Consider the following 72,089-nt stretch of genomic DNA (forward strand, 5'->3'; position numbering starts at 1 on the left):
AAATGCTCCCTCTACTGCCTCTCTGTCTTCTGAAGCAGGAGAGAGCGGAGAGAGCTGCTGCTCTTGGGCACAGCACTGGATTGAGATCGGCCCCAAGTAAGTATAAGGGGGTGGGGATCCTGATCACAGAAGGTTTTTTACCTTAATGCAGAAAGTGCATTAAGGTAGAAACCTTTCTGTCTTTAGAACCATTTTAAGGTAAAAAAAAATCCTTCCACTAGTGGTTCCCCCAACCCTCCTTTCTCCCTAAATACTTGTCTAAGTCCTGTATCAAACCAGCACTGTGTCTGTCTGCAGCTGGTTTTCTCTCTCCCCTCTCACAGGCTCAGAGACAGCAGCAGGAGCCATTGACATTTGCAGTGGTAGAATTAGACTGTGCTTACCTGCTGGTTCATGTAAAAGAAGAACCCGTATCAACTAGCTTTTCTTACAAGATGGATAATTATTATTATTATACAGTATTTATAAAGTGCCAATGGTTTTCTCAGCGCTGTACATTACAAAGGGGGACAGAACATGTGACAGAACAATACCAATACAATGCAAAACATGAGGGGATCGAGGGCCCTGCTCTTTCGATCTTACAATCTAGGAGGGAGGGGATAGTGGTACAGGAGGAGATAGCTGTGGGGAATGGAGTGGTAGGAAGAGTGGAGGAGGTCGGCAGGTTAGCAGGGGGTGGGGTAGGCTTCCCTGAAGAGATGGGTTTTTAGGGTGCGCCTAAAGGAGAGGAGAGTAGGTGATAATCTGATGGGTTGGGGCAGGGAGTTCCAGAGGATGGGTGAAACCCTGGAGAAGTCCTGGAGGCGGGCATGGGAGGAGGAGACCAGGGAACTAGAGAGAAGGAGGTCTTGTGAGGAGCGGAGTGTGCGTGCTGGGCGGTACTTGGATATTAGGTCAGTGATGTAGTACGGGGCACTATGGTGGACCCTAGTGACAATGCAAGTGGTACTTTAGCCAGACTGGATGAAATCTTAGCACAGGGTTTACAGGCAGCACATTACAGGAAGTTAAAAGTGTTTTCTGGTAATGTTCCTGTAATGCAAGGAGAGCAAAGTTTCAAAGTCTGGAAAGAACTTACTCTCCAGTGTCTAAGGGAGTGGTCCTGTTCAGAAGAAGGCAATTGACAGCGTGTCACTGAAGTCTGTGGTTCTCATATGTAGACAAAAAAAGAAGAAGAAGAGAACTCCCTGAGATGTCTTATGGCACCTTAATGATTCCTAGTTCTCCTCTTCTTATTAAAAGATGTGTTCAAGGCTTGGGATTTAGTGTAGTTTACTTTAAATCCAGAGATGATAGAAAATTGATGTAAGACATTATGTAAATTTGGGAGAAAAAAATGCGGGAAGATTAGTAATGAATTGTTGTCTGCAAACATGGCATTAAAATGTCAGAATTGTTCCTTCTCTTAAGCCCCAAAGGCTCTAGAGCACAAATGTCAAACTGGCAGCCCTCAAGCTGTTGCCAAACTACAAGTCCCATGAGGCATTGCAAGACTGACAGTTACAAGCATGACTCCCATAGGCAGAGGCATGATGGGACTTGTAGTTTCGCAACAGCTGGAGGGCCACCAGTTTCACACCCCTGCTCTAGAGCTAGCAATAATAGGATTGGGGACAAGGGGCAGCCTTGATGAATGCCTCTGTGTACATTGAAGTTTTGGGATCTGTATCATCAGTGATGCTTTAGGGTCTTTATAAAAAATCTGTAAGAATAATACGAATTTGATCCCAAACCCATATTTCTCTAGGGTATAAAAAGTAATCCCAAGGAATAGAATTCAAAGTATTTTTTCAAGTCTAATGAAAGACGCACACCATGTCTCGTCCCCTTCGCATCCCAATCATATCAGGTGCCTGTCTGTGGGGTACAAAACCAACTTGGTCAAGATTTATGTATTGAGATAGAAAGGCATTGATCCTTGAGGCTGAGATTTTTGTAATTGTCTTGAGATCAACATTTAATAGGAAATAGGGCAGTAGTTTGTCTCCATGGTCCTTGCCAGGTTTTGGAATGGCATGAATGAAGACTTATTTTCAGGTGGAGGTAAACATAAGCCTTTCTGTATGACATTAAAAATGTGTATAAATGGGGAGCCTAGGATCTTATATTTCTTATAATAGGGTCCTGAGAATCATTCAGGACCTGGAGCTTTTGATAGGTTGAAGGATAGGTTCACCTTTAGGAGTATATTACACCCATATTTAGGGTGTAACATGCTCCTGTTTGCTCACCTTCCACCACCTGACCTCCCCTCCCTGTGATAGCAGGTGGGGGTTCCTCTCCCTGCAGCTGCTGTCACATTTTGAAAATACCATGGCAGAAATCTGTAAATAAATGAACTACAAGTCCTGTCTGCCATCACAGCAAATGGACTTGTAGTTTCAATGGACCACAAATGTGCTTTTCAGCATGGTCATAATCCATTCACACTGCCTATAGCTCTGTAACTGACAGCCCATACAGAGGTACAGGCAACAGAGCTGCTGGTAGTGTGTGCAGAAGCCTGGCATTGCACCTGCGATCCACTGATTGCTGTTGCAATGCTCTGCAGGCGCCTGTGCTAAAAAAAATAATAAATGCAAATTTTTTACTGCAAAAATATATGCATTTATATTTTTTATATGAAGGTGAGCTTCTTTAATTCATCTAATAGCCACTTTTACCTCTCCCACTGTAAAGTCCCCTTCTATTAAAGTGGTTGTAAAGGCACAAGGTTTTTTTTATCTTCCTGCATTGCATGCAGGAAGGTAAAAAACCCTTTTGAGTGCAACTTCCCCCCTGGCCCCCTTATACTCACCTGAGCTCGAACTCGATCCAGCGATGTGCAGAAGAGCCAAGGCTCTCCCAGCTCTCTCCCTCCTCACTGGTTCAGACACAGCAGTGGGAGCCATTGGCTCCTGCTGCTGTCAATCACAGCCAGTGAGAAGGAGTGGAGAGCTGGGTTGAGCCATGCTCTGTGTGTCTTATGAAAGCACAGAGGTGGCTCGAGTACCCCCATAGCAAGCAGCTTGCTATCGTGGGCATTCAGTGGGGGGGGGCAGGAGAGATGGTGGGGGGCCTGAGAAGAGGAGGATTGAGGCTGCTCTGTGCAAAACCCCTGCACAAAACAGGTAAGTATGACATGCTTGTTATTTGAAAAAAAAAGCAAACCTTTAGAATCCCATTAAATCTTCCCCCTTGTGGTGCGTAAACAGAAGTTTATGGAAAAATTCTTGTGCACATTCTTTAGAAAATGGATCTGGAGGTACATAAAGTTTAGGGTAAAAATGAACATACCATAAGGTTTCTCGTTACACTACTGTAGTGAGCGAGGGTAGCAGCATTCGGTTTCCATATACATTGTGCTGAGAAAATTCAAGGTAATTTAGCTGAGCACCAAATTAAGGTAAGCACCAAATCAAGGTAAGAAAGCCATTCTGCAACAAACACCAAAGGAAATTTTTTAAAAACCTATCAGCATCCAAAAAGCATCAGTTCACCAAGAAACTGCACTTAATTGTATTTTTTACAGTTTTGCAACATTTAAGTTCACACCGAGAATTCAAATGCGGTTCAGTGCACTACTTTTGAAAACTCACTGCAGCTGAATCACTTGGTACTTCTGTATCATGCAATATAGTAGCAGAAGTTGCAATCATTACATATCTGCAAACATTTGCAAAAAGACACCTACACTATATTGCCTAAAGTATTGGTCGGCCTGCCTTTACACGCACTTGAACACATGGACTTTAATAGCATCCCATCTTAGTCCGTAGGGTTCAATATTGAGTTGGCCCCGCCCTTTGCAGCTATAACAGCTTCAACTCTTCTGGGAAGGCCGTCCACAAGGTTTAGGAGTGTGTCTATGGGAATGTTTGACCATTCTTCCAGAAGTGCATTTGTGAGGTCAGACACTGATGTCGGACAAAAAGGCCTGGCTGGCAGTGTACTGGTGCGCAGTCATGTTGGAACAGGAACGGGCCATCTCCAAACTGTTCCCACAAAGTTGGGAGCATGAAATTGTCCAAAATGTCTTGGTATGTTGATGTCTTAAGCGTTCTCCTCACTGGAACTAAGGGGCCAAGCCCAACCCATGAAAAACAACCCCACACCATAATCCCCCCTCCACGAAACTTTTTTTTTAACAGTTGTGTTTATTGAAATCATACAAAAGTATAACAAGGCAAGGCACATAAGAACAGGCAAACCTAAGGCAGTCAGTATAAATACAATTCACATGGAGTTCCAAAGCTAAAAATCATACAGAGTCAACTGGTCATCCTGAGTGATAAAGGGGGGGGACACCACGAAACCTTACACTGGGCACAATGCAGTCAGACAAGTACCGTTCTCCTGGCAACCTCCAAACCCAGACATGTCCAGATTGCCAGACAGAGAAGAGTGATTCGTCACTCCAGAGAACACGTCTCCACTCCTCTAGAGTCCAGCTTTGCATTGCACTTGGTGAGTAAGGCTTGGATGCAGCTGCTCGGCCATGGAAACCCATTCCATGAAGCTCTCTACACATTAGTTGTTGTGCTAATCTGAAGGCCACACGAAGTTAGGAGGTCTCTAGCTATTGACTCTGCAGACAGTTGGTGACTTCTGTGCGCTGTGCACTTCAGCATGTGCTGAACCTGCTCTGTCATTTTATGTGGCCTACCACTTGGTGGCTGAGTTGCTGTTGTTCCCAGTTGCTTCAACTTTGTTATAATACCACTAACAGTTGACCGTGGAATTTTTAGTAACAAGGAAGAGTCACGGATGGACTTATTGCACAGGTGGCAACCTATCACGGTACCATGCTTGAATTCACTGAGCTCCTGAGAGTGACCCATTCTTTCCCAAATGTTTGTAGAAGCAGTCTGCATGCCTAGGTGCTTGATTTTATACACCCAGGGGCGTATCTACCATGAGGCAAACAAGACATTTGCCTAAGGTGGCAAAAAATTCAGGAAATCACATTGTATGATTTTTAAAGAATGTATTTGTCTTGCACTGCTGAACATAAGTATTTGAACACCTGAGAAAATCAGTGTTAATATTTGGTACAGAAACCTTTGTTTGCAATTACAGAGGTCAAACGTTTCCTGTAGTTCTTGACCAGGTTTGCACACACTGCAACAGGGATTTTGGCCCACTCCTCCACACAGATCTCCTCTAGATCTGTCAGGTTTTCGAGGCTGTCGCTGAGCAACACAGAGTTTCAGCTTCCTCCAAAGATGTTCTATTGCATTTAGGTCTGGAGACTGGCTAGGCCACTCCAGAACCTTGATATGCTTCTTACGGGGCCACTCCTTGGTTCTCCTGGCTGTGTGCTTCGGGTCGTTGTCATGTTGGAAGACCCAGCCATGACCCATCTTCAATGCTCTGACTGAGGGAAGGAGGTTGTCGCTCAAAATCTCACAATAAATGGCCCCATTCATCCTCTCCTTAATACAGTGCAGTTGTCCTGTCCCCTTCACAGAAAAGCACCCCCAAAGCATGATGTTACTACCCCCATGCTTCACAGTAGGGATGGTGTTCTTGGGATGCAACTCATCCTTCTTTTTCCTCCAAACATGACAAGTGAAGTTTAGACCAAAAAGTTCTACTTTGGTCTCATCTGACCACATGACTTTCTCCCATGCCTCCTCTGGATCATCCAGATGGTCATTGGCAAACTTCAGACGGGCCTGGACATGTGATGACTTGAGCAGGGGAACCTTCCGTGCAATGCATGATTTGAAACCATGACGGCGTAGTGTTCTACCGACAGTGACCTTTGAAACAGTGGTCCCAGCTCTCTTCATGTCATTGGCCAGCTCCTCCCTTGTAGTTCTGGGCTGATTCCTCACCTTTCTTATCCTCAGTGATACCCCACGAGGTCAGATCTTGCATGGAGCCCCAGTCCGAGGGAGACAGACTGTCGCCTTTAGCCTCTTCCATTTTCTAACAATTGCTCCAACAGTTGATCTATTTTCACCAAGCTGCTTGGCAATTGTGGAGATCCACAATTTTGTCTCTGGTGTCTTTTGACAGCTCTATTGGTCTTGCCCATGGTAGTAGTTGGCGTCTGACTGACTGTGGGGTGGACAGGTGTCTTTAAAGAGCTCAGACAGGTGCTACTAAGTTAGATTAATGAGTGGAGTAGAGGTGGACTTTTTAAAGGCACAGTAACAGGTGTTTGAGAGCCAGAATTCTTGCTGTTTCTTAGGTGTTCAAATACTTATGTTCAGCAGTGCAAGACAAATAAATTCTTTACAAATCATACAATGTGATTTCCTGAATTTTTTTTTAAATTCTGTCTTTCAGAGTGGGAATGCACCTACAATGTGAATTTCAGACTTCTCCATGATTTCTAAGTGGCAAAATCGCAGGGTGTTCAAATACTTCTGTTCTTCACTGTAAATACACCACTGGTGTCATTTTCTGTATTTCTGCTGTTGTATTCATTGCACTGTGCATTTATACAGACAGTTACAGGCTGCCTGGGATAGGAAGGAGTTACTGTGTCTAGACTCTTTTTCCGGGCTTTCTGAGTCCTGCCCTCTTCTGGGTCACCCTGCTGGGATCTCCTTGGACTAGGAGCCTACTATACAGTATAAGTACCTGAAATAATAAATAATAAATAAATACAAGAACTCGCAAAGAACTCATACACATACAACCTTCACTTACAGCAGGGGGTCTCCAAACTTTTCAAACAAAGAGCCAGTTTACTGTCCTTCAGACTTTAGAGGAGCCGGATTGTGGCCAGTGGGGATAGAAAATTTCCCAGGCCCAGCATCAGTGAGAATAGAGATGGCCTCAGGGTTGGTGGTAAGTAGGAAGAGTAGTGCCCCATCAGTGGTATTTGCCTAATGGACTTTGCTTCCCTGGAAGGTATGATCCGGGCAGCCTGCATTAGTTAGCTAGCCCCCTGGACTCTATTTCACATATCTTGAACTGTGTTGCTAAATCTTCAGTAAAGCTGTTAACTGTTTCAAGCCTGGTCTGAAGTTACTCAAAAGGGGTGCATGATGGTTTCTGGTGTATGAAAGAACAGGGTATGTAAAGCACATGGAGTAAAGAAGCAAGGACAGTGCAAAGGGTTAACTCAGTAGAAGGTGTGGAGGAAGAGAACGGTTTCTATGGGTAGCCAAAGACTGGTAGAGAGTGTACAGCAGCCTGTCTGCATTGTATGGGAGAGCTAAGTAAGAGCATGCATGTGATTCGAACTGGTGCTCAGCGGGACCCCATTCCATCACTTCAAGTGAGGTGGCAGAGATACACTGGACAGGTGAAGAGGGCATAAGGCTTCATATACACGAGCGGCTCCTAAACTGGAGTTTAGGAGCTTTTGGCATTTTTTTGCCAAAGTTCCTAAACTCAACTCCATTAAAGCCTATGTGTCCATGTACACATAGGCTTTTAGCAGAGTTTAGGAGCTGCCACGTTTAGGTGATGTTAAACCTCCCTCTCCTGAATGCTGAAGAATCGTATTCAGGATAGGAATGTTTTGACCGCCGACCACGGGAAAACGGAAAACGCCGCAAAACCTCGGTACTGCGGTTGCTGTGTTTTGCCACGGTTTTGCTGCGATTCACAGTTTTCTGCGGCCGGCCGGCAGTCAGGGTAGGCTCGTGCACATGAAGCCTAAGTTCAGTAGTGTCCCTCCTAAATGCAACATTAAATGAGGAAGGTGTGCAGTTGCATGGGACACAATGCTTCACAAAGGAGCTCAGCAAGTCACAGTTACACACAGTGTGCGGCTCGTCTCTAAATTGGGGTAATGCCATAATGTAGACGTTGCATAAACGTGGCCCCACCTGGTCCTGGGCATTGAGCGTGCAGACATGCACAAAGGTCCCCCTGTGGTGGCCCCATCCACATGCTGATCCAGGTATATTATTCAGATCTGGAAATGTTCATTTATTTTCAGGTACTCTATGACTATAGCACCACTCTACCACTGTCTTCAGAAGAAGAATTGATTGACAAGGTTAGATTTTTTTTTTGTAGTAGATCACTTTTGAGCTAAACATGCATGTATGGGAGATCCAACTAGGCATTTTTATGTTTAGACCTTTTGTATTGAAGATCTCCAAGTAGTCCATGTAGTGTACCTGTACTGTACCTGCTTATCTAACTGCTTTCAGATGTCTGTGGGTAAGTTCAGTATACAGTTGCAAGAAAAAGTATGTGAACCCCTTGGGATTACGTGGAGTTTTGCATGAATTGGGCATAAAATGTGCTCTGAACGTCATCTAAGTCACAACAATAGAAGAACTTATATAGCGCCAACAGTTTGCGCAGCGCTTTACAAAATGAAGACAGACATTACAGCTAAAATTTATAGGAAAAGTTGATCCAGGGAATATTATTATTATTATTATACAGTATTTATATAGTGCCAAAGGGTATGCTCAGCGCTGTACATTAGCGAGGGGGACAGAACATGAGACAATACAGTACAATACAATACACGAGGGGTTCGAGGGTCCTGCTCTTTCGAGCTTACAATCTAGGAGGGAGGGGATAGTGGCACAGGCGGAAGAGGCTTTGGGGGATGGAGTGGTATTCAATTGCCTCTCAGGGGATCAAGAAGGAATTTTTTCCCTGCATGAGCAAATTGGATCATGCTTTGCTGGGTTTTTTTGCCTTCCTCTAGATCAACCGTGGGTATAGGATTACCTTTTTTTTATGGTTGAACTGGATGGACTTTTGTCTTTTTTTTCAGCCAGACTAACTATATAAACACTTTAATTCTCTACAGTCTAATTCCATACACATCAGACTAATGCACAGTTGAACAAGGTAAATATGAAATACTGGATAGGATTTTTTTTCATTTCCTATATACAGCCAGCAGATTGAGCTCTGGTCTCCACTTCATATGATTAGCAGTGCATTCTTATCTGCTTTGCTGAAAACAGCTTTTGCAATATAGATCTCAGTAGCTCATTTGAAATATATACACACACGGAATAAGCTGCAAGGCAACCCTTCCTCTGTATGCCTATTTCCTGGGATTCAATCAGACTGAAAGCAAAAAGCTGTGCTTTCTTTTTAGATAATTCACAGTGCTCTGGAAATCCTTTGTCATGTCTTATTATTTATTTTATTTATTTATTTCAGGTACTTATATATCGCTGTCAGTTTACTCAGTGCTTTACATATATATTGTACATTCACATCAGTCCCTAACTCTCAAGGGGCGTACAATATAAGGTCCCTAACTATATTCATATACTACGGCCAATTTAGACAGGATCCAATTAACCTACCAACATGTCTTTGGAGTGTGGGAGGAAACCGGAGTAACTGGAGGAAATGCACGCAGACACAGGTCTTAAATATTTATTAGTCAAAAATTATATACAATATACATCCAGTACTAACAAAACAAATATACTTACAGTCATGGCCGAAATTGTTGGCACCCTTGATATTTCTCCAGGAAATCATGTATTTCTCACGAAACGTATTGCATTAACACATGTTTTGCTATACACATGTTTATTCCCTTTGTGTGTATTGGGACAAAACAAAAAAAGGGAGGAAAGAAAGCAAATTCGACATAATGTCACACAAACCTCCAAAAATGGGCTGGACAAAAGTATTGGCACCCTTTCACAACTGCGGATAAATAAGAATGTTACAAGCATGTGATGCTCCTGTAAACTCACCTGGGGCAAGTAACAGGTGTGGGCAATATAGAAATCACACCTGAAAGCAGATAAAAAGGAGAGACGTTCACTTAACCTTTGCATTGTGTGTCTGTCTGTGCCACACTAAGCATGGACAACAGAAAGAGGAGACGAGAACTGTCTGAGGACCTGAGAACCAAAATTGTGGCAAAATATCAACAATCTCAAGGTTACAAGTCCATCTCCAGAGAACTAGATTTGCCTTTGTCCACAGTGCGCAACATTATCAAGAAGTTTGCAACCCATGGCACTGTAGCTAATCTCCCTGGTCGTGGACGGATGAGGAAAATTGATGAAAGATTGCAACGCAGAATAGTCCGGATGGTGGATAAGCAGCCCCAAACATGTTCCAAAGACATTCAAGCTGTCCTGCAGGCTCAGGGAGCATCAGTGTCAGCGCGAACTATCCGTCGACATTTAAATGAAATGAAACGCTATGGCAGGAGACCCAGGAGGACCCCACTGCTGACACAGAGACATAAAAAAGCAAGACTACAGTTTGCCAAAATGTACTTGAGTAAGCCAAAAGCCTTCTGGGAAAACGTCTTGTGGACAGATGAGACCAAGATAGAGCTTTTCGGTAAAGCACATCATTCTACTGTTTACCGAAAACGGAATGAGGCCTACAAAGAACAAAACACAGTACCTACGGTAAAATATGGTGGAGGTTCAATGATGTTTTGGGGTTGTTTTGCTGCCTCTGGCACTGGGTGCCTTGACTGTGTGCAAGGCATCATGAAATCTGAGGATTACCAAAGGATTTTGGGTCGCACTGTAGGGCCCAGTGTCAGAAAGCTGGGTTTGCGTCCAAGATCCTGGGTCTTCCAGCAGGACAATGACCCCAAACATACGTCAAAAAGCACTCAGAAATGGATGGCAAAGAAGCGCTGGAGAGTTCTGAAGTGGCCAGCAATGAGCCCAGATCTAAATCCCATTGAACACCTGTGGAGAGATCTTAAAATTGCTGTTGGGAAAAGGTGTCCTTCCAATAAGAGAGACCTGGAGCTGTTTGCAAAGGAAGAGTGGTCCAAAATTCCGGGTGAGAGGTGTCAGAAGCTTATTGATGGTTATAGGAAGCGACTGATTTCAGTTATGTTTTCCAAAGGGTGTGCAACCAAATATTAAGTTAAGGGTGCCAATACTTTTGTCCAGCCCATTTTTGGGGTTTTGTGTGACATTATGTCATATTTGCTTTTCTGCCTCTGTTTTATATTTGTTCCAATACATACAAAGGGAATAAACATGTGTATAGCAAAACATGTGTTAATGCAATACCTTTTTTGTGTGAAATACTTGATTTTCAGGAAAAATATCAAGGGTGCCAACAATTTCGGCCATGACTGTATATAAAGACTATTAACTATACAATAACCTAAAATAACTGAGATTTTAGCTAAAAAAACTTAGAAACATATAGTGTAATATACTTTAGAGATAATAATTGAGGAATAATCACAGATCCCATTTCACTCTATGCTTACTTACATGATTAAACTGCTGCAGATGAAAGGATCGGTGAGCACACATGAACCTTAGTCAAACAGTGAAAACAGCAAAATGCAAAAACAAATTTCAACCAATTAGTCTCACTTTGCTGTAATCAGGGAAGTACAAGCTGGTATAAAAAAAAGCATTACTGAAAATGTACTGTATGTATACACTTAGAGAGCGGTGAAGAGTTTGAACCTCTGTTGGGTTTTTTATTATTCTTTGTCCCCATTAGGTAGATTTGCCCTGGTAACCATTTTCACTAGGATAGAAAATGGCACAAAATCCAAAATTTTATAATTGCAACGAGTATAAAAGGTGAGCATGAATCTAATGGGGTACGTATGCTAGTGATCTCTGTAAAGTCTCCTTTAAATTTACCAAAACTATGTAATGGGAAGACAAACAAGAACAATCTACTGCAATATGTAGGTGCTAACGTTACATATTTGGGGGTAGAGAGACTGTACAATAAGAATACATAGTCTATTGTGAGCTTACGAGGGTAGTTCTCCTCCCATCTGCTGCTGTGTCTCAGGGACAGAACGTGAAGGGATATCTCCCCAAAATGGCACAAACAGCTAAAAAATAAACTGATAAGGTTTTAAAGTGACATTAAACATCGGTTTAAAAATATATATTCTATTCAAGTATGTGATCTTAACACAATCAGGCACCTTCTATTGCTCTCAGCCTCCTCCAAATCTCCCTTTTTTGCTGCTGTGATCCAACTTCCATTAAGAGGGCAGCTATGATTGTTCTCCATGGTCCCACTGTATTTAGGGATGTAGCTACTGTACAGGATGCCAAAGATGGGTCCTGGGTGGGAGGTATGTGTCTCTTTTGTTTGGGTTGGGGTCCCTTTAAGGGGATGACAGTAGTATGAACTACTCAGGGTTTCTCACCTACGTAGGTTGAGGGCTTCTGGGATGATCTGGCAAATGGGGAAAACTGACCTGCAGTTATCCCCGAATTGTCAAGTTCTTATATGGGACCTAGAATTCAGAGAATCTGAGAGATTTTGGGTGAGAAAGAGCCTCCAACCATGATTACAGGTACTGGGGTCCTAAAAAGATTAACCCACCTGTGATAGAGGGCTGAAAAAGAGCAGGAAGCAGCCAGCAAGTGTCTGTGTGGTCAGTGGAGAACCACACAGTTTTGTTAGGACTGATGACCCTCTTGTTACTGAGACACTGCTACTGAGCTCTTGCAACATTTTTGGACCCCTGAAGAAGGCGGGAACTTCAAAAACTCTGAAATAGGACAAGTTGTGGATAGTGGAAGACTTATTTGGTGTAGCACCCTGTCCTAAATGTAACTGTGCTGGGTGGTAGTCAGCTCAGATTGATTTGTAGTTTCTTCACTTGGCCTTCAACCAAAACTCAATGCAGCTATTGTTATTCACTACTGCCAGTAGGTGTCACTGGTAACTCTGGCAATAGTATGAGATGCCTAAGTAAAACTGTGTTATGAATATTTATATTTCCTATAGCCAATCAGTATGAAGTTCATTGCCACTGGTGCATTTTCGCGCTAGCATGCTGTGACCTCCCTCTTCCCCCAGGCTTCAGCCTGGAGAGGTGCTGCTGGAGTGACATGATCTATGAGGACCAAAGCTTGTGTGGGGGCTACCAAGTCCTCTGGATGTGAAGATAGGCCTGAAGGCTGTGAAGTGGTCCTCAAGGCTGTCCTGCCTGTTGATGGGGAATGCTGAGCCAAGATTGATACCCAGATAGAGGACCTTGCTGGAGGAAGCCAGGATGAAGGCACTGAACCCAACATGGAAATTTATTGACCAGCTTAAGAGGATGCCACCAGTGTTGCTGGGTTGGCTTAAAGGATATGACACTGTGATGCTAGACGTTGATTTGGAAAAGTCTGACCATTTGGAAACTCGGGCCCTGCCCAAGGGCCCGGGGTCAGTAGGGGGCCCCATGTGATGCCCCTGGTACCTTTTTCATAGGCTTTTTTGGGTTTGGCCAATGACACAGGGGCCCCATGAGTTGTCAGTCCGCCCCTGACTCTGAGTATCTAGGATCCCTCACCCCCACCTTCCTGTATGTGATGATCAATAAAAATTCTAAAAAGACAAAAAGTGACTGGCATCCAATGTTCTCTCTCGGTCCCCCATTTTAGCCATGGATTGAAATGGCCCTCCTGGTCTCTGGTGGTACTCCATATGCTCTCAGGGCAAAGTTGGTGGGGACTACATTTGTGTACCAGAAGTGTAGACTGTTTTGTTTTTCCATGCTTAAAGCTAAACGCCACACAGCTTTCTTTTCCCCAATGCAGTGGGGCTGTGCCCACACTGCATGAGTAACTGTTCATTTTTGTCTAGAAGATTGGATATCTTCTAGACAGAAGATTGGATACATACCTAATTCTTTGATCCACCCAGCACAAGACCGATCCATGCCACTCCTGCCCCTCTCCCCATAGTCTAGCGGTTTTGTGCAGTGGACTGTTCCTGACATTATCATGTCCATAGACTGACTCTGGATGTGAGGATAGCAGGAATGGTTCACCGATGGACGTGGGGGAACACTGTTTTCCAAAGGATCAAAGGATCAGGCAAGTATAGGTTCTGTGTTCACCCCTAGACAAAACAAGCAGTTAGCCAATGCAGTGCGGCCACAGCCCCACTGCATGGGAAAAAAAAAATCACCCAGAGTTCTGCTTTAAATAAATAGGTTGTTGTGTTTAGCTTTTGAGAAAATAAAGACTGTTGATTTTACCAGCATGGCTGGCTGATGATCCTGAGCTCCCCTAAATATTACACCACCCTCTCTTTTTCACTTCTGAAATGAACTAGGGACTATGGACTATGGGATTTGCAGTATACATAAAGCAGTGCACATAAAGCGGTGCACATGACTGCAACTAACATGCCCTGCTCGTTTCAAACAAACGGATATGAGAGGAAAAAGCAGAGGTTTGGGAACTTACGGAACATGTTACAAGAAGACAGAGAAACACAGTAAGAAACAAATTCATGAAAAATAGATGAAAAAAAGACATTAAGCAGTGGATGTGTACAGATTATTTTTGAAAAAAAAAGATATTGTTTAGTGTCACTTTATCCCTTCCCCTAAAAATAAAATTTTGGCTTTACAAGCACTGTATGAGCTTCACTCCTTTTATTTGAACAGCGTGATGGATGCTAATGAAAAGTATGTGTCTGAAGATTGACTTAATTACATATTTACATTTACAGTTGTGCTCAAACGTTTGCATCCCCTGGCAGAAATTGGGACATTTTGGCATTGATATTGAAAATATGACTGATCATGCCAAACAACTGTCTTTTATTTAGTGATAGTGATCATATGAAGCCATTTATTATCACATAGTTGTTTGGCTTCCTTTTAAATCATAATGATAACAAAAATCACCCAAATGGCCCCGATCAAAAGTTTACATCCCCTGGAATGTTTGGCCTTGGTACAGACATACAAGGTGACACACACGGGTTTAAATAAAGGTTAATTTCCCACATCTGTGTTTTTTTAAATTGAAAGTAATGTATGTGTATAGTCCAGGGGTGGACTGACAACTCATGGGGCACCCGGGCAACAGGGGATCATGGGGCCCCCCTGTGTCCTTGCCCACACTCAAACCACACCCTAAAAAGCCTATGAAAAGGTACCAGGGGTATCTCATGGGGCCCCCTACTGACCCCAGGCCCTCAGGCAGTTCCCAAGTTCCCAAATGGTCAGTCCGCCCCTGGTATAGTCAATGAGTTTGTTAGTTCTCACGTGCATACAGTGAGTAGGCTAGATATTGAGCCATGGGGAGCAGAAAAGAACTTTTAAAAGACTTGCGTTGCATAACAAGGTAATGGAACTTTATAAAGATGGAAAAGGATATAAAAAAAATCCAAAGCCTTGAATATGCCAATCAGTACTGTTCAAATCACTTATTAAGAAGTGGAAAGTTCAGGGATCTCTTGATACCAAGCCAAGGTCAGGTAGACCCAGGGGCAGACTGACAACTCATGGGGCCCCGGGCAATAGGAAATCATGGGGCCCCTGTGTCCTTGCCCACACTCAAACCACACCCAAAAAAGCCTACAAAAAGGTACCAGGGGCATCTCATGGGGCCCCCTACTGACCCCGGGCCCTCGGGCAGTGCCCGAGCTCCTAAATGGTCAGTCCGCCCCTGGGTAGACCAAGAAAGTTTGCAGGCACAAATGCCAGAATTTTTCAGAATGCAAAAAAAACCCACATGTAACCTCAAGAGACATACAGGCTGCTCTGGAAAAAGATGGTGTCATTGTTTCAAAGAGCACAATACGACGATAACTGAACAAATATGAGCTGCATTGTTGAGTTGCCAAAAAGAAGACTTTACTGCTCCAATGCCACAAAAAAAAAAGCTGACAACACCTTGACAAACCTCACAGCTTCTGGAGTAGTGAGACTGAAATAGAGTTTTATGGTCCCAAACGCTATGTTTGAAATGGGGTCAACAGCGATAAGAAAACATCCCCACTGTGAAGCATGGTGGTGGCTTACTGATGTTTTTTGGGGGGGAGCTCTAAAGGCACGGTGAATCTTGTGAACATTGATGGCAAGATAAATGCAACATGTTATCAGAAAATATTGGCAGACTGCATTCTTCTGCATGAAAGCTGCACATGGGACACTCTTGGACTTTCTAGCATGACAGTAACCAAAGTCAAACTGACCCTCCAGTAGTTGCAGCAGAAAAAGGTGAAGGTTCTAGAGTGGCTATCACAATCTCCTGACCTTAATATCACTGAGCCACTCTGGGGAGATCTCAAACGTGCAGTTCATGTAAGACGACCAAAGATTTTGCATGACCTGGAGGCATTTTACCAAGATAAATGGGCAGCTATACCATCTTCAAGAATTCAGGACCTCATAGAGAACTATTACATAAGACTGCACACCATCATTGATGCTAAAGGGGGCAATACACAATACAACTAAGGGGATGCAGACTTTTGTGCAGGGGGCATTTCATTTGTTCACTTGTTGCCATGTTTTTTGTTATGGTTGTGCAATTCTGTTATGACCTACAGTAGAATGTGAATCCCATAAGAAATAAAAGAAACGTGATTTTCTGGCTCACTCATGTTTTCTTTAAAAATGGTATATACTGTATATTACCAATTCTCCAAGGGTATGCAAACTTTTGAGCACAACTGTAATGCCAGAAGTCTGTTGATTACAAAATGTTGGTAGTTTACATGCATGCGGCCAGATTCAGCTGTCTCTTCTTTGTATATCTATGTTAAATGCTGCATTTTCATCTACCTCATCAGTAGAACATTTGAGGTAAAGTACCCGTTTTTTATTTTCTTCTTTGATAGCCAAAAAGTGGTTCTTGTGTAACGATGACTCAAACTTGAAGGTACCGTGCCCCATACTGAATAATTTTGCAAAAAAAATAACACCACTCTTGTCTCCTTCTATTGAATCTGGAGATTGTCCGGGCTGCAAAGAATAAATCAATACATTCATTAATATACTGAATCTTCTGTTATGTAAAATGTTTGCTTGCAGTTTTAGTTCTCACATCTCATTGCATCCCCTTACATGTTCCCTCAATGGCAATATTTCCTGCAATCACCTCTCTACTAAATAATTCTAACAGAGATTAAAAAACATGTTTTTATGCTGATAGTATCACTCAAGGTTTATGTCCTCAATCTATGATAGAGAAACAAGCCAGTCTCTCATCTGCTGTGGTGATCACCACCAAAAATATGAACAAAATTCTCATTTTCAAATATTGAGGTAGTCAAGCATGTCAACATCAGCAGAAAAAAAACACACAAAAATGTAATTTAAAAAATTATTCATTTTATTTGTACAGATAGCGTTTTAAAACCTGAAAGCTATAGTGCATCCCAGTGTCAGGAGCATTTGCTCTCTTGTTCCATGTCAGCTGCTGGTCTCGTTCCAGCATCATAGTTTTGGCTGAGCTGCACTCCCCCGTCTGACTGTCCACTTGCAGGGTGATTGCTAGATACTGCCTCTGGGTGGAGTCCAAACCTGTTTTAAAGTGGCTTTAAACCCTTATATATACTCAAGGAAGTGACTGGGCTCAGGAGATACATAGAGATGAAACAAATCCTCCTACATAAGTTGTACAGTACCTGTTTATCTGCAGTCTTCTCTTCTGTTCTCTACACTGTCCAAAGTGCTGAATTCATAAAGCTTGTCTGAGAGTTCAGAAAATTAAACACTGCAGAGTTCAGTGAGGAGAGCTCTGAGAGCTGATTGGAGGGAAGAGACACACCCCCTTCATACAGCTCAAAGAAACAGAGCTGAGGCTGTCAATCTGCTGGAGGTCCCTCCCCATCGCCATTTTTATCTTGGTGTCAGAAAACATGTCTGTCGGGGATCGCCGCGGCGCTGGGCTCGGCGCAGGCGCAGTGCACTGCCCTGTGCAGGGACGCGGGCGCTGGGACCTGGCCGACCGTGGCAATCGAGTTTGTGCATGCGCAATAGAGACCGCGGGCGCGCGCCTGGCACCAATGACAGCGCAGGGCGGGATATTTAAATGGCCCTGAGCTGTCATTCAGTGCCTTCTGGTCTAATTGTATCCTGTGAACCTGTGAACCTGTTTCTAGTAAGTTACTGACCCGGATTGTGCCCTGACCTTGCTGCTTTCTCCTGTTTTGACCCTTGCTTGCCTGACCTCTCTCCTGAATGCCCCCCATTGGATCTGACCTGCTGTTGCTGACCTGGCGTGTGACCCGACTATTCTTTGCCCACTGCTCTGTACCGCACCGTCCCCATAGTTACCGACCCGGCCTGTCTGACCTTGCACTTGCTCAGCCATCCATCCATCCATCCCTCTCAACGGGGTCTCCAGACCTCCTCATACCTGGCTCTCTCCCGTGGGAGCCCCTGGCGAATACCCCTACCACTGACGGGTGTGCTCAGTAGTCACGACCTGGTCCCGGGGTACTCCAAGTCCATCCCCACCATTAGGGGCTCTGGTGAACAAGTACTCTGGGGCTTAGACTCCGTACGCTGGGGACGACCGATCAGTGGAGTGCTAGTGGTACCGCCGGGCGGTCCCTTACATTACCAGAAGGCCATGACTGAGCCTAGAGGAGGGCCCTCCCCGCTAGAGGAAATTTGCAGGCACCTAGCTAATTTGACGCAGGCCGTAAAGGCCCTCTTGGACAGATGTATGCAGCTGGAGAATCGCTTCCAGACTTGCTCTATATCTGACCCTGCTCCACAGGCCCCGGTTTCTGCACCTCCGGCCATGGTAGCTCAGGAGCCAGCCTCAGGGGCTTCCGCCCCGCTCCCTATGGCGGAACCCCGAATACCCTTACCGGAGCGTTTCCACGGGGACCGCACACGCTTCCGGTCATTCCGTGATTCCTGTCTCCTGTTCTTTGAGCTACAACCCCGTACCTTTCTGACCAAAAATGTGAAAGTGGGATTCGTCATTTCACTATTGCAGGGTGAACCCCAGGATTGGGCCCACCGTTTAAGGGGAAACAATGATCCTCATCTGGGATCGGTCAGTAGTTTTTTTGAAGCGATGGCCATCTTGTATGATGACCCACAGCGGGCAGCCTCTGCTGAAGCGACCTTATATACGCTCCGACAGGGCCGGCGGGCGGCAGAGGAATATGCCTCTGATTTCAGGCGGTGGATGGGGGACACACGCTGGAACGAGTTTGCTCTGCTGCACCAGTTCCGTATGGGGCTGTCCGATCCCTTGAAAGATGAGCTGGCCCGGGTGGAGGTTCCCGAATCTCTAGAAGACCTTATTTCCCTGACAATTAAAATTGACCGAAGACTGTGGGAACGCAGGCTTGAGAGGTCCGGCCAGGGAAATACCTGGGGTCCATTCCAAGGCCCCAGCCAACCAACCCAACCAAGCATCCAGAATCTACCACCAGGAGATGTTCCAGAACCTATGCAGCTAGGCCTGGCGCGGCCTAAATTACCACCGGAGGAACGCCAGCGCAGACGAGCCCAGAACCTCTGCCTTTACTGCGGTGAAGCTGGTCATATGGTGCGATCCTGCCCTCAGAAAATGAGTAAGTGCACCTCTTCTTCTTCTTTGTCTATTAGCAATACCTGTCCTTCTCAATACTTAGTGGTGCCCCTCTCCTTTCAGCTTCCAGAAAGGAACTTGGAGGTGACAGCCATAGTTGATTCGGGGGCATGCAGCTGTTTCCTGGATTTAGATTTTGCTCACCAGCAGGGTATTCCCCTCCAACACAGAAAGAAGGGCTTCAACATATTTTTGGCCGATGGTTCCCAGATAAAATCGGGGGTAGTTAATCAGGAAACTCCCCCCATTGCCACTACCATTGCCAACCAACACCAGGAATTCCTCCGCCTGGATGCTATTGCGTCACCTCTTTTTCCAGTCATTTTGGGGCTCCCATGGTTGATAACACCCAAATTGACTGGGAAACCGGGTCAATCTCGTTCCCTTCCCCATACTGTCAGGAACATTGTCACACTTCGGGCCCCGCGGGGCCCCGGGTTCTCCTATGCTCCGAAGGAGACTCTAATTTGAAACAGGTTATTCCCGCAGCCTATCATGGGTTCCTGGATGTATTCAGTAAACGGGGAGCCTATACTCTGCCCCCCCACCGCCCGTATGACTGTCCAATCGACCTGTTACCGGGCTCTGAGATTCCTTTTGGGCAAATTTTCCCCCTATCTGAGCTTGAATTGGGGGCCCTAAAAGAATATATTGAGGACAGCCTCCAGAAGGGATTCATCCGCCCCTCCACTTCTCCAGCAGGAGCGGGAATCTTCTTTGTGGAAAAAAAGGACAAAACCCTGAGACCATGTATTGACTACCGGGAGCTGAACAGGGTCACGATCAAAAATCGTTACCCGTTGCCATTGGTACCAGAATTGTTTCAGAGCCTAAAGGCTGCTGTTATATTCACAAAACTTGATTTAAGGGGGGCCTATAACCTGGTACGCATAAGAGAGGGGGACGAGTGGAAAACGGCATTCCGTACCCGGTTTGGCCATTTTGAATACTTGGTCATGCCATTTGGGCTGTGCAATGCACCAGCCACCTTCCAACATTTCGTGAACGACATCTTCAGGGATTTTTTGGATATCTTTGTTATCGTCTATCTGGACGACATACTGATTTTCTCACCCTCCCTGGAGGATCATAGGATGCATGTGGCAAAGGTGTTGGGGCGGTTGCGGCAGCATGGGTTATATGCCAAGGCGGATAAATGTTGCTTCGAGCAATCCAGCATTACGTTTCTAGGTCTGATTATCTTCTCCGCGGGGGTCGCGATGGATCCCCAGAAGGTCTCTGCAATTTTAGATTGGCCTGAACCCACGGACAAAAAAGGCGTCCAACGGTTTATTGGGTTCGCAAACTTTATCAAAAGTTCATCAAGAACTTCTCGGGTCTGGTCTCCCCCATTACTCAATTAACCAAACTTGGAACCCGGTTCAAATGGACACCGGAGGCTCAGGAAGCCTTCGAAGCTCTGAAAAAGCTATTCACCTCGGCACCCATTCTGGGCCACCCGGATGCGGCCCTGCCCTACATCTTGGAGGTAGATGCATCGGAGAATGTGGTAGGATCCATCCTGTCCCAGCGGAAGGGCACCAAAGAATTACTCCATCCCGTAGCATTCTTCTCGAGGAAACTCACCCCAGCTAAGAAGAATTATGATATCAGCGATCGAGAGCTGTTGGCTATCAAAGCAGCGTTAGAGGAATGGAGGTACCTGCTGGAAGGTGCCTCACACCCCATCTTGATTTTCACAAATCATAAGAATCTGGAGTATCTGAGGACCGCCAAGCGTTTACGCCCACGACAGGCGAGATGGGCCTTGTTCTTCTCCAGGTTTAACTTTCATATTACATACAGGCCCGGATCTAAAAATACGAAGCCCGATGCGTTATCCCGTATGTATGAGGACTCCGAAGAAGAACTGGTACCCGACACTATCCTGTCTTCGGGGAACTTCTTGGCGCTCCAGACGGACCTTCGCTCCAAGCTAATGGAAGCATCTACGGCCACGTCAACCCTAGTTGGGGTGTCCCTCCAGAACAAGGGGGGACTCCTATGGAAGGAAGATTTAATCATGGTACCTGAGGAAGTCCGGACCCTGGTTTTGGGACATTGCCATGATCACCCGCTGGCAGGACACTTTGGCCCAGTCAAGACTCTGGAGCTTCTCCGGCGCTCTTTTTGGTGGCCAAACATGGCTAAGGATTGCAAGCGCTATGTGAGATCCTGTACCATCTGCCAGAAGAGCAAACCATCGAGGAGCAAAGCTTGGGGGCTGTTGCGGCCTTTGCCGATTCCCGAACGGCCTTGGCAGAGGATCGCGATGGACTTCATAGTCGAGCTCCCACCATCACGAGACCACACAGCAATTCTTGTGGTCGTTGATCGCTTATCCAAGATGGCTCACTTCGTACCACTAAAGAAGACTCCGTCAGCAGCCGAGACGGCGCGAATATTTATCCGGGAGATCGTTAGACTACATGGAGTACCTGAGGACATTGTCTCTGATCGAGGGGTCCAATTTACGTCTAAATTTTGGAGGGCTCTGTGCAAGGCCCTGGACATCAAGTTGTCCCTCTCCTCTGCGTTCCACCCTCAGACCAACGGTCAGACCGAGAGGACTAACCAGACCCTGAAGCAATACTTGCGTTGCTACTTGTCTTTCCTGCAGGATGATTGGTTGCCACTCTTACCCTTGGTGGAGTTCGCTTACAACAATGCAAGCCATTCTGCAACGGGGCAGTCCCCATTCTTTTCTAATTATGGGTTTCACCCTGTCTTTCTCCCTGATTTGGTCTCTGAATGCCCAGTTCCGGCAACGCAGGATGCATTAACCTTCTTCTCCGCTAACAACAAAGTACTCCAGGAAGCCATCGCTCGGGCCCAAGAGGACAATAAGAATGCGTTTAACAAAAAACGAAGAGGGGATCTGGCGTTGCGGCCTGGGCAGAAGGTGTGGTTGGCCACAACCAATTTAAAGATGCTCTGTCCCTCGAAAAAATTGGGACCTAAATTTGTGGGGCCTTTTCGGGTAAAGCGGATGGTCAATGAGGTAGCATATGAGCTTATCCTTCCTGACACATTCAAAATTCATCCGGTCTTCCACGTGTCCTTGCTGAAACCAATGATCCCAGATGCCTTCCCAGAACGAGAAGCCAGACCTCCGGAGGCCATAACTGTCGAAAGACAAGAGGAATTTGAGGTGGAAACAATCCTTAAGTGCCGAAGAAGGGGGGGGCCAGACCCAATTCCTAATTAAGTGGAAGGGCTATGGTCCAGAGGACAATTCCTGGGAACCGGCTCATAATGTCCACACACCCAGACTAGTCCGGGAGTTTCTTTGTGATCACCCGTGGTGGAGAGATTGGGTGGGCATCCAGAGGTTGCCCGTAGGGGGGGGGCAATGTCGGGGATTGCCGCGGCGCTGGGCTCGGCGCAGGCGCAGTGCAACGCCCTGTGCAGGGACGCGGGCGCTGGGACCTGGCCGACCGTGGCAATCGAGTTCGCGCATGCGCAGTAGAGACCGCGGGCACGGGCCTGGCACCAATGACAGCGCATGGCGGGATATTTAAATGGCCCTGAGCTGTCATTCAGTGCCTTCTGGTCTCCTTGTATCCTGTGAACCTGTGAACCTGTTTCTAGTAAGTTACTGACCCGGATTGTGCCCTGACCTTGCTGCTTTCTCCTGTTTTGACCCTTGCTTGCCTGACCTCTCTCCTGAATGCCCCCTATTGGATCTGACCTGCTGTTGCTGACCTGGCGTGTGACCCAACTATTCTTTGCCCACTGCTCTGTACCGCACCGTCCCCATAGTTACCGACCCGGCCTGTCTGACCTTGCACTTGCTCAGCCATCCATCCATCCCTCTCAATGGGGTCTCCAGACCTCCTCATACCTGGCTATCTCCCGTGGGAGCCCCTGGCGAATACCCCTACCACTGACGGGTGTCCTCAGTAGTCACGACCTGGTCCCGGGGTACTCCAAGTCCATCCCCACCATCAGGGGCTCTGGTGAACAAGTACTCTGGGGCTTAGACTCCGTACGCTGGGGACGACCGATCAGTGGAGTGCTGGTGGTACCGCCGGGCGGTCCCTTACAATGTCAGAAGTGATTTATGCTGATAACTGAGGAATAAGGCAGCAGACAGAAATTATACTAAATGCTCTGGACAGAGACAAGTACACACCATAGAGGGATGTGTTTTTTTCATATTTCATGCCTGAGGTTTACAACCACTTTAAGCTTGCCAAGCCCTGAGTGTCATGCTGGTGATAGCATGGTGATAGTGTTTGCAACAAGTGTTTCAAGCTACCTGTTTGCCAGTCTTGTTCCTGGGCCTTGACATTCACTTTCGCCCAATCCCCACTCTGACAGCTAGTTTGAATTTCCATGTTATCAAACTTGGTTTGGACTTTGGACTACTCTCTGAACTTTGCCTGACCACGGATTTGACACTGACTACTCTGAACATTGCCAGCCCTGAACCTGGACTACTCTGCCTGTCTGCCAACTGCAAGTACCTGTTTGCTGTGCCTAGCTCCCACCTGCCTCCTTTGTAGTAACTAGGCACTGTAGTATTGTGTATAAGACCGAGTACCGGTAGGACTGCTGTCCTAATGGGAAAGGGGGCTGCAACAGGCAAAGAACACATAGCCAGCTATAGGGCTTGACCACCAACGCTAGGGGTAGGCATGACACCCAATATCTAAAAATAGCACAAATGTACGCAACAACAACAGAAGTGTAACAATACAACCTCATGGGTGCATCAGATGACATATGAGGTGGTATCAAAAGGTTTTGAGACTAGTTTCTATTCTGACCACGTGCCATTACCATGTCTGTTATTTCATCAAGGACAGCAATTTAGAACAAAGAGCAAACGTGAAATTCTGCGTGAAACTGGGCAAAACACTGGATCTCTGCAATGTTGTCAAAACAGCGACCTTTGAGCGGGATCCTCATCTTCAGGAAGAGGGCATTTTTAGAGGTTAGGTTCATTGAAGGTCTTCCTGATCTCTCATCGTCTTCCAGTGATGTTCTTCCGCTCTTGAAGCACGAGTGCCACTCAAAACACCTTGAACGATTAATTGCAGCATCGCTGTAAACTTGGCATATCATGTCAAATGTCTTTGTGGCAGATCTTCCCAGTTTCGCGCAGAATTTCACATTTGCTCTTTGTTCTAGTTTGCTGTCCATGATAAAATAGCAGGCGTGGTAACACACGTGGTGATAATAGCACCAGTTGCACAGCTCCCAATGTACACAGGACGATGTCTTTTGGCACACTAACTTATGAAGGTCGGTGCTCCCTGTGAATGTGCCTGCAGCCTTGTGCCGCCATCTGCTGGTGTGTTACAAAACTAGTCTCGAAACGTTTTGATAGCACCTCGTATATATCAATAATACAATTCATAATGGAAACAAGCATGATACAATACTAATCATAATCATAGGCCAGTGTTCCCTCTGTCTACGCGTTTCTTGAGTGAACCCCACTTATTCAGGACAAAAGGAACCCCATATATTAAGATGTTAAATTTTTACACATGTCCACCTGGTATAATTGTATAAAAAGTAGATAAACTACACAACAAATATATCATACAACCATATGCACATAAATATTGGTGTTCCTTTGTCCTCTAGAAGCAAGGTTCACCCGTGAAACACTAAGACATAGTGGACAGTGGTCTGTGATTATGGTTTATGTTGTATCATGCCTCATCCATCTGATATACCCATATAAGGTTGTGTTATTACACTTCTGTTGTAGTTTTGTACATATGTGAGATTTTTTTTAGCTACTAGGATGTACTAGAAGGGTGCTTTCACACTCACCTGCTGCAGTTTGGCCGCAATGTGGGTGCAGCACAGTGTACATTTGGCTTTCCTGTGGATTACCTGTGTTTTTCCATAGACCTATATTACATTGGGCATATTTGGTGCGTTTTCTGAAAGCACACCAAAAGTCCTGCATGCTGCATCTTTGCTGCACTTTCAGAAAATGCACCAAAAATGCACATCTAAAAGAAGTCTGTGGGAAAGTGCAGGTAACTTGCGCCAAAACCAGGGATACACTTTGTTGCATATGCACTGCGGCCAAACCGCAGCAGATCGGTATGAAAGCACTCTCAGGTTTTAAAAGTCTTTCTATACAAACAAAATTATTCTGTTTTTTAGTTTTAAGTTTTTGTTTGCTTCTGCTGATGTTGACACACTTGACTACCTCAATATTTGAAAATGAGAATTGATCACTCCAAGGCTGCTGCACTAGGCTAAATTGGGACCGGTTCCTGAACATGTGACCACCATGGCAACCAATCAGGCAGACCTTCCCATCCCCTAGGCATAACAGTCCAGTAAAAGGAATGCTGGGACTCAGTGGGAGGGAATTAAACAGTCTCCCTTCACTACCAGAGCCATTTTTGCAATTTTTGGCAAACATATTAATCCCTTGGCGCCAGGAGGAGGGGTGGGGTTTAGGGTCATGTGACCGCCGTGACACGCCATCATGGCGGTCACATGATTGGGAAAGGTCCCGATCGAAAGAGGAGATCAGGACCTTTCCGTGAGTACCGGACATGTGTGCTGGGAGCGTGCAGGGCGTGCGCTCCCAGCACATATGGTTTTCTTAATTGCACGCAAATGTTTGGCCGCTTGACATCAAGGCCCAGACGCCGGGAGGCCGCACATTTGCGTGCGGCAAGCGCCAAGAGGTTAAAATGCACATTTTAGGCCTGGAGATTAGTTAAACCTCAAAAAACGATATATTTATAAAGAACCCGGAGAATAAAATGGTGGTAGCTGCAATTTTTTAGGTCATGATATTGGTGAACATTTATTGAATGCCATTTTTATTAATTTTATTATTATTTACATTTTTCCCCTTCTAAATGTATTTTTCATGTATTTTATTGCTATCACATGGGGGCTACAAAACCCCCTATGTGATAGCACAGGCTGGTGACAGGTTCTCTTTTTGGAGACATCAAGGTTCAGCCCCCATGTGAAAAAATAAAGAAAAATAAAATAAAGAAAAATCTAATAAAATTAAATAACATTAAGAAAAAAATGTAAAATATTGCACAGCCCCCATGTACATACACAATATACAAATGTAAACTCATGCGTTGGGTGCAGCTACATACACAAATGACAGTTGCTGTATACATTTTAGGTATAGCCATGCACACCAGAGTGAGAACAATCATTCTAGGCCAATCATTCACAGTTAACTCCAAACTGATGACCTGAAAAGCTTTTTAAAGTATCACAATATTGGGCACCAAAGTTTGTCTCCATTTCATGGTGCATGCAGTTTTAAGCCTTGACATGTGTGATTATTATTATTATTATTATTATACAGGATTTATATATTATTATTATACTTGATTTATATAGCGCCAACAGTTTGCTCAGCACTTTACAATATAACGGGAGACAATACAGCAACAATACAATTCAATACAAGAGGGATAGGAGGGCCCTGATCCTTGGAGCTTACAATGTAAGAGCAGGGGTGGACTGACCATTTGGAAACTCGGACACTGCCCGAGGGCCTGGGGTCAGTAGGGGGCCCCATGAGATGCCTCTGGTACCTTTTTCATAGGCTCTTTTGAGTTTGGGCAAGGACACAGGGGCTCCATGATCCCCTATTGCCCGGCGGCCCCATGAGTTGTCAATCCGCCCCTGTGTAGGAGATATGTATTTACTCAATGCATCCTCATCCTTTACATTTTACCAAAAATGAGGTAGTATATTGTGTCTTTGCACACTGTGTATGTTAACTTTATTGTATTTTTTACTGAAAATATGGGTTTGATAAATGTGCAATAATATCATGTCACCTAAAAAATTGCAACAGCCACCACTGTGGCTACCACAGGGTCTCTGTTTTTAAAAAAATGTATAAATTTTGAATTTTAAATACATTTTTAGCAAAAAAGATACAGATTTTACCCTGTGTAAAAAAAAAATAAAAAATTGCTTTGGAAGAGAAGTGGGTAAATTACATATCACACATTTGAACATATGGTGTTGTCTTACCTTAAAGCTAATCTCCTTTTCTAATGTGCAACACATGTGGTATTTTTTCTCATTAACGGAGACAGTGAATGCCACGGAAAGCCCTTGTGATAGATCCGTTGTTCTGTACTTCTGAAGCACAAACTCTTTTTGATCTGGCAATATATATATTAGTTAATGTAATGCTTGCAGCAGTAATTCTTCCAATTATATTATCTTTGATTTAAAGTGTATGCAAACAATGATCTTCTCTTATTTGCTATTATTTGTTAAATTTACAACATAAAGTGATTTGTTACATCTGTTTGATAAAATTTTCAGCTTTCAGTGCTGTCACGCTTTGAATGACAATTGCGCGGTCATGCAACACTTTACCCATATGAATTTTTTTGTATTTTTTTTGAGACAGATAAAACTTTATTTTGGTGGTATTTATTCACCACTGGGATTTTTTTTTAGCTATATAAATGAAAAAGTCCAGACATTTTGAGAAAAAAAATGTTTTTCTTATCCAATTTTGCAAATAAATAATCTTTCTTCCTAAATCTTGGCCAAAATGGAACCAATGGCCTCCAGCATCGCCCAGGACTGAGACAACATGGAACACATCAGGCTGCCGAAGTCCACAGACAGATTTCCTGGACGGATCACTGCCACATAGTGGAATTCTGCCCACCCAGAGGGATACCATCCACCAGGAACATACAGGGGGATCCCCAGAGAAAGAGGACCACCCACACCAGCCTCATACTACTCAATAACAGAGGGAGGACCACCTACTATCAGATGACATCAGGATTCTTTATGCACAAAAGCGCATTTAATATGCGCGTCCGGTGAGTGCGCATTGTCTTATCATTACAGCACGGATACCGGACTTTAATGTCACCTGAGCACTACAATCACTTTATTGACTTTCTGGATCGCATCTCCACTTGAACACACACACACACACACACATATATATATATATATATATATATATATATATATATACACACACATAGGGTTCTAGATTTACTAGGGATCATTTATCTACACCCATCCTATCTTATTGATTTTTTATTGATTTTTTACTGATTTTATATTGTTTTTAACAATCTCTTGGTTCATTTTAGCGCTGCACTTTATATACATTAATGATCTTCTCTTAGTTGCTATTATTTGTTAAATTTACAACATAAAGTGATTTGTTACATCTGTTTGATAAAAGCTGAAATATATCTGCTGACCTTGTAAAAAAATTCAGAGCTGTGCCCTTTCTAGGAGTTTAATTAGCCTGAGTAATTCTTATCTTGGGACTACATGTCAGTCTCAATGTTGTGGAGAACAGAGTAGGGAGAGGGTTTAACCACTTCAAGTCCGGACACTTTTCACCCAATTTTCAGCTTTCAGTGCTGTCACACTTTGAATGACAATTGCGCAGTCATGCAACACTTTACCCATATGAATTTTTTTGTATTTTTTTTTTAGACAGATAAAACTTTATTTTAGTGGTATTTATTCACCACTGGGATTTAAATTTTTTTGCTATATAAATAAAAAAGTCCAGACATTTTGAAAAAAAAATGTTTTTCTTATACAATTTTGCAAATAAATAATCTTTCTTCCTATATCTTGGCCAAAATGTATTCATCTATCTTTTTAGTAAAAAAAAAAATAACCCAAAGTAGTTTATAACCAAAAATTATAATTTGTAAAAAATGTTTTACATTTTATTTTATTTTTTTATATTATTATTTATTTATGTTTTTTTTTTAACATACTGTCACCCTAGCAGTACAGTGTCACCATAGTGACACTGTACTACTTGTGGGGGTGATGAACATTTTTTTTTCTTTTTTTACACTGATGCTTTTACACCCATAAGGCTGTAAAAGCAATAATAATTTCTCCTTCTCTCTGGCTTCATTCTTTCAGCCATTGAGAAATACTGTGTGAGCTGTGATTGGTCACAGCTTATCACATGGTACAAGGTTGTTGTGAATAGCCTTGTACCATGTAACCTCTGTGATCATTCACAGATTTCACTAGTAGTAAGCAATGATGTCAGAAGTGACATCTTGCTTACTACTATTCATGTGATCACTGATTGGCCGTACGGCGATCAGTGTCCTCCGGGCACAGCGGGCACCGGATCGCGGCGCCGCACGCTCCCAGGGAGTGAGCATAGTCAGTGAGTGAGGAAGCTGTTTATAAACGGCCACCCGCTCCTGCTCTGCTCCCGTCCGGCCGTTTATGTACATGGATTGGATGGGAAGTGGTTAATTCGTTTAGCAAAATTCACTGGGCAGGGCTGACACCACTCGGTTCACAAAAATGCTGTGTAATGTTAGACCATAACAGTTGCTAAGTACATTTCTGAGAGATCAATTGGATATTTTTCTGTACTTGCAGGGTCTTTAACACTTTCCGGCGGACAGTATGCAGATTTGTGGACTCACTGAAGTGGGTCTTTGTCTTCCTGTCTCAGGTCACCCAATTACTGTGATAGCCTCTGATTGGCTATCACAGTGATCAGACATTGTGTTTACTCCCTCTTCTGAATGAAGAGAAAGATAGTGTATCTTTCATTCCTAGCAGGAGAGAAATAAACAAAAGTGTGTAAAAGAAATAATAAGAAAAATAAAAATAAAGAAAAAAAATAGCTGTTGGGGTTGAGGTAATAAATGGTCAAATTATAATACTTTGCAGTGCTTAAAACTATATATAAATAAAAATATATGAAAATAAACCAAAACACCCGTGACAATTAAGTGAATAAAATTGTGGTAATATTTGGACTGTTCACTCCTTTGATTCACTTAATTGTCACGGGTGTTGTGGTTTATTTTCATTTATATTTTTATTTATATATAGTTTTAAGCACTGCAAACTATTATAATTGTATCATTTTGGTGTTTTTGTGGGGGTTTTTTTGCTAGCAGCTAATTATAATCACTGAGCGCTGACTTTGTATTTCAATGAATGCTCAAAGGTCAAGGTCAGGGTCAATATATTTTGAATCTTTTTTTAAAAACATTTTTTTAATTAGTATCAGTGTCAGTGTGTAGACAAAAAAAAAGCAAAATGTGCACCATTGTTTCTGGGCTCTACTATGGGTATAAGCAACAACTAACATACACATATGTGGTATTCCTGCAATCATTGGGAGTAGGAGAGTTTATTTTGGGTTGTTCTTTGGTAGTAGATTATGGTAACAGCAAGAAATATACATCTAAATAAAAAAAAATTAAAAAAGTTTTTTTTAATTAAGATGGAACAGTTTTCCTTTGATAATAAAAAAAATTCAGGAGATATCCATTACCAATTACCACCAAATAAAAGCTCAATTTGTCCTGAAAAAAACAAGGCATAATCAACCTGAATACACAAAGTAGTTGCAATGATATGTACAGTTTAACTAACACTTGTGAAAGTTGCAAAACTGTGTTTAGGCATTACCATTTGTTTTACCCTCAGTCACTAAGGGGTTAAAGGAAATAAACATGGTGAAACATACATGCATTGCTAAGAAGTACAGCATATGTTTTTTGTTATCTTTGTTTAGACAAATACTTTAACCACTTGAAAATTTACTCCCCTTCCTGACCAGGCCATTTTTTTAACTGACAATTACGCAATCATGCAATGGTGTACATAAATTAAATTTATGTCATTTTGTTTTCTTACAAATAGAGCTTTCCTTTGGTGGTATTTTATCACTGCTGGGTTTTTTTTTGGTTTTTTTTGAGCTGGAAACAAAAAAATATAAATATCAAAAAACAGCGGAAATAATTCACATTTTATCTAATCACCATACAAAAAAAGGTATATCAATATATGATAATAATCATAGTCCCACTCAAACATAAATGAAGAAATATGTGAAAAAAATTATTGATCACAAGTGCACAATATGATAGTAGAAAAAAACAAAAAAAGTCCTTTCTCCATAAGGATGTGCTTCCACCAAGAATAGTGCTCAAAACAAAAATATACCGCACTCACCAGATTCTGGTGAGATAAACGACTTTTAGGTATTTTTTTCGTTTTTTTGAACGCACCAAACTTGCGTGCAGACATCGATTTTATCTTTCAAGCGTAAAACGCTTGTAAACGCATCTAAACGCAGCAAATCGTGTTTATAAGCGTTTGCGTTTTTTAACTCTTCCAGTTCCCAGTTCTGTCCAGAGCCTTTTTTCATCATGAAAAATGCATGCAAAGAGTTTTCAAGGTGCTCAGATGGACAAAACACTGAACACAGGATGTTCCTACCAAGCTTGTCACACATTGCAATGACCAATTCATTCCTCAGACCTCTCCCACCCTTGGAAACAAAAGATATGTTAAAGCCCATTCACACCTCAAATTCCTCATGAAGACCCCCTGCCAGGTGGCCTTAATGACTCACTCCAGCCTTTCCCACCCTTGGAAACAAAAGATATGTTAATGCACATTCACACCTCAAATTTCTCATTAAGACCCCTTGTCAGGTGGCCTAATTGACCCTAACCACCAGACACCTTCCCACCCTTGGAAACAAAAGAAATGTTAATGAGCAACTCACACCTAATTATCTCAACACATGCTGCTGTCTCTGCTTCTAATCTGTGTATTTCTCTGAAACATTCTGAAATAGTTAATAATTTACCACTTTTCAGTGCATTCTGGGCATTTGGGAGGTTCTCCTGTGCTTATCTTTAAAAAATACTTCTAAACGCAAACGCGCATAAACCCGTTATGCAAACGCAGCTAAACAGATTTGCACAATGCAGCTGCCCTATAGCAGTATATCTCCTATGGAGCGGCTGGCAAATATTTAAAACAGAAAAGAGAAGATTTAGGTTCCCCATTAGGGCTACATTGTTATCTGTTATCCGATGGAAATTCTGCTTTCTATCTCTGAGTCTGCTCAAAGCGGAAATACCCAGTTCCACAATTGCAATTTCATCTACAAAAAGCCACTAAAGTGCAATGAATATGTAAACAGTTATCCATATAAGCTGATATTTAAAGGATAAGTTCACCTTTTTGGGCAGAATTTCATATTCCATAATGTATAGAAGTGATTTTCAATGCCATTTCTGAGGCTCTGAAACTTTTTTGGGAGCGAAGTTACACGCAGTTTTTGGTGCGTTTGTCGCACTTTGGGTGCCTTTAACACGTAATGACAACACAAACATGATGCACATTTGCAGCGTGTTTCTGACATGCATGGCAAAGTGTGCATTTTCTGTGTAGTTTGGAAACACACAGATGTAAATGGAGCCTCTTTGTTCTTGTGTAGAAAAAACTATTTCACTTTTAGGCCTCATTCACTCCTAGAGCAGTGGAAGTTCATGTTTTTTGGCTGGTTTGGCATCCTGTTGTTTTCAATGGGCTGTGCTACACGTGGCAGAGTAGCTCATGGGACATTATGACATGGTGGCAGTTGCGCTTTTTTTTACTGTGCGTTTTGCTGCATTTGTCATCCGTTTTTTTGTACGTGGCAAAATGTGTATTTGCTTCTATGTTTGTTTTCGCGTTAACAATTAGTGACACTGAAAGCGCAACTAGGTAATTTTAGGTGTATAAATGTGGCCATACACTATGCAATCTGATTATACAATCTTTGTACAATCTCTTTTAGATTTACTAAAACTATATAATAGGAGGACACATCATCTATGCAATCACTCTGTATCCAATCAGGCAGGTTCTTGTACAACATCAGGGATGTCTGCATGCAGCCCCAGGGAGTTTAACGTGCGACCTGAGCCTGTCTGAAGGAACGCTGAGGAAGCCAGGCATATGCACATGTGTAGCGATGCCGGAGATGCTGTGAAAAAATAGTTGATGGGTGAAGGATGTGGGTTTTTAATGAGGTCAGTGCAGGATGTGTGTGGTAATGAGGTCAGCTGGTAAATTCCTTCCTGTGTCTTACTGGCTTCTCTGTCCTAAACCTACATACCAGCAAGTGATGCAGCTTTCTAAGAAACACAGCAAGGACCAAGGTAAGGCCTTGTTCTCAAAAGATAAAAAAAGCTTTTATTTTTCTGCAACCGAGGTACATTAATGGTATATTGGTACATAGGGGAGATGGATTTTAGGGGGAAAAAGGTGAACTTAGCCTTAAATCTAGTCAACATTTAGCAAAATGATCAAAGGTGAAAATGAAAAAAAGCTTTGAAAAAAAGTTTTTCTATTGATAAATAATAAAAAGTATACACACTTGGAAAAAATTGGTAAAAATTAATGCCCCTTGTTTTAATTTGGGGAATAATTGGGACCTCTGACACCTTAGCTACATAACCACCCTCTCTTTCTCACTCCTGAGATTGACTATGGACTATGGACTGTGGACCATGGATGTGTATCGTGCATAGAGGATGCCTTCAACTTACAAGCCGACCTCAATGCACTGTTTAATTGGGCAACTATGTGGCAAATGAGGTTTAATGTTGATAAATGTAAGGTTCTGCACTTGGGGGCTAAGAATATGCATGCATCATACATACTGGGGGGGGGTACAACTGGGGGAATCAATGGTGGAGAAGGATCTGGGAGTTCTGGTAGATCACAAGCTTAATAATGGCCTGCAATGCCAAGCTGCGGGTTCTAAAGCGAGAAAAATCCTCTCTTGTATTTAAAGAGGTATAGACTCCAGAGAGAGAGATATAATTTCCCCCGGTACAAATCATTAGTAAGACCTCATCTGGAATATGCAGTTCAGTTTTGGGCACCAATTCACAAAAAGAACATTGGGGAACTGGAGAAAGTACAGAGAAGGGCAACCAAACTGATAAGAGACATGGAGGAGCTCAGCTTTGAGGAAAGATTAGAGGAACTGAATTTATTCTCTCTTGAGAAGAGGAGATTAAGGGGGGATATGATCTCCATGTATAATACATAAGGGGGGATATGATCTCCATGTATAATACATAAGGGGGGGATATGATCTCCATGTATAAATACATCAGTGGTTCATATAGTGAACTCGGTGTAGAGTTATTCACCCTGAGGTCATCACAGAGGACAAGGGGGCACTCTTTACTTCTGGAGGAAAAGAGATTTAATCTCCAAACACGGAAAGGTTTCTTCACAGTGAGAGCTGTGAAAATGTGGAATAGACTCCCTCAAGAGTTGGTTCTGGCCAGCTCAGTGGATTGCTTTAAAAAAAGTCCTGGATTCTTTCCTAGATACACAGAATATAACTGGAAACATTTGTAGGTAAAGTTGATCCAGGGAATATCTGATTGCCTCTCGGGGGATCAGGAAGGAATTTTTTCCCCTGCAGGAGCAAATTGGATCATGCTTTGCTGGTTTTTTTGCCTTCCTCTGGATCAACTGTGGGTGTAGGATTATAACTTTTTTTTTAAAATGGTTGATCTAGATGGACTTTTGTCTTTTTTTCAGACAGACTACAGTAACTATGTAACATGACCGCAACTAATGTACACTGCACATTTGAAACAAACAAATGTTAGGCGGGATAAGGGGAGGTTCAAGAGCTCACAAACGAAGACATTTCATGGAGGCAGAAAAACACAGTAAAAAAAAAATATGTAAAATAGATTACAGGCCATCAAGCAATGAATGTGTGTGGATTATTTTTGGAGAATGTGGGTATTGTTTAGTGTCACTTTAAAGCCGAGTTCCACCCAAAAGGGGAAATTCTGCTTTAACCACTTCAAGTCCAGACACTTTCACCCCCTTCCGGCCCAGGCCAATTTTCAGCTTTCAGCGCTATCACACGTTGAATGACAATTGCGCGGTCATGCAACACTGTACCCATATGAATTTTTTACCATTTTTTTGAGACAGATAAAGCTTTATTTTGGTGGTATTTATTCAGCACTGGTATTTTTATTCTTTTTGCTATAAAATGAAAAAGTCCAAAAATTTGGAAAAAAAGTGTTTTTCTTACAACATTTTGCAAATAAATAATATTTCATCATAAATATTGGCCAAAATGTATTCAGTTTTCTTTTTAGTAAAAAAAAAAATTACCCGAATTAGTTTATAACCAAAAATTATAATTTTTAAAAAACATTTTTTACATTTTTATTTTATTTTTTTTGTATTCTTATTTCTGTTTTTTTTTTTTACATACTGTCACCCTAGCAAGATAGTGTCACCATGGTGGGGGGTGATCAAGATTTTTTTTTTTTTTTTTTTTTACACTGATTGTTTTACACCCATAAAGGCTGTAAAAGCAATCATTTCTCCTTCTGTCTGGCTGCATTCTTTCAGCCATTGAGAAATACTGTGTGAGCTGTGATTGGTCACAGCTTGTCACATGATACAAGGCTTTTGTGAATAGCCTTGTACCATGTGACCTCTGTGATCATTCACAGATTTCACATGTAGTAAGCAATAATGTCAGAAGTGACATCTTGCTTACTACTCTTCATGTGATCACTAATTGGTCAATTAGTGATCACATGATCGGGGCCTCGCACAGAGATCCCATATGGCGATTGGTGTTCCACTGTGTCCAGAGGACACAGCGGGCACCGGATCGCGGTGCTGCATGCTCCCAGGGAGCGCGCACAGTCCAAAATGGCAGGCGCCGTTTATGAACGGCAACCCGCCCCTGGACTGCCACCCCCCGGCTGTTTATATACAGTGGCCGGACAGCAAGTGGTTAAGTACTCCTCCACTGCCACATTTGGCATGCAATTTTTCGGAGAGGCAATGGGTACCAAGTTTTGACAGTTACCTGCTCCCAATTCTGCTTGGATCGCCTAGTTCTTCTCTCCCTCTCCCTCCCTGCAGTCTTTTGGGACACATGTCAGGTCCCAGAAGACTGACGCACCATTTAGGAGGTGCAGCACAACACGCACATTCACAGTGGGCCACAAGCTGTCACAGCCGGGTGCCTACAGTTGAGATGCCTACACCAGGGAGAGAAGAGGGAGAGAAGGGACGGCTCGGTTGAGCACATCACTAGATCCTGGGACAGGTGAGTGTGTGTTTATTAAAAGTCAGCAGCTACAGTTTTTGTAGCTTAAATAAACACAAAAACGAATGGAGCTCCACTTTAAGGGCTCATGTACACTGCAACTGCTAAACTGACGTTCAGGAGCTGTTCAGCGTCTTTTTCAGCAGCCCCTGAACTCTCTGTAATGTTTTCCTATGTGTCCATGTACACATCGTCATTTACAGGCAGTTGAGTTTGCAGTCGTTTTTTTTAACGCACCAAACTTGCGTTCAGGAGTAGATTTTACCAGCATTTCAAACACCAAACGGTTGTAAACATGTGTAAATACGGTTAACCGCATTTATAAGTATTTGCGTTTAAAAGCGTTTTTTAACTGTTCCATGTCCAGATACTGTCCAGAGCCTTTTTTAATCATCAGAAATGCATGTAAAGTGTTTTCCATGTATTCAAATGCACCTAGCACACCAGTCAGTTCCAGGTTTCGCGTGAAGGAAAAAATGGCAGAAAGCGCCGCATTATGCTCATGATGGGATCCATAGTGAATACAACCAGAAAAGACAGGTCATCTCAACACATACCGCTCTCTCTGCTTCTACTCTCTCTATTCCTCTCAAACTGTCTGAAATAGTAAAATTTTTACAATTTTTCAGAGCATTCTGGGCATTTGGGAAAGTCTCCTGAGGTTATCTTTTAAAAACGCTTCTAAACGCAAATGCTTCTAAACGTGCATAAACGCGATATGCAAATGCGGCTAAACTGACATTTTTTAACCTATGTTTTCCAGCAGTCAGTTTCCATCGTTCAGAAGAGTTTTCCAAACGCCCCGTGTACATGAGCCCTAAGGTATTGCTTCTTGAAATTGCTGTAGTACAACCCAATATTCTGGAAACCATGTAGTTCCATGGGGGACCAGAGACCGTAATGACAAGGCAATGGGGGTTATTTACTAAAACTGGAAAGTGCAAAATCGGGTGCAACTCTGCATAGAAACCAATCAGCTTCTAGGATTTATTGCCAAAACTGAACAAGCTGAACTTAGAAGCTGATTAGCTATCATAAAACTCAATTCAACAGGCCAAGAGCAACATGCAGACACTGAATTTTTCTAAACACAGCAAATCTACTGACAGGTATTTGCTTTGATAAGACAGAATGTGACTCCCTGATGCCTCATTTATGGTTTCACAACTATGCTGTTAAATAAGCTATTGTGTGCTTTCTCTAAGCAGGAAACAATTATTGTACTTCTTTTGTTTGTGTTGCAATCATCATAAAAGTTTTACCTTGGGAGCCATGGTCGGTTTCCTCGAACACTGCAATGACATCATCGTGTCCTTCGTATTTAGCTGTCAAGTATTCATTAAAGTAGTTCTTAATAACGCACATGATAGGGTTATTGCCTAATTTCCATGAGTCCGATTCAATACCTAGAAAACAGATGTGAGATAATATTGGACTATCCATATGGACACAGAAAGCAGTACCTTTTTTTAAACCCAATTCCACCTGACCCCCCCCCCCCCAAACATTACAATTCAAATACAGGCAACTTGGGCAGCACAATGGCTAAATGGTTAGCACTTCCACCTGGCAGTACTATGGTCGTTGGTTCAAATCCCAGCCACAGCACCACCTGCCTGGAGTTTGCATGTTCTTCCTGTGCCTGTGTGGGTTTCCTCCCACACTCCAAAGACATGCTGGTAGATTAATTGAATCCTGGCCCTAATATGTGTATGTATGAATGTGAGTTAGGGACCTTGGATTGTACACCCCTTGAGGGTTAGGGACTGATGTGAATGTACAATACATATATATGTGTAAAGTGTTGCATAAATAGACAGTGCTATATAAGTACCTGAAATAAATAAATAACTTGTGTAACATAACCATTTCCATACCAGCCACTTTCACCCTCTTCTTGCGCATGCCAATCATCATCTTTGATCACAATAACCAAACAAAATTGTTAGAATTTTTTTCACACAAATAGAGCTTTCCTTTTGTTGTCTTTAACCGCTTTCCTGCCGCCCTTTAACAGAATTACTGCTACAGGGTGGCAGGAGTGCGCAAAATTACATAGAGAAACCCGTGCCACCATTGGCATCCTCACCAGTCGATCACCAGGTCCTGGCCGGTAATTACTCACCGACACCCGGCAATCACTGTGTATCACCGACAGGGGAGAGACCTGTTTGTAAACAATACAGTTCTCACCCCTGTCAGCTCCTGCACACTGCTTTGTATGGCTCTGCATAGAGCAGAGAAGATAATCACTGAAGAATGTGTTGCTGAAATAGAAGAAGCTGAGATTCAGAAAATATCTGACCTCCTGAAAAAGTTCCACGTCTCATCCATATACAAACTACCCAACCCCTCCATCCGGATTGTGGGACTTACCCAAGATATCAAGTCTGTGTCTGGGGAAAATTAAATTATTCTAAACTGCATCAAAGAAAATAAAAACAGAAAGCGGGCACCTGAGAAGGAAAAATAAAAATCCGGGCAGCTGAGCTCATCAGTAAGGTGGTGCAATTGAGAAATGAACGTGGAGAAAATATGGTTCCCTTCAATAAGATGACAAACTTGGAGCTGGAGGAGACGAAAAATTGAAACCAAACACGAGTTACCATGCAGAGCCAGTCAGTTTAGATAAGGAAACTGCCACAGATAAGCAGGGAAGCCAAATCTGGATCCATCGTGTCATCAAAAATGGGGATTTCTTTCCGTGGGCCATATTACTGGAAACCAATGGATAATACTCCAGCGATGGAGGTGGATGTCTCATCTGGAAGTCCTGAATACTCAGAAGTACCAGAAAAGCTACAAGAGCAAAATTCTGAAGATTCTTTGTGTCCAGAACAGGAACCTTTGGCTGAACTACCAGATAAAGAAGCATCAAGCCAAAAACAGCTCTGGAAATGGAACATACTTTACAATGAATGCAAGTTACTCCGCAAACACAACATATTCCAAGCCTGATGCAGGCAGACAGAAGCACATGTACCTGGCAGTGCTCTCACTGGAGTCTACAGGACTGGGGCATCAGATATGCTGGCTCCTCCGGTCACACATCCAGCCAATCCCACTGACCTGTATGACAGGGTCACTGATAATGTAGCAAACCCTTCAATGTTCATGATATTCAATTAAATCCAGGCCTACCACATCATCTTCCAGTAATGATTTTGTGTCTACAAATCTCTGATATTTCTTTCTTTAAGGTATCTTAGTTTTTCTTTCTAAAACTGTGATACACTGTCAAGGATGCAAGTGACTAGGTACCTGAGGTGAGACCCTTGACTGGGGCAGATAAGACTGGCTCTAATATCTTTTTCACATCCTGCACTACCTCTTACCACCCCTAGTAGGAGACTCTACTCCAATTTAACTGGCTGACCACACACAGGCACAAATCTTACATACAATTTGGTGCACTCTCAGGGTTGGGGAGAATTGTAGCAATTAGCACACACTTCTAGAATACCTCCAGCTATCCTACAAGCTTGAACCCCTGTGTTAACCACTCTTCCTACTGTCCACACACATCTGCACACCAGACACACAACAAACAGTAGCTTTCCACCACCTAGCTTCTTGTCCGCTGAGTGGTCTGCTAAGCGACCACACACCCACACACATCTCCATCTGGCAGATCTGCTACTTTACAATCTGCATGCAATCTGCTAATACACAGTGCAATTGGATACAGATTGGCAATGAGCCAAGCACATAGACACTAAAATGCATCAATCTCTCCAGGGATACATATCCTAGCTTAGTACACAGAAGCCACTTATTCATTATATAATGCAGTACCGGGACTAGGGAGGGTGGAAGAGACAGCTGCACTGGGCGGGATGGTACCATGTGAAGGCTTTATCACCCCTCCAGTTTCTTCTTTCTGTCACTTCCGCGCTCCTCGATCAGGACTGTCGCATCAGACTGAGCAGGATTTGCTTACCTGCCCCCTGCCTGCATTCTTTGCTGGGAGGAAATGGGGTCAGGTAAACAAATCCTTTTCAGTCCGATGTGAGTGTCTGGATCGAGGAGCGTAGCATTGCACAAAGCGATCTGACAGCTACTGCAATCTCTATTGTGAGTGTCTGTGGCTGCTATCCCACACCCCCGCACCCCTCCCTGCTGGTTGACTGTCAAAAGTTAAAAGCAGCTGTCCACAGGCTCCTCCTCTTTTTGACACCTCACAGTTCAGGAGGAGTCTGGGGGAAGCTGCTTTTATTATCCCACAACCATCTGCAGCAGCATTGTATGTGAGCTCTGTGTGTGAAATTAAATATGGTAAAACTGGAGGGGGGGGGGCAGAGTAGCATATATTTGTGCCAGAGAGGAAGAAGTAGATTAGTGGTAGAAGGAGGGGTTTGGGGGGGGGTGATATGTGGTAGAAGGGGGGTCTGGGGGGATTTGTGCTGGAAGAGGGGTAAAGGAGGATTTGTGCAGGGAGGAGGAATTCGGGAGGGGGGGGGTAAGATTTGTTCTAGATGAAAAAATGTAAAACTTTTTTTTGGAGGGGGTCAAGCTACGAGGGGAGATTTTTGCTGGGAGGTGGGATTTTTTGGGGGGGTTATTGAGAGGGAAGCATTTGTACTAGGCGGAGAAACTTTAGGAAGGGTGATTTGAGGGGGGGGGTTATTAGGGATGATGGGAGGCATATGTACTAGGGGGGAGTTTGGGGGATTTGTGCTGGAAATGAGGAAAGGGGACTTGTGCTGGAAGGGAAGATGGGGGAAGATGCTGGGAGGGGGAATTCTGGGAGTGATGGGGGGTAAGGTTTGTTCTAGGAGTGGGAATTTGTAGGGGATGGTATTTGTGCTGGGGTGATTTGGGGGGGTGTTAAGAAGGGTAATTTAGGGGAATTTGTGCTAGGAGGGGGGATTTGGGGGGAGGTTTTATGCTAGCGTGGGGATGTTGAGAGGGATTTGTGCTCAGAGGGGAAATTTGAGGAGTAGAGGATTTGTGCTAGGAGGGGAGAATTTGTGGAAGGAAAGGATTTGACCTGGGAGGGGGGATGTGGGGGCATAGATGCAGGGTTGGGGATTTCAATGAGGGAGTGGAATCTGTACTGGGAAGAGGGGGAATTTTTGTTTGGAGAATTAGGCTTGCAAAGAGAATTCATGCTTAGGGGGTAAGTGTGCAGATTAGAGCTCACATTTTCAGGAGGTTGGAGGGGATGTTTGTTGATACACAATGCTCATACATCTTGGGGGGGGGCGTTTGGCTTCTTCGCCCTGGGCGCTAGAAAGCCTTGTCCCAGCACTGTTATAATGTAATATCCCGAAGGTGGGGAGTGCATAAAATGTGTACAAAGAAAAGAGTTACAAAAACTACAAAGACAAAAGGATATACACAATTTGACTATTGGATATGAAAATAAAGTGGGATAGAAAAACTGAAATAAAACTTTACCAAGATTTATCCCGTGGTTGGAGCATGCCGGAAAGTGTGATAGATATTTTGGGCCTACAATAATTTTTAATACTATTGTTAACTTCTGATAGGGGTCTCAATTCCTGTACCTTATTTACCATCTGTTGCATCATCTCAACACCCCCCTTAGGTTTCCTGTAGAGGTTTATGACAGTAAGGCCATCCATCTGAATAAGCCCTGGAGCCGTCATTTCTAACACCTCCTACGAAGTAACTGGCTTCAAAGAAGGTATGCTTCTTGGACATTGGCCCATCCTAAATTCCATCTGATGAACTACAGTTGGCCAATGTCTTTCACAAATCACAGAGCCCCCCTTTAAACAGAAATGGCAAAATACTGAAACCTATTGAAGGGTGGGACTACCTGGAAGGGAGGGGGGAGGGGGTGTAAAGTTCTGCCTCTATGTCCCTTTGTTCCCTTCTGGAGCCCAGACCTCAGAACATCAGGATGTCTGTGTAATGTGTCAGCATTGCTCTATTTCTTTTCTATAACTTTCTTTCCTATAGTCATCTCTTTATACTGATAATTTACTGTATGTTATTCTGTAATATCATATCTTTTGTTTGATTTGATTAGTAACTACTTTTCTTCTGTGTAAATAAATTAGATCTTTATTTTTTTCCCAGTTGTTATCCTTTGCTAGTAACATTATTGGTAATAGCCACATGAGGATTGGCTAAATGTATGTATAGACAAAAGGTTGTAATCACTTATTACATTTATAATCTTAGAGAGAACCAAGTGAATAAGTGCAGGAGCAAAACCGCCAAAACAAAAGTCACAATCTGCCAGTTAGAGTGTGAATCACACCATCCATATCTCATGCACCTCAAAGTATGGAGATATGGAGGTGTGCAAGACTTAAGCCCTTGGCCACTCAACACTGGATTGGATGTTCCCTTCCCAGCCCACAGGATAGTTCTGTGTTCTGAAGGGACCAGAGTTAAATGGGCCATTAATGGTTGTGATGGTTTTGTCAGGGATAGGATTTCTGACACCAACGCGTTAGTCCAATCACAAGACCAACCAGCGCTTGTCTGCCATGATCAGGCTGCATACAACCATTTTGGGGATTTCTTTTGGATTCAATACACGCTACAAATACAGTTTTACATGTACAGGTAACCCAAAATGTGTACAATCAAAAGGAATTATTTTCATCTCTCCACAACTAATATTTTAGCTTTTATGAGAGATAAACTATATTCCTCTGATCTTTGCCATAAATCGATTGGTGGCAAAACCAAGCTCATAATATTTCTTCCCCTACCTGCCCCTTTCCCTGATTTCTCCGTTAATATCAACGGCTCAGCTATCAACCCGTCCCTGCATGCCAGGGTGCTAGCTGTAATCCTGGACTCTGAACTCTCCTTTCGGCCTTACATTCAACCACTGTCCAAAGCTTGCCACCTAAAAATCTACAACACATCTCCAAAATATGCCCCTTCCTAACCAATGACACTGCAAAGCTACTAATTCACTCCCTGGTCATCTCTCGCCTTGACTACTGCAACTCGCTCCTCATTGGCTTATGCTTACATAGGCTATCCTCCCTTCGTTCCATTATGAATGCTGCTGTCAGAATCATCCAACTGGCGTCCGCTCATCCAACAAATTAAATTCAAGATACTAACAAAAACGTACAAAGACATCCACATTTCGGCCCCCAGCTACATCACAAACCTAGTCTCAAAATACCAATCAAATTGTTCTTTTTATTGCTCCCAAGACCTCCTGCTCTAGCTCCCTTGTCACCGCCTCCAATTCTCATCTCTAGGACTTCTCCAGAGCCTCTCCCATCCTCTGGAACTCCCTACCCCAATCTGTCAGACTCTCTCATCTTTTCAGAGAGGCCTATTCTGCCCCCACCTAACAACTGTACATTAATTCTCTCCATCAGCCCATCCCCCACAGTTTTTACCTTTTATATCTCTTGGCCCTCCCTCTTAGATTCTAAGCTCAAATTAGCATGGCCTTTTGATCCCAACTGTACTAAATTGTCCTGAATAGTAGTCATAATAAAAAATAATAATTGTTGATTGTGGAGAACACTTGGGAACAGTCAGATTGTTGAACACAGATGGACTCAAAGGGTGTTAGATCTCTGTGCAATGATCTACACACAGATAGGTATGTGTACAAATGTTTAAGCTGAAAGCAGTGAAGCTACCTACCTGGACGTATGGAGAATTGAGGGGTCAAGCAAATCAGGGGATTAAGGCCTGTGTAGCTAATAGCCTGCCTGATCGGAGAGGGCTCCATAGACTACCATTGTAGGAAGTGTGGGGGAAATTCAGAATTGCCCATAAAAAGTGTTAGTGGGCCTGGTACTGAGGACAGTCCACAGTCCCACACCACCAGCAGAGAGTTCGTCAGATGTGACAGCGACTGCCCAGGTAGGCGGTATGTTTGCCTGATCCAGGAGAGAGAAGTAACGGAGACGATAGACAAGTGTTGTTCATTGTAAACCCATCTTTTCAATTGGTGATGGAAAAACAATAAAAATGAAGGAACCGCTGCTCTGTTCTTTTAATGTAGAATTCATCTTCCTTGTAAATGTTCCATAAAGCATTTTGTTATATCATCTCTCTTCATCATCTGTCTTCTTTAACCACTTACCTGCTGGGCATTTTTACCCCCTTCCTGCCCAGGCCAATTTTCAGCTTTCAGTGCTGCTGCACTTTGAATGACAATTGCACAAAACACTGTACCCATATAAAATTTTTATCATTTTTTTCAGACAGATAGAGCTTTCTTTTGGTGGTATTTAATCAACACTGGGTGTTTTATTGTTTGAAACAAACGAAAAAAGACCAAAAATTTTGAAAAAAAAAAGTTTTTCTTAGTTTCTATTAATAAATTCAGCAAACGGGAAGTTTTTCTTCTTCACTGATGTGTGTTGATGAGGCTGCACTGATAGACTGCACTGATGGCCACTGATAGGCAGCACTAATGGGCACTGATGAGGCAGCACTGATGGGCACCGATAGACTGCACTGAAGAGACAGCACTGATGAGGCGGCACTGCTGGGCATTGATGAGGCTGCACTGATACATGGCACTGATGGACACTAATAGTCAGCATTGATGGACACTAATAGGCAGCACTGAAGGGCACTGATAGGCAGTACTAACTGGCGGCACTGATAGGCAACACTGATAGGTGTCAGTGACTGGCGGCACTGATGGGCACAGATTGGCAGCACTGCTGGGCACACATTGGCTGCACTGCTGGGCACTGATGGGCACTTTTGGGATTGCACTGATAATCAGGGCACTAATAATCAGTACCCTGATTATCAGCGTAGATGTCTTTTTTCAGACCTTTCGGTTATCGGCAGCACTTTTCTTACGCTGTGACAACGTGAGGAAAGTACTGCCAATAACCAGCAAGTGTGTTTGCATAGTGATCAGCTGTGATTGGACACAGCTGATCATGTGGTAAAATGCCACTGTGACTGGCCCTTTACCATGTCAAAGGACACAGCAATCACAGGTGTGGGCCGCTGAGGACACGTGGGGGGTGCTATCCTGGGAGGACGTCAACAAGAGGTTAAATAAGGCATTTAAACAAATTAAAATGCAGTATCACAAAAAGAGTAAGGGTGACCTTATTGATAGGGATGATACTTACATCTACAATAAATAACGTCATCTTCAACTTCAAAGTCAATATCTGTAATAAAAAAGATCATAATCACCATATATTCTACTTAAAAGATAAATTAGGTTGACTACTTAAAGTATCATTAATGAGGATACTGCAAGAGAAGGGAGCCACCCTGGAAGAAGGAACCTAGGCAAAGATTAAAAGATAAAGAAGCTGCATACTCAGTAAGTGATACAATTGGCCTCTGTACAGTAGTCTGTGACTGTCTGAATCAGTACATTTAAACATGTGGTCCTGCCATATCAAGCTTTATAGACCACTAATGCTTTTAATATGTGTTTTGGGGGTTTTGTCCCCATAAGCAAAGCTTGCTATGAGGTCTACACACCATTATTCCACCCATGGTTGAAATACTGTGGGATAAGGAATTTGTCCAATCAAATAAAGGATCTGAGAATTATTTTCAGGCAGCAATAGTCCATCTCAATTGAAAACTGTTAGCATTTAAAATGATAAAGTGCTGAGCAAACTGTTGGCGCTATATAAATCCTGTATCATAATAATATTAATAATAATAATAATAATATTAATATTAAAGTGAAGTTTTTTTTGTTTTTATTTAAATAAAAAGAGGTTTATATTTACCTGCCCTGTTCTTGGGGAACCAGTATTTGTGAAGCTAATGCTCATGTACATGTGCCAGTACATAGATGGACTCTAGTAACCACCTTGCACTGGAAACCTGGAGCATTCATGTGCATCAGCATGCATCGGAATACACTGGCAGGTGCCTGGAGGTCCTGATGTGCTGATTGCTGGATGTTCTTCAGCTCTCTGAGCTTCATTTCCTGTTCATCCTGGTTACCCAGTTGCCTGACTCCCTGTTACCAATTCGGCCCATTCCTGGGTTTAGTTATTTCAGGTACTTATACAGTGCTGTCATTTTACGCAGCACTTTACGTATATATTGTACATTCATAAAAGTCAATTTCCCTCTGAATCCTCTGGCTTGCTGCTTGTCCTCGCTTCTGCTTTTTCTCCTGGGCTCAACCCAGTTTGTCCCCAGACTCTATTCCTTCTACCTCTGCTCATCTGTGTATGAACCTGGCCTGGCTCTTGACGTCTGATCATGTATGACTTTGGCTTTAGCTTCCAGACTATGTCCTTCTGCCTGCTCCTTCATAACCTGGTTACCAGATCTGCCTTCTGGGCCCTGTCTGGCATTCCCCACAATCAATGCACTGGTATTCTCTCTTGTCTGCATAAGCCACCATCTCTGCAGACCATCTCTACTGATCATCACCTTCTATCCTGGCACCTATGCTACCCAGAGCCTCGCACACCTGTTCCCACATTTAGGCGTGTGGATCAGAGCTGCAAGGGAAGCCACTTTGGCCTCCACCAAGGTACTTGACACCTGTACAATGGTATCGCACAGACCGGTCCCTTACCTCTTCTGGGCTCCCCCACTGGCACTCTCTACCCTTCCACTTCTGCATGTGCCCCTATAGGAAGCCATGGGGACACATATCTGGGCATGCTTCAGGCTGTGTGCATTCCTAGACATTCCTGGATAAGTGTTAGACTGGCTGGAAGAAACCTGGATTTAAAGTGTAAGTTATCCTCACCTCCAGTCCAAGCCTTTCTTCTTCCCTGGACCCTGACTTCAAATTCCAGCTTGCTTACTTTAAAGTATAAGTTCACTTTTAAAACATCTCTCTATGCAATTCTGCATCCAATGAGTAGTACATACCAGAACTCCTCCTTTTGTAAATGGTGAAGGTCCTCCCATAACAAATGCAGATGTTTGGGGGCCTCGCTATAAATAACACTGGTCCTCCTTATTCTTCTCCGTCCGGCCATTTGCAGAACAGGATGAATATCACAATATCGCCCCCCCCCCCCCCAGCAGCTGCTTTGGGCCATTCAAACTGTTGGGATTATTTACTAAAACTGGAGAGTGCAAAATCTGGTTCAACTCTGCATAGAAACCAATCAGCTTCCAGGTTTTATTGCTAAAGCTTAAAGTGGAGTTTCACTCACGCTGTCAAAAACTAAAAGTCAGCAGCTACAAAAACTGTAGCTGCTGACTTTTAAAAAACAGCCACTTACCTGTCCCTCGGTACTGCGGTGTGTCCCCCGCAGCCCGTTTCACCGGCCATCCTGTATTCCAGGAGGCCGACATCTTCAGTGTGGGCACCCACCTGTGATAGCTTGAGGTTTCACAGGTGGGTACCCACTGCGCATGTGTGAGTATCGCACCCAGAGGAATGCGCACCCGCGGGCGGGTGCCATTAGTTCTAATGGCACGCCGCCCGCACTGGAAAACGCAACCGTACTGGGAACCGAGGTGTGTTTTCAGAAGAAGTGCAGGGACTTCTTCCCTGCGTGGCACGGGGCACGGGAGTCCATTCAAATGAATTGGGTCTCGTACTTGCGCAAAACGCGGCCCACATAGCTGTATATATGCGAACCAGGTGTAAATGATCAAGCTGAAGTTAGAAGCTGATTGGCTACAGTGCACACTTTTTTTGCCACTTTTAGTAAATCTGCCTCTGTGCATCCTCTCCTGACTCCATTTTAGTTTACAAGGACATCATGTACTGTGCATGAACGCAGTTGAATGGCCCAAAGCAGCCGCTACCTTTCTAAGATGAACCTGGGAGAGAACACAGTGTGCACACTGCCGCTAGTAAAGCTGGAGCCAGGAGAGAATACACTGGGCACATATGTAGGGGGCTCATTATTGGGATCTTCAGCCCATCCTGCAAATGGCAGGATCGAAGAGGAATGGAAGGCCAGCGGTTTTTCTGAAGAATCTTCCCAACACCTTGTCACGGGTTCACCCACCTGCCACGCCCACAGCGACTAGCTAACCGAGGTGCACACGTGCGGCCGTGACTTGGGGTAAGAGGGAATAAGGGGGACTTAACTTTGAATATATAAAACTGTATATAAGACCAGCCGTGATATACTTTCACAGCCCGCACTACTTCTTGGCCAACACCGGGGGGGAGACTACACTCCAATCCAGATGGCTGACCACACACTGGCAGATACAAATCTTACATACAATCTGTTGCACTAACTAGGGTTGAGGAGCAGCTTAGCAATCACCCACCCTTCTAGGATCCCTCCAGCGATCCTACAAGCCAGAACCCCGGTGTTAATCACTCTTCCACTATCCACACACCCTCACACCAGACACACCACAAACAGTAGCTTGCCACCACCCAACAATTTATCCGCAGAGCGGTCTGCTGGGACACCCCACACACACAGATATCCATCTGGCAGACCTGTTACCTTTACAATCTGCACGCAATCTGCCAACACGCAGTGCAATTGCATACAGATTGGCAATGAGCTTGACCGAGCATATAAAGACACTAAAATACAATACAATCTAATCTCTCTGAAGATGTGAGCCCGAGCTTAAATACACAGAAGTCACTTATTAATTTTAAGATTTAATATCCTGAAAGCGTGCAGTGCATAAAATATGTACAAAATATAAAAAGTTACAGAAAATAGAAAAAAATACAAGAAGACACACATAAACTATTCACTATAAAATAAAAGGGAATAAAAAACAGAGATAAAACTTTTACCAAGATTTATCCTGCAACTGGAGCAAGTCAGAGAGTCAGCAATCTGTCAGTCAAATAGAACCGGATCCATACGAATTACACTGCCCAAATGTCCGTGTCCTCAATTTATGGGGATATGGACGTAGGCTGGACATGAGTTCTTAGCCAATTGACTCTGGGGGGTGTTCCTGTACCCGCCCACAGGCTGTTCTGGGTGCCAAACTGCCCAAAGTCAATTGGACCAAGACCGGCTTGAATCACCAAGTTGGGGATTTAATTTCCGACACCAGCGCATCAGTCCGATCGCGACAGTACCAATCACTGTTCCGCTATCGCACTCCAGTGCCAGATAACCATTTCTTGCATTTTCCTGGCATTCTCCATAGGCCACAAATATAGTTTTTATATGCCGCTGTGGCCCACAGAGTGCACCATCAGAAGGAAGTACTTTCATCTCTCTGAAACTAATATTTTAGCTTTTATGAGGGATGAAATATACTCCTTTGATCTATGTATATTCTTTTAGAGCTCCCTAGACAGGTCGGAGACCCCCTGGTGTCATGAAGCTGAAACGTCTGCATTTCTCTTTTCAGCTTCAGGAAGATGGCAGAGTCTGATTAGGTATAGGTGACAAAATCTTGTTAGCACCCTGGTGCCACTTCCAGAGGAGGCTAGGTCCCTTCAGATGCTAATTGATGACCATCTGTCTCTGAATACCTTATTTCTTTAATGACAAGGACTGAAACTACATTTAGGATTACATTGTCATATTTTCTACAGGTCACATCTTATCTACTCAAATCTGTACATTTATGTCACATTTATGTCACACACCTGCATTTGTAATGCCTTTACTAGGAGGGGCTCTGGTATGTACTATTCATAGGACATGGAACTGCATAGGGGGAAATTTTCATGAAGGTGAACTTACATTTTGAGGGTCTCTTCACAATGCAGTGGCTGGTGTGCGGCGCGGTGTGATGCAGCGGGACAAAGGCAGTGCTGATGCACTGATCGTGGTGCATTGCACTGTTCTTTTTTTCTTAAACAAAGTGTATTGAATAGTCACACAGTGACATTTCATAAAGTTATATGGTCCACTGTGTTGTGCAAAGGGGTGGATTGCCTTGCACTGAACTGGAAAAAAGCACGGCCTGCTGTACTTTATTTTTTAGCATGCATCTCCCGCACACTACCGCAACATGGTGGTGCGAACCAATGGCATAGGGGACAAGGCACTTTGCCTTCTCCTGCAGTAGGGGCTGTGCTGGAATAGCCAACCAACACAGTTCCACCACACCTGGTGTGAATGAGTCCTAAGGTAAATATGCTGGAATATTTGAGGAGGGGGTACAGGGAGGAAGAGGGGAGACTTTGACTGGAGGGGGGGGTGACAAAGTTGGACTTTAAAACACTCAAACAACTTAGAAGCAGTCAGGGCTTGTTTTATACTGGCACAGTGTGAGCCGCAGAAGAGGAATATATGACTCAAGTTGTGATTTTATGGTAAATCAGTTACATTGTCTTGCTGTGCAGCGAGGTTAACCACTTGCCCTCCAGAGGATTTCCCCCCCCTTCCTGACCAGGCCATTTTTTTGCGATACGGCCTTACGTTATTTTAACTGACAACTGCACAGTCATGCAATGCTGCATCCAAATGAAATTTACGTACTTTTTTTTACCATAAACATAGCTTTCTTTTTGGTGGTATTTGATCATCTCTTTGTTTTTTATTTTTTGCGCTATAAATGAAAAAAGACCAACAATTTTGAGAAAAAAAACTATATTTTTGACTTTTTGCTACTAAACATGTCCAATAAAAAATGTTAAAAATCGAATTTTGTCATAAATTTAGGCCAAAATGTATTCTGCTCCATGTCTTTGCTAAAAAATAATCCCAATACGTGTAAATTAATTGGTTTACGTGAAAGTTATAAAATTTACAAATGGAGATATATATACTAAATTTTTTTACTAGTAATGGCAGCGATCAGCGACTGTGGGACTGCGGGACTGCGGCAGGCATTCTGACACTGGGGGGAACTGACTTGGTGCCATTGACATTCTCAGTAAAACCAATACAGTGATCAGTGCTAATAAAAAGCACTGACACTGTACTAATGGCACTGGGCAGGAAGGGGCAATCAAAGGGTTAACTGTGTGCTGTTTCACTATGGGGGCTGTGTGTGTGCTTCACTGTAAACACACTGATTTGTGTGGCTCTGCTATGCATAGACATACTAAGCAGTGTGCAGGAGCTGACAGGGGAGAGATCTGTGTTGTTTATACACAAGTCTCTCCCCCATTGGAGATACTCGACGACAGGGGTGGACTGACAACTCATGGGGCCCCCGGGCAATAGGGGATCATGGGGCCCCTGTGTCCTTGCCCAAACTCAAAAAAGTCTATGAAAAAGGTACCAGGGGCATCTCATGGGGCTCCCTACTGACCCCGGGCCCTCTGGCAGTGCCTGAGTTTCCAAATAGTCAATTCGCCCCTGCTCGACGATCACCAAGTGCCGGCGAGTAATCACTGGCTGGGACTCGGTGATTGATAGCCGAGGCCGCAAATGGCTTCGCGGGTAGGGCCTGCGCACCCCCTAAATGGAACTGCAAAATCACATATATATATATATATATATACACGTGATTTTGCGCACCCATGCCGCCCTCTAGCAGTGTTTCTGCTATAGGGTGGTGCAGAATTGGTTAATAACTTTCTCCCTGTATGTTGCAAAAAAAAAAAAAAGTGATCTATGAAAGTGCCCATACAATGTAACTGCTGATCCTGTTTTGTATTATTTGTGGCCAAACTGCATTCCTAAAGTTCTACAGAGTATCAGCTTCCAACTTCCTCCCTTTTTTTTTTGGCAGGCAGTAAAAAGATGCTGTCCCATAATACAGGCACACTATGCAAGAACTTGAATTTAGCAGTTCTCAAGTGTGTATTGCTACTATGCAATAGGTTATTCAGAAGGAACTATTGCATTAAAGCATGAACATTTCATAGTACACACACACACGCCTACATACCGGAAAATGACACAAAGTGACGAGGTCAGACTGGATTGCATAATACTTTATTTCTTGATAGTACACAGACCTCAGAGAAGGAGCAAACCATGCAGGACATTTTTTTAATAACAAATATGTCATACGTACCTGCTCTGTGCAATCAGTTTTCACAGAGCAGCCCTGATCCTCTTCTTTGTGGATCCTCCGGCGGGGCTTCTGGCTCCTCCCCCATGCTGAGTGCAGTTTGCCCTCAATCCCCTCATGTTTTGCATTGTATTGGTATTGTTCTGTCACATGTTCTGTCCCCCTTTGTAATATACAGCGCTGAGCGAACTATTGGCACTTTATAAATACTGTATAATAATAATAATATGGGGGCATTCAAGTGAGTGACTCCCGAGCCAGTCTATAAAACAAACAGATCATGGCTCGGCCTCCCACCCCTGCTCCCTCCTCACTGGCTGTGATTGACAGCAGCAGGACCCGATGTTTTCCGTTGCTGCCTCTGAGCCAATGAGGAGGGAGATAGAGGAGAGAGCCTCTGCTCTCATGCACATTGCTGGATTGAGGTGTCATGCTCCAGTAAGTGTAAAGGGAGGAGGGGGGGTTTGCAGAGTGTGCAAAAAAAAAACCTTCAGCCTTTGCAACCTCTTTAGCACTTACCAAGCTAGTCTATGGCTTATCCAAGACAGGCCACATATTTCAAGCTATTGCACAGATAGACAAGAGTGTGTTTGTATCAGAGTGTAACAATAGATATATAAACAGACATTATTGCATGCATTCTCCAAAGGTTTAAAGCCTGACTCCAGGTTTTCTATCCATTTGCCGCCCAGGGGCGGACTGAAAACTCATGAGGCCCCTGGGCAATAGGGGATCATGGGGCCCCTGTGTCCTTGCCCAAACTCAAAAAAGCCTATGAAAAAGGTACCAGGGGCATCTCATGGGGCCCCCTACTGACCCCGGGCCCTCAGCCAGTGCCCGAGTTTCCATATAGTCCCCTGGGTGTGCCCACTGAGTGCTCTGTAAAAACTGCATGTAGCATCAGTTACATACAGTGTACAGAGCTGTTTTCTAGCAGGGGGATGAGGGCTTCTCATCCCGCTCCCATAGGAAAAACATATGGAAAAAAAATTGATTTGAAATATATTTTAAAAATATACTAATGTGCTTCCCAAATATATTGACATATATTTGAAATGCTACAATTGTGGCCATATTCAATATATTTATATATATATATATATATATATATATATATATATACACATACTGTATGTTGAAATGTGTTTTTATTACAAAATATATGAAAAATATTTTTAAAAATACATTTCAAATATACTGTAGTATGTCTTTAAAAATACAAATCTACATTTTTGGAATGCATTTTTTATATGTTAAAAACAATCTGAAGAATATATTTTAAAATATATATATATATTTTAAAAAATATATTTTTTTAAAATATATTCTTCAGATTTTTTTTTAACATATAAAAAAGTCATTTTAACATATATTTGGAAATGCATTCCAAAAATGTAGATTTGTATTTTAAAGACATACAGTATATCTGAAATGTGTTTTTAAAAATATTTTTCATATATTTTGTAATAAAACGTCATTTCAACATACAGTATATATATATATATATATATATATATTTATATTTATTTGTTGAAATATATTTTGAAATATATTGAATATGGCCAAAATTGTAGCATTTCATATATATGTCAATATATTTGGGAAGAATATTTTTTAAATATATTTCAAATAGATATTTCTTCCATGTAGGCAGTTTTGTATGTTATGAATGATTGCAAAGCTTCCTCTGACTAGCTGAGGCAGAGAGGCAGGGGAATGACCAGGGGTGGACTGACAACTCATGGGGCCCCCGGGCAATAGGGGATCATGGGGCCCCTGTGTCCTTGCCCAAACTCAAAAAAGCCTATGAAAAAGGTACCAGGGGCATCTCATGGGGCTCCCTACTGACACCGGGCCCTCGGGCAGTGCCCGAGTTTCCAAATGGTCAGTCCGCCCCTGGGAATGACACATTGAGCTGTATACTGTATGTATCCAATGCCACATACAGTTCATATAGCGCACCAAGCGGGAACACCTGTTGATGTAACAAATAGCTTGTTTGGGCCAGCTTGGTCCAAATGAACTAGTTAAAGTGACAGTAAACTTGGAGTTAGGGTTTAAGGGCCCTTTCACAGTTTCACATTGCAAAAACATGCAGTAAAACACGTATTTTGCCAAATCAGCACAATATTGGTAAGGCTACCTTGCGGTGCATTGCGGTGCCATACATTTTAAATTGCTCCCCAGTATACTACTATAGTAGCAGACAAATGCACATACCATGGGTTATGGTGCATTGCAAAAAAGAGGCAGATTAATTTTTCTCATTCGCTGCCTGATGCAAGATATAGGGGTCGATTTACTAAAGGCAAATAATGAAAAGTGCATTTGCTCCAGAGCTTAGTAAATGAGCTAAAGCTTCACTTTGAAAAGAATGCCCAATCACATGCGGGGAAATTTAAAAAAAACAGAATTTTTGATTGCACATGATTGGATGATGGAAGTCAGCAGAGCTTCTGTAGCACCTGCACTTTCTAAAGTGCACAGTCTATTTGCCTGTAGTGAATCAACCCCACAATGTCAAGGTGCCCTAAAAGTAAAATACATTATGCTGCCCCAAATTACTTGTAATGAATATTAAAACCTAGCATTGGTATTGCCAAATACCTACCATCTTTTTCCACATCCTTGCTCTTTTGTATTTCAGTGCAGGCAATCTCTTCCATCCTCTATCAGCCAATTCCTGTCAACTTGCTCAAGACTTGTTGCACATCATTGCTCTGGACCAATATACTGAAAATGACAACTGTTGACTGTATGTACCCAATGGGGTTGATTTACTGAAGGCAAATAGGCTGTGCACTGCAAGTGCACTCCAAGTGCACTTGCAATGGACTGGAAGAGCACTTGCAATGCACTGGAAGTGCAGTTGCTCTAGATCTGAGGGTATCATGTAAGGAAAATAAACAAAACAGCATTTTTGCTTGCGCATGATTGCATGAAAGAAATCAGCAGAGCTTCTCCGTATTTCAGAGCTTCCCTCACGGATCTGCAGCAAAAGTGCACTTGCAGGCAGTCGCAGGGGAGGACTGACAACTCATGGGGCCCCCGGGCAATAGGGGATCATGGGGCCCCTGTGTCCTTGCCCAAACTCAAAAAAGCCTATGAAAAAGGTACCAGGGGCATCTCATGGGGCCCCCTACTGACCCCGGGCCCTCGGGCAGTGCCCGAGTTTCCAAATGGTCAGTCTGCCCCTGGTCAATGGTGTATTTAGGTGTTGTGCTGCCCTAGGCAACACAAAAATCAGATGCCCCCCTCCCTGAGCCCGGCAGAGAGAGCCTGACACCGACCAACACCAGCCCCCCCACCTGAAAGAGCCTTCCACTAACACACACACCCCCCCCAGTGAAAGAGAGAAAGAGACGCACCTTCACAGCTCTGGACATCCCCAGGAGTGACAATTGGTCTGTGTATACACCATCAAGCAGCCTGCAGCCTCTCTCGGATCCCACCTGGTCCCCATGCTGCATATGTACCTTCTTCCAGGGGCAGTGCTGCCCCCCTAAAAAAATACCGCCCTAGGCAAATGCCTTGTTTCATTTGCTAAATACACCCCTGCTTGCAGGGGCACTTACGATGCACTTCCAGGGCACAGTATAATTATCTTTAGTAAATCAACCCCTATGTGATTTAGCATGACCACGTGACATTACAACTAGAGGTGTGTGATAGCTGTCACTCCATAACAGTAAGTGGCTGAACAAAGGACTTTCATGACAGCATCACTTGGAATTCTGTTAGGACCCATTTATATTTTTGCAGTACCTTAACACACATGCATTGGTTTAGGGCAGCCCATTTTAGAATAAGCTGCCAACGCACCATGACAAGCCTAAAATCAGTCTTTAACCTTTTTTTGTTACTCAATGCAACTTGTAGGGAGGTGTGTAATAAAAGCCAAAGTGGAGTATTTCTGGTGAGTAGAACGTCACAAGGGGAGGTCAACCCCTCCTGCCAACTGTGATACACCCTGTGATGTGATGGCACCGGTGAGGCCTCATGCACGCAACTACCAGGACATGAGTTTAGGCAATTGTACTCTAGTTGGGTTCTGTGCCAACAGCTTCCCCTATCCACACCAAACACAAGGGGTGGCTTGTTTGGTGCCATTCATAGAACGTCTTGTATTATTTTTCAATGAATACAATACGTTTTCTAACTTGATGAGATGGAAATTGTGGCATCATCCCCCCCATCAGTGGCATCCCTAGGGGGTACGGGAGTGCGGGCCACACCGGGTGACACCATCACAGGGGGTGCAGGAGCAGGATGCCAGCAGAGCTTCTGGGCTCTGTGAAGGTCCTGGCCAGTTATTGGGGTGATCCCGGATTCCCGGCACAGTGACAGCTGCTCCCGATGTAGCGGTAAAATGAGTGTCCCGTGAAGATATGTATCCCCTGAAGCAACTGCGCATGTGCCGGTTTCAAGCCGAAGAAGCCGATCTCCAACTTTAGCACAGAGCTGCCACAGTTAATCCCTTACAGGCTGCAAACCGCGATCCCAAGGATCACTCTGGGTTGCAAGATCAGTTGAACCTATACGGGGTTAACTGATCTTGCAACCCATAGTGACCCTTGGAATCAACTTCAGCGGTTTGCAGCCTGTAAGGGGTTAACTATGGCAGGACCAGGGGTGGACTGACCGTTTGGAAACTCGGGCACTGCCCGAGGGCCCAGGGTCAGTAGGGGGCCCCATGAGATGACCCTGGTACCTTTTTCATAGGCTTTTTTGAGTTTGGGCAAGGACACAGGGGCCCCATGATCCCCTTTTGCCTGGGGACCCCATGGGTTGTCAGTCCGCCCCTGGGCAGGACTGTGCTAAAGTCGAAGATCAGCGATCACCTTCTTCAGCCTGAAACCCGCACATGCACAGTTGCTTCAGGGGATTCATATCTTCACGGGATACTCATTTTACCGCTACATTGGCACCGCTCCTTGCTCTCTGGAGGGGTGACACCATGTGTTACTGCACCGGGTGACACCAACCCTAGGGAAACCTCTGCCCCCCATCTAATAAGAGAACACCTTGTATTCAGTGAAAAAATGCAAGGCATTCTATGAGTGGCCAAGGAGCTGAGCAAGTGACCCCCCCCATGCTTAGTGTGCAGTTGGGTAGCCGCTGGAACAGAACCCAGAAGGTCATGGCTCTCACTGTATGTAGTGTAGGCTACTACGGTGATTTTCAACCCCACAAGTGACCCTCTGGATATGCATTATTTTTCAATTCAAGCTGGCCCAATACAAATATGCAAAAAATATAATTGTTGGAGTTCAGATGTAGAATCAAATAAAAAACGTTGAACAAACAACAAAAAAAAGGGAAAAAATGGTTATGTGCTCTAGAACCCACTTGTAAGAATACAGTACTATAGTTTCTAAGCATGTCCTTTGTTTTCAATGCAGTCATGGTAAAGCAAGAACAAAGACGTACTACTGAAAGATAATCTGCCTTGCAGGGACATGACTAACAACGAAACCTATTACTACAACCAACTTTGTAACTACTCTACTCAATGTCAATACACAACTATCATATAAAATAATATGAAAACTCACCAGACATGTAAAATTGCTCACAAGAATCCAACGCCATGATGTATTTCTCTGGCTGAGCTAAAGAAAAAAAGAAATATGTGCTTCTTTAACTCATTGTATGGAAGTTACACACCGCTCTACTGTATAGTGAACAGGCTGCCTTACTTCTACTGTCTGCTGCACCCTCTTGTGGGCGTAGGAACAGTAGGAGCTGCATAACGTCATCCTCTGGCATGCCGTATTCCCAGTGTTACAAATACATACTTAGACACAAAATGGAAAAAATATGGATTTTCCAGGTTCCTATATGAATAGCTTCTAGATATGAAGTTTTGTTAAGTTTTATATTTTATTGGACACATGACTCAAACAGTCAGGATCATTACAGCAATACAATTATAAAAAAAATGGATGCACACACATAAATAAATCAAATAATTTGAAAAAGACTGAATATATACACACACATCTTGTGAATAATAAAAAAAAGTCAAATGAACTGTGCAAGAAACAATATCAAAAAGTCCAAAAGTGCAAAAAAGGCATGAAATAATGACTGGAAAACTCCAGCTTGTGATGAAGTAGAACCCACAATCCGACAGAATGTGGCTGCTTAACAGAATGCAATGACCCCGGCATAAAACCGATAGGTCACACCGCACTTATTTGAAAGATAATATCTCATCTCATGTGGTAACCCCTTCAGCTGTTGTGGAGGCGATTTGCATCCACAGATCACTCAGAGGTGAAACATAAAAGAAAACGCTTCCACAGTGTAAAACCGCTATATACATTTATGAAAAAATAAAAGAGACATTCACAAAATGAAGGTGTCAGCAAGCTTGTACAGACAAAAGTTCTCAAATGTGGCATTCCTATGGCCAGCTGCAGGTCAGACATCGATTACCATCCAATTTAGATCCGCTGCGTGATGACGTCACTGGCGGAAGTCCCACCCGATGCGTTTCATCAGAAGTGATGTTGTCTGGGGGGACAACAAGACTTGTGTATAAACATTTATTCACTTTCTAGCACTGCACTCTTTTTCACATTATGTTTTGAGTTTATATATCTGGACTCATAGTGCTGGCAGCTCTCTTAGTGTATTTACCCTAGCGCAGTGTTGTTTTCTTTTGGTATGTTTTAATTAAATCAAATACAAATTTAAATCAAATTTCAATCTAATCAAACAAATATTATCCACACCCTTCTTTTCCCAAGGGTGTAGACATAATTCTATTGGAGGATGGGGGAAAGGGGTTAAAACTCCTTGAGTCAGGGAAAATCCGGGTAAAATTCAAAAAGGACAATCGGTGTTCCATACTGTCTGAATATATTAAAGTGGAACTTTACCCTAAAGGGAAGTTCCACTTTAACACCTCCTTCTCCCCTCCTCTCCTACTTTTTGAGGGGTTTTTTTGGGGGGGGAGCAGGTATGTCGTTTTAGCAGGTACCTGTTGCCAATTCCACTCTGACCTTCTAGGCGATTGGAGCAGAGGTTCAGTTGAGGTAGGATCAAAATATTTGAAGAACTGAGCCCTATGATACATCACTAGCAGGCATCAGGGAAAATCTGGGTAAAATTCAAAGAGGACAATTGGTGTTCTTTACTGTCTGAAGTCCCCCCCCCCCCGCCTGCAACCTTCTGGGACCGTCATAGGTTCCAGGAAGCTAAGGGACCATTCATACAGCCCAGTGCTGCTCGCACATGTGCAGTGGGAAGCCACCTGTGAAGTAGCAAGAAGTCACAGCCAGCTTCCCTTACTAAACATGCCTGCTATGGGGACCCAAAGAAGATAGGTAATTGTCCTTTTTTTAAAAAAGCAGCTACAGTATTTGTAGCTGATTACTTTTATTTTTTTTTTAAGACGGCAGATCCTCTTTAAGTTCACTTTCTGTAGTCTGATGCATATAGAGGATATCAAGAAGAAGTAGAGAACTATTTGGCTTTGTTGTGGTGAAAATACAATTTGTAAGTTCTGTTCCAATTGTGTAAGAAATGGGGTCCTATAATCACCCTGAACTTAGGAGATAAGGGAATAGAGAAGAGACAAAGGGTGTTTAAGGCATAGCATTTCAAACTGAGTAAGGGGTCTCAAAAATTCCAGAGGGGTTGGTAGAGAGAGGATACGGTGTCTCAGTTGTGAGGCTTTCCAGACATCTAATTCAAAGGGACCTGTGGTAGCTGTTGGAGCAGCAATGGAGGGCCATTGTCCAGTATGATGATGATGATGATTTGGGAAACCCTATATGTTATTCTCTAGTAGATGTTAAAATGGTCCATTCAAGGAACCCAAAGGGAACTCTTGATGAGAATTGGGTAAAGGGAGGGAGTGGACTGGGGATAAATTATTTTTTAGAAAGGCCTGAGCACTGTACCGGATGGAGGGGCCAATTGTTGATGTGGGTGATTTTGCAAATGAGCTGGTATGTGGGGGAGGCACTAGGGGAGTCGATACAGGAGAACATGCAAGGTGGTCTGTTTCAGTGTGACCCATATTATTTTTCTCTGTGCCTGTGTCAGTCGATCAACTTGACTAGGTGGCTCACAGTATGATATATCAAATGTTAGGTAGGGCCAGTCCCCCATGAGCCTTGGAAATAGAAAGGAGGCGATGCTTAAGCCTAGGCTATTTATGAGCCGTTAAGGCTTTGGAAAATATAGAGTTGACTGATTTAAAGTAGGAGGATGGAATATGATTGGGTAGGGTCAATAGCAAGTACAGGAAGTAATTAAGTAATGGAGATAAGTTTCCATAGTACCACATCCCTATATGGTACATATATAATAGTAGACTAAAGGAAGAAGAAAGCAGGACTTTTGAGGTGTAAAAAATCTTTTAGGAAGGAACACACATCATTATGATATAGTTAAAACAATTTTGTTTATTATCATGACCATGTTGAAATCTCCACATAAAAATATTCCTCATAAATGAATATATCTCCACATGAAGAGAACAATCTTGTGGGAAAAACTTGTCCCTTGAAGACGTTCACTTGTAGATGGATTGCGCATCGGACCGGGTCAGCAGCCTGTGATGTAGTTACACCCGCGAGGCACTTGATGTTTTATGTACCTTGTGATTTTTGTGAGTAAAATGTACAGGGCTTTCTTTCTCAGTAAATAGGTGAAGAAACTCCTCCTTTCTGAATCACTCCTTGTTTCTGCCTCCTATCTACCTACGAGCACCGCCCCTTGGTTCCACCCCCTACCCACCTCCCAGTACCACCCTTTATAGAGGCTCCCAACTTTGTGGGAACAGTTTGGGGATGGCCCCATCCTGTTCCAACATGACTGCGCATCAGTGCATAAAGCAAGGTCCATAAAGACATGGATGAGTAAGTTTGGGGTGGAGGAACTTGACCGGCCTGCACAGAGTCCTGACCTCAACCCGATAGAACACCTTTTAGATTAGAGCAGAGACTGTGAGCCAGGCCTTCTCGTCCAACATCAGTGCCTGACCTGACAAATGTGCTTCTGGAAGAATGGTTAAACATTCCCATAGACACACTCCTAAACCTTGTGGACGGCCTTCCCAGAAGAGTTGAAGCTGTTATAGCTGCAAAGTGTGGGGCCAACTCAATATTGAACCCTACGGACTAAGACTGGGGGGCCATTAAAATTCATGTGTGTGTAAGGGCAGGTGTTCCAAATACTTCTGACAATATAGTGTATGTGCATTTATTATGTTTTCCTGCAAAAATATGTGCATTTCAATTTTTTTCCGCAAAGGTAAGCCTTCTAATGTTTATGGGCTACTGTTTCAAATGCCTTAGTAAAATCTTGATACAATTTGTCCACAGGTCTTCCTCTATCCAAATTAAAGCTCACCTCCCTATAGAATGTTAAGATTATGGTCTGACAAGAACAGTTCTTGATAAAGCCATGCTGGTTACTACTAATACCATTTTCACCCGCAAATTCTTGGATATGGCCCCTAATTATTCCTATCAATAGTTTACATAGTATTGATGTTAGGCTGCCTGGTCTGTAGTGTTCCGGAATATATCTCAGCCCTTTTTTAACCTCTTTGGCGGTATGATTATTTCCGATTTTTTGTGCTGAAAACGGTACCTTTTTTTGCATGTAATTTTTAGGAATAACTCACTGAAATCTGTACGAACAAGAGTCTAGTAAACATCCCGGGTAGGATAAAATTTGAAACACAAAATCATAAATTATAATTTAATAAATAATCATAAAAAATAATAATATAATAAAAATAAATTTAATTCAATAATATAATAAAACCAAAAACACTGAAATTTGAAATACAGAGGCAAATTTGCACATCGCTGAGCAAAGTCGATCACAAATCATTATCACTCAATTCTGCAAGTGGTTCTGATTTACTATCACTGTTCTCTAGCTGGTCTAAAACCGCTTTTGACCTAAAGGGACGCTTTTTGGACGCCATGGACTTTTCTAAGTTTCCAGGCAGAAAGAACAGTCAAAATGCAGGCAGGGCACAGGACAAAGCAGTAGGGACAAAATGTATGTGAAATGCATTGAAACAGCAATGTTTTACTATGTAATAATCATTTTAAAAAAAATGACATTTTAAAAAAAATTCAAATTTGCCGCCGGTTCCGGCGCCCGTACATCCCGACGTCACAGGGACCCGAACACGGAAGCCAGATGCCGGCATCGGCCGGAGGAGATGGCCGGGGACGCTGCAGGGGACACATCGCGGGAGCGAAGGACAAGGTAAGTGCTGCAGGGACTCCCTGAGCAACGCCGCATGGTAAGCCCGAGTGTAGCTCGGGGTTACCGCTCTTGGTACTCAAATTTTACCCCGAGCTACACTCGGGAATACCGCTAAGGAGGTTAAATATTGATACCATGTTTGCTTGTCATCAATCTGCTGGTACCATTCCAGTCAGTAATTTGTCCATAAAAATTAGGAATAATGGTCTGGCTATAATAAGGCTAGGTTCTTTGACAGCTCTTAGGTGTAAGCCACTGTCTTATTTATTATACCCCTCCTTTTCATTTGTGCAAACTGAAGAATAGAATGTATTAAATACAGTTCCCTTTTTCCTGTCACCTGTGATCAACTTCTCCTAACCATCTTTTATGGGGCCAATATGTTTTGACCTTGCCTTTTTACTGTTAATATATGTGAAAAATGTTTTGAGATTTTTTTTGTACTTTCCTTGGGATAAAAATGATCAGTTTGGATGTACCCCTAACACTACACACACATACAGTATATTATAACGCACAAAACTACCGTAGTGTGAAACTAATTTTTTTTATAGTAACATCATTTTCTTTTTCTTTGTCATTTTCTTTTGATTTGTTATTTTTAAAAATTAACATTTCTACTTTCCTGCACATGTGGAACTTTTCATAACTATATTATCCTGCAGATAGTCTTCCCAAGATTGTATCATATATAAGTGGTTCATGTGAGAGGGCCAAGCATGTTAAGAATAGTTTAAAAAGTATATTAAAAAAATAAGCTTACAATCCTGCAGATAGTGTTCCCAAGGTATCATACACAGATCACTAGTTGATATGAAAGGGCCAAGCATGATAAGAATAGTTATAGAAGTAGAGTCTTCATGGATAGAATTTGGCCCTAACAACAGCTGGGAATGCGTATAACTGATGTAAATATAACATGACTCACCTGAACTGTACGGCCTGGATCCACACAAAACAAATGTGTTATTTGTGGATGAAAAATATGATTGCCAAATTAGATCTTTCAGAGATTTTTTCTAAATTTGGTAACAATTCAGGTAGATTGGTTAATTTAGCGAGTGACAAGCCCCTTCAAATTACAGCCTTCGGAGACATCCAGGGGACAGTTAAAAAGAACTCCCAGGAAAGTGCTACCATCATTGCACAATACTATGGCACACTGTAAGGTCCCATGTAAACGGGACACTTCTGAATGATGGAAACTGACTGCTGGAAAACGTAAGTTAAAAAACGTCTGTTTAGCCGTGTTTGCATACCGTGTTTATGTGTGGTTGCGGTTAGAAGTGTTTTTTTAAAGATAAGTACAGAAGAACCTCCCAAATGCCCAGAATGCACTGAAAAGTGGTAAATTATTAACTATTTCAGACTGTTTCAGAGAAATACACAGAGTAGAAGCAGAGACAGCAGTATGTGTTGAGATAATTAGGTGTGAGTTGCTCATTAATATTCCTTTTGTTTCCAAGGGTGGGAAGGTGTCTGGTGGGGGGAGTCATTAAGGCCACCTGGCAGGGGGTCTTCATGAGGAATGTGAGGTGTGAATGTGCATTAACATACGTTTTGTTTCCAAGGGTGGGAGAGGTCTGAGGTGTGAATTGGTCATTACAATGTGTGACAAGCTTGGTAGGAACATCCTGTGTTCAGTGTTTTGTCCATCTGAGTACCTTGAAAACGCTTTCCATGCATTTTTCATGATGAAAAAAGGCTCTGGACAGCACTGGGAACTGGAAGAGTTAAAAAAAAATGTCAAACGCAAACGCTTATAAACACGATGTGCCATGTTTAGCCACGTTTACAAGCATTTTGCGTTTGAAACGCTGATAAAATTGACTGCTGAACGCAAGTTTTCTGCGTTCACAAAATGACTGTAAACTCAAATGCCTGTAAACGACTGTAAATGAAGATGTGTACATGGACACAAAGGAAAACATTAGGGAGAGCTCAGAGGCTGCTGAAAAAAACGTTGAACAGCTCCTAAACGTGAGTTTATCAGCTGCAGTGTACATGAGATCTAAACATTTAACTTTACTGACCCTCATGGGGGTTATGCATTTCTGATGAATCTGCCCCTACCCTCACCGTCAGAATGTCAACACAGCCATCATAAGGGAAGAAGTCATTCAAGCCATATTCTACTCTGCAGGGGACAAAGCTCTAGGCCCATATGGTTTTACAAATGAGTTCTATAAAATACTCAAAGAAGTGATCTGTGAACCTTTGCAATTCATGTACAGTCACAGGCTTGAAAACTTTTATCAAAGTTCTTCCAGAGAGGCCTACCCTGCCCCCATCTAACAACTGTACTTTTATTTTGTCTATCAGCTCATCCCCCACAGTTATTACCTTTTGTATCTATTGACTCTTAGAGTAGAGCCCTCTGATTCCTACTGTAGTCATTTGCATTGTATTTGTACTGTATTTGTACTGTCTGTCCTTAATTTGCAAAGTGCTGCATAAACTGTTGGCACTATATAAATCTTAAATAATAATAATAAAAAATAATAATGGTCCTGGAACACTACTGGCTGTCAGGGGGCTCTTTCCCACCTGGGTCAATTTGGAACTTTCTACAGAATAATTTGGATATGTTTCAAAAAGATATTGACACCCATGGGCTTTGTAAGCCCTTCCTTGGACTTCATCAACACATGCTATCCACTCCCAAAAGATAACATCTGTATGGCAAGAACGTTCTCTTCCCCTATTCAATTAGCCAAAGGAACTTGTCAGCGGTACCCATTATCACAGTTACTGTTCAACCTGGTAATTGAGCCCCTAGCCTAGAGCCCTAGAGGGACAAACATGTCCAAAATAGGGGAAATAGTAGAAAAACTAAGCTTTAAATCAATCAATTGCTATGCATATTTTTTCAGTTGCCATTACTGCTTCTGTCCAATACACAGATAGTGTATAGTAAAAGCTAGTATTATATAGCAGTTGACATGAGATGGCCAAGAATGTTCTAAATAGTTAAACTAGTAGAAAACTCAGCTTAGGAAAAAAAATATTTAAAGGAGAAGTACAGCCAAAGCTATTTTGTCGGTGATTCTCTTGTGGATCACAGGAGTGCAGTTCATTCTGCACTCCAGTGACCCATTTTCAGTCACTCAGCTGGCCCAGGCTGGGGAAAGATCCCGACTTCATAGTCAGGATCCACGCCAGAGTCTGGAGTGGCACCTGACTCGGCCTCTCAGCAAACGCTGGGGACCAGAGCAGAGAGCGGTGACTGACAGTCATCGCTCTGTGCTCAGAATGGCTGTGAGAACTCAGCGATCAGCGATCAGCGATCATGTGATTGCAAAGTTCTCACCCTTAGAGTCGGCGGGGGACAGATGCAGCATCGGAATGATCCACCTAGGTAAATATAATTTGAGGGGGGGAAAGCCGTACTTGTCTTTTAGGCTCCATGCACACAGGGTGTTTTAATAACGCTGGTAACGTTAGCTGTGTAAAGTAACATTAAAAGGGCGAGTTTTTCAGCATTTTTTTAGCATTATTGCACTAGCGTTTAGTGGCATTTTGACGTGTTTTTTTCACTTTTTTTTTGCTCAAAAAAAGTCCAAAAACGCCGGTTTTCCCTGATTTACCACGTTTTGCAGCTTTTTTAAGCATTAGAGCATTAGAGCGTTTTTACAGCTAAAAAACTCCTCTAAAAACACACTAGTTCTGGGTTTTTTTCCAGGCAAAAAACGCTGATTACAGTCTATGTGTGCATGGACATATAGGATAACATGCTGGGGGGTTTACTGGCTGTAGAAAAAAACGTCAAAAGTAAAAAACAGCCGCTGTAAAAATGTCCTGTGTGCATGAGGACTTAAAGAAACAGGCACTGGCCATTCTTCAACCTGTAACCAACTATGCTAGAAGATGCAGCCCTAACCATTAACCACTTCCCGTCCGGCCGTTGTATATAAATGGCCGGATGGTGGCACTGCAGGGTAAGGTGGCCGTTTTTAAATGGCCTCCCCGCACCCTGCTTGTGCGCGCTCCCTGGGAGCGCGCAGCACCGCGATCTGGTGCCCGCTGTGTCCTCCGGACACAGTGAAACACCGATCGTCGGGCGGGACCTCTGTACGAGGTTCTGATCATGTGATCACTGATTGGCCAATCAATGATCACATGCAAAGTAGTAAGCAAGATGTCACTTGTGACATCATTGCTTACTACATGTGAAATCTGTGAATGATCACAGTGGTCACATGGTACAAGGCTATTCACAACAGCCTTGTACTATGTGACAAGTTGTGACCAATCACAGCTCACTCAGTAGTTCTCAATGGCTGCAAGAATGCAGACAGAGAGAAAGAGAAATGATTGCTTTTACATCCTATATGGGTGTAAAAGCAATCAGTGTAACAAAAAAAAAAATCTTCATCACCCCCCACAAGTAGTACAGTGTCACCATGGTGACACCGTACTGCTAGGGTGACAGTATGTAAAAAAAAAAAAAAAAAACATAAATAATAATATAAAAAAATAAAATAAAAATGTAAAAAAAAGTTTAAAAATTAAAATCTTTGGTTATAAACTAATTTGGCTTATTTATTTTTTTACTAAAAAGATAACTGAATACATTTTGGCCAAGATTTATGATGAAATATTATTTATTTGCAAAATTGGATAAGAAAAACACTTTTTTCAAAATGTTTGGACTTTTCATTTACATAGCAAAAAAAAATTAAAATCCCACCGGTGAATAAATAAGCAAAATAAAGCTTTATCTGTCTCAAAAAAATGGTAAAAAATTCATATGGGTACAGTGTTGCATGACCGCGCAATTGTCATTCAAAGTGTGATAGCGTTGAAAGCTGAAAATTGCCCTGGACAGGAAGGGGGTGAAAGTGTCCAGACAGGAAATGGTTAAACTATGGCCACATGAATGGAAGAAAAAAAAAGATGAGGTTTTCAGTAAGGGCTAGCTTCCATTTGCAGCCAGGGGAAAAAAAAATTGGAACATGCTTATTCTGCCCCTTTCCTTAACCAACACAGCGTCTGGAAAAGGTTGCACACATGCTGTGGCTGCAAGGCTTTACAAACTGATGTTGCACAGTGCTATGGGTTCTTTAGGGTTAAAACAGCCAATATGTCGACTCTCATCTTTCTGTCATCCAGGCCTACTAAACTGGGGAGTGCAGGACCCTTGCCCACTTTCAAGTGCTTGGGCCTAACAACATGTAGATGCCTCTACAGCACCTATGTGGCCTTTCCAAAGGTACCTTATTTGGATGATGTGGTGTCTGTCTTTGTGTTGAAGACTTGAAGACAAGATCTGAGGTGATGAAGAGACCCTTCAGCCATTACCCAACCAGGCTGGAATGCAGTCCTAGTCATCTGGCACTGTGCATGTGGGATAGTAATAGGACAAGGATACTCTGTCATGATGATTCAGCAGAAACTATGGGCAGCTGCAGTTCAACTATTAGAACGCAGAAATACTTGCATAATAATCTCTTCTGATCTAGTATTAGTAGCATGGACATGACATGTGGCTGAGATCTTCTCTCTCTCCCCTTCCCCCTTCCAGAATCTTTTCCCAACAACCCCAGAGTCAGGATGTGACATCCATAATTATACATTGCAGTATGATACTAGCAGTTCACAGTAGAGGGCAGCGGATCCCTATACTTCGTATCTTCTATTACCTTTGCCATAGACTCCGTGGAGTGTGCATTTTCCAAACAAACTTCAATCCGAAGACAGAAACCAGTCCTTTAGCTTTGGTTTTAGAATTTATTGAGGGGATTAGAACTTGGATAAGGTAAGGGGGTATAGGATGCCCAAGGGAATCGATATCTGAGGACAACTTCCTGAACTATTCACAGCTTCTTTTCCCTGACACATTCTCTGTTGGAGTGCTTTCCAGCAGCTTCTAGTTGTACCACCCCAGGCCCTAGATGAACTCCTCTTCACCCAGCAACCTGGAGACAATCTTTCTGAGCAGGAGATCTGGCTCCTGTTCCTGCTCCTTCCCCTAGCCACCCAGGGGTGCAGGTGTACTCATTCAGATCCTCTCCTGTACCACTTGAGGGATGGCTGCTGCTACCAGGCCTATCAGCTTGGCTGCTTCTGCCCTGCCATACAGGTGGTCCCCTCTCAGGGGGCCAGTGAGTCCCAAGTTTTCCTTCTTTCCAGCTCCAGGCTCGTAGGCAGGCCCCATCCCACTAGGCCTCCTGGCAGCCTTCTTCCTCCAGCTTCACATCTTCCTGCTTCTCACTTCTCTCCCACCACCACACTCCTGATACTGAGCAGGTTCTTCCACTTTTAAGGGAGTCCCAGCCCTTGCCAAGCCTTCTGTTAAGGATTCGCTGAGGTCCTTCAAGAGTGCAGCCATCCACTTCTCAGATCCAATCACTGCCTCCAAGGTCCTCTTCCAAAAGCCTCAGAGTGGAGGGAAATTCCAGAGGGGCTGGTCTGCAGAGTGTCTCAGCCCTGACCAGAATTTGACCCCTCTGGCTATCTCACCTGAACTGCTAACCAGCTCCTGACTAACCAGTAGGATTTAGCTCCCCCTAGCTAAACTAGCAGGGTGCTACACTTCTTTTACAGAGTTGGCCAGCTTGTGATAACCAGCTTCTGAAAAATCAACTAAGAACATGGCTATTACAGGAGGCACCCTGCCAAGGAGAGGATGTTTGAGTAACATTTATACACACGGGATACTTACCCTGTCAAGGGACACATAAGATAAGGAAACAAAAATTGGACTACTTGCTAAACACTAGTTGTTGTGAAATGGTAAAAACTTTATTGAAGTAGAATTAAAAGGGAAAACATTTTTCTTTCAGATAGATTGAGGGAGGGTTATAAACCATGTCCATTTTATTTTTCCATCTGTTGGGGAGATTTCTCTTCATTTCTGTCCCATAGCCAAAACAAGAAGTGAGAAGATATCCCTCCAAAGTAAGGGAATCCCTGTTGTTACCAGGGTCACCAGAAAATTTCTCCTCCAATATTGTTTTGGGGGTAACCCAAAATCCCTCTCCGGTCCATCCAAAACAAAAAAAAAGATTTAGCTTTAGTTATATTTTAACGTTTAGTATCACTGCACTAGATCCACAAGTGCAATGTTACTTTGAACAGTTCAAGCAGTTCTTTTTTCAGAATTTATTTAGAAAAGAAACCAATGATAATTAGAGTAGAAATAAACCCAATTTTGTATCTTTTACCTACAGGTAAGTCTTTTATAAGGCTTACCTGTAGGTACTGTAAATATCTTCCAAACATGCACCGTATAGGAGATATTTACTGTAGAAGAGCTGGTGATGTCACTGGCGCACGTGCACTGCACTCTAAATGCCATCCATTGAGAGAGCAGTGCCGTGTCTGAAACTCCCGCGTGCATGCACAGGAGTGATGACATTGGCTCAGCCAATCAGATGGCAGCAGCTCACGAACCCGGGTGAAGATGGAAGCCTCGGGGAACCATGACAGAGCACCGCTGGAGGGTTTCATTTTCAGGAAAGTCTTTATAATGTGCTAGTATGCAATGCATACTAGCGCATTATGCTCTCAAAGTGATTCTAAAGGTTTGTTTTTTTAATAACAAATATGTCTATACCTACCTGCTGTGTGCAGTGGTTTTGTACAAAGCAGCCTCGATCCTCCTCTTCTCGGGCCCCCCCGTCGGTGCTCCTGGCCCCTCCCTCCTGTCCGGTGCCCCTACAGCAGGTATCTCGCTATGGGGGCACCCGCTGTATCCATTCACACACGAAGCTACGGATTTGGCCTCACCCCCTCTCTCTTCTCATTGGCTCACTGTCTGTGATTGATAGCAGTGGGAGCCAATGACTCCTGCTTCTGTATAGCCAATGAGAGGGAATCCCGGAATAGCTGAGAAACCAGTGCACATCGCTGGATCAAGAGGGGGCTTAAATGAGTATTAGGGGGGGCTGCTGCACAGAATAAGCTTTTTAAAATACATGAAAGTAAAAAACCTTGAGCCTTTAGAACCACTTTAGCTTGCAGGGAGAAGGTTTTTTAGATTTTTTTTTGTGGTTTACTACCACTTTAATAAAATAAAATACAAGAAAGTATAATACATAGATACACGTGCAAGATCAATTAACCTGTTAAGAATAAAAAAAAAAAAACTTTAAAAGTACCTGAGGCAAGTGGTTGTGTTTTTATATCATAAAAGTTTATTTTTAACAATTTATAAAAGACCTTCATATAAATATTTTATATTGTCCATGCCTTCAGAAATCCAGCTGAACATCATTTGGTAGACAAAGGAGATATACAGTATGTCTCACAGCTAATATAAAACGTACAACTTCAAGGCCAAGTCAATAGGAAGTGTTCCAGCAAGGTGATTGTCCCCATGAATATTAATCACAAAAATATCTTTATATACCCACAGGATCTCAGCCCCCACTAATTATATAAAGACACTTACATTATCAATTAACTTTAACCTCTTCTTGCTGGCCATACGCATATATGTGGCCTCTCGGCCGATGGATCTTAACTCCGGTAAGCCACATATATGCGTACCAAAATGTAAACAATGCTGTGCTGAGAGCAAGTGCCCTCTGCACTCCCGCCAAAGTTACCGGCGGGTAACGGAAAGCTCCCAATCTCTACTTGCAATCAGGAGCTTTCTGATCATGTGACTGCTGTGACAGCTGAAAAAAAAAAAAAAACCTTCTTCACCCTCCACAAGTAGTACTGTGTCACTATGGTGACACTGTACTGCTAGGGTGACAGTATGTTAAAAAAAATAAATATTATAAAAAAAATAAAAATGTAAAAAAAGTTAGAAAAATTATAATTTTTGGTTATAAACTGTATTGGGTTATTTTTTTTTACAAAAAAAATAGCTGAATACATTTTGGCCAAGATTTTTGATTATTTATTTGCAAAATTTTATAAGAAAAACACTTTTTTTTCAAAATTTTTTTACTTCATTTATATAGCAAAAAAAAAATCCCAGTGGTGAATAAATACCACTAAAATAAAGCTTTATCTGCCTCAAAAAATGCTAAAAAAGTCATATGGATACAGTGTTGCATGACCACGCATTTGTCATTCAAAGTGTGATAGCACTGAAAGCTGAAAAGTGGCCTGGACAGGAAGGGGGTAAAAGCAGGGGCGGACTGACCATTTGGAAACCCGGGCACTGCCCGAGGGCCCGGGGTCAGTAGGGGGCCCCATGAGATGCCCCTGGTACCTTTTTCATAGGCTTTTTTGAGTTTGGGCAAAGACACAGGGGCCCCATGATCCCCTATTGCCCGGGGGCCCCATAAGTTGTCAGTCCGCCCCTGGGTAAAAGTGTCCGGACTGGAAGTGGTTAAAGAGCTGGGAGGTGCCGGCAGGAAAGGGTTAAAGTGGAATTGAACCCTCCCATCTATTTAGCTAAAGAAGTTGACATCTTAGCCTCTGTATGATTTGCAACTGCCATGGTGCTGCACACGTGATCATTTGTGACATCAGCCATTTTATGACTTGACAGTTTGGTTGACAGCACAAGCAAATGTGACAGTTAACATTCCTGGCATGCTGGGAATGGAAGGCCTCGTTTACACCATACATGCTGTAAAACTGATGGAAAAAATGCACAGATTTCACTTTTAGAGACATGAGTTTACATCAGTGTTCATGAGTGTTTCAGTGAGATGTCACGTTGCAGATTCCTGCACAGAAAAAAATCTGCACGTGATACTAGTGTTGTGGTGTGAACAGGGCACATAGAGAACAACTGTTTTCTTTGTGTCCTTGCAGAATGTGTGCAGAAAAATTCACGTCTCTGCACCGTGGTGTGAACAAGGCCTTAAAGATGGGTTTTGTTCGTCTTTAACCGCTTCCTGACCGCCCTATAGCAGAAATACTGCTACGGGGCGGCAGGACTGCGCAGAATCACATATTTCTATATGTGATTTTGCATTTTCGGGTAAGGGGCACGCGTGCGCCACCCTACCCATGCCGCCATTGGTGGCTACAGCTGTCGATCACCAGGTCTTGGCCGG

At 43.1% G+C, this 72,089-nt stretch overlaps 1 protein-coding gene across 1 annotated transcript; it reads right to left on the bottom strand.

Moving 5' to 3' along the window:
* Window positions 1-9,292: 9,292 nt before the first annotated feature.
* LOC149440786 (interleukin-18-like) lies at window positions 9,293-57,566 on the bottom strand. The gene is made up of 6 exons (XM_089658160.1): window positions 57,435-57,566; window positions 45,156-45,197; window positions 37,362-37,505; window positions 27,195-27,328; window positions 10,998-16,603; window positions 9,293-9,360 (listed from the first exon to the last, which is right to left on the bottom strand). Exons 1-5 carry the CDS (start codon window positions 57,469-57,471, stop codon window positions 16,373-16,375), a joined length of 588 nt encoding a protein of 195 aa, XP_089514286.1. The 5' UTR covers window positions 57,472-57,566; the 3' UTR covers window positions 9,293-9,360; window positions 10,998-16,372.
* Between the last annotated feature and the right edge of the window lie 14,523 nt (window positions 57,567-72,089).

Source organism: Staurois parvus, unplaced genomic scaffold (assembly GCF_062004578.1).
Source record: "Staurois parvus isolate SC_StPar_1 unplaced genomic scaffold, SC_StPar_1.0 ptg001053l, whole genome shotgun sequence".
Taxonomy (NCBI): domain Eukaryota; kingdom Metazoa; phylum Chordata; class Amphibia; order Anura; family Ranidae; genus Staurois; species Staurois parvus.

What these genes read in the sequence shown, in the direction of transcription:
- LOC149440786 (XM_089658160.1), bottom strand. Translation starts at nt 57,471, where the DNA reads ATGGCGTTGGATTCTTGTGAGCAATTTTACATGTCTG. An exon ending in TGAGCAATTTTACATGTCTG is followed by an intron (nt 45,198 to 57,434) that starts GTGAGTTTTCAT and finishes TTTTTATTACAG; the next exon opens with ATATTGACTTTGAAGTTGAA. An exon ending in AACCGACCATGGCTCCCAAG is followed by an intron (nt 27,329 to 37,361) that starts GTAAAACTTTTA and finishes ATATATTGCCAG; the next exon opens with ATCAAAAAGAGTTTGTGCTT.